Here is a 70,044-nt window from a genome sequence, read left to right as displayed (position 1 = left end):
TAAGTTGCCTTGGTCATGGTGTCTTATCACAACAATAAAAAAGTACCTAAGAAAGGAAATTTAGACAAAAGTTGGTGCCAGGGTAGGCCACTGCTATAACAAGTTGCCATTTTTCATGTGGAAGCTATTGGCACTTTGGATTTAAAAAGCAGTTAAATGCTGGGAGAAGGGCTTGATGGGCCCTAGTAGGATCTTGGAGGATGGTAGTACTGAGAGCAATGCAGACTGTGGAGACACAGCTTAACAGGCTTCAGAGGAAAAGGATATTAGCAATAGGGCCTAGAGATCATACTTGTGAATTCTGGCAAAGAATGTGACTGCTTCCTGCCACTATCCTAAAAATTTGACTGAGGCTAAATTGTAAAGAATTGGATTAGCCGGGTGGTGGTGGCACACGCCTTTAATCCCAGCACTCAAGTGGCAGAGGCAGGTGGATCTCTATGAGTTCAAGGTCAGCCTGGTCTAAGGGAGAGTTCCAGGACAGGCTCCAAAGCTACACAGGGGAACCCTGTGTTCAAAAACAAAAACAAAGAGGAGAGTATTGGATTAATTTCCTTAGCAGGGGAAAATTCAAGATGGCCTAATCTTGACTATGTTTCATTGCTATTAGTAATCACTCTTACGCAGGTCTACAGTGAAAATTAAGAAGACTTTTAAAAGTTAAAAAATTAAAAAGAACTGGAATGTCTGTAAAGAACAAAATATAGATGTTTTACAAAGTTTTACTCAAGAGAAAATTGGATATAGTATATAATATTTTAATTTTGATTTTCAACAAATCCCAGGTCATTTTCTAGAAAAATTAATGTCAAAAAATTAAGAAGTGGGGAGCTGATGGGTAGAAGGTAATGTGCTACTAAGTTTCTATTGTGGTGGGTTGTATTTGGTTCTGACTACTCAGTTCTCTCCAGACCCCTGGTTTTTTGGCTGTGCCATCTTCCAGAGTTCTGAGCAGTGAACCAAATGGCCTCCTTCAGTTACTGATCAGTCATATGACTTGCTTTGATTCTGCAGTATTGGCAGATCTGATTAGAACAGAAGCATGCTATGACCCTTGGCCTTGAGCTTGGTATACTTCCATATATATATGAAAAATATATCTGGGTTACCCAGTTAGTCTCAGGTATATGAGCGGCAAGTACATCATTCAAGTCCACGTAAGTTCAACAGATCCTTCCAGGAAAACCCAGCTGAGCCCCTAGATGTGTGCAAAGTTAATGAACATTATTAGAAGCTAGTGAGGCATTGAGGTTGCTTGTTACACAGCAAAAACTAACTGCTTCATTTAAACATCAGTAATAACCAGTTGGAAGACACACACTGTGAGGAAGACTTGTGACCTGTAAAGGATCTGGTCTTCTGTCCTTGTGTCTCTCATCCCAGCTATTCTCCATGTAACAGCCAGAGGAGCCTTCCTAAGATCAGACCAGTTCATGTCTTTCCCAGCCTCCTCAGAGTCGAGTGTGGAGTCCACCCTCACCGCCTGCAGGGCTTTCTGAGATTTGTCTTTTTGCCTTGGACCATAACTTCTCTAACCCTTTGCAACAACCCATAGAAACACTAGCTACCTTGTTGTCTGTCCCTCTTGCATGGTAGGCACTGGAGCCATGAGGCCTTTGTGCTTCCTATCCTTTTCCCCTGCCAAAAATGCTCTTCCACAGCTGTCTGTGTGACTCAACCTCTTGCTCTCTTTGAGCCTCTGTCCAAATCACCCTCACTGGAGAGGCTTTCACTGGCTCCACAACAGGCCAGAGCTATTGTGTAGCTCTGCTCTCCTCCCTATCCCCTTCCTCCTTGCTGGCGTTTGTCTTCCTCGGTGCATCTCACCACTGACACAGGGCCAGTACTTTTATTTTTACTTGTTTCTCAATGTCTTTTTGTACTTTCTAAAATGTAGGCTCCACACCAGGAATTTGGTTCTCGTTCACTTCTTTATCACGGGAGACCAGAACAACGATCAGGATATAAATCCTCAAAAAATACTGTTGAATAAATAGGTGAACCTAGAAAGAAATTTCATAAAAATGCATGGAACTTGTATGAAATAAAAGAGCAAGTCTATAAAACTTAGTGTTTAGTAGAGGGCTCATCAGCAAGATCTTAAGGACAATTTAGATATGTTTACAATAATCTAAACTGTTCTGTAAGAATGAATGGTAAATGCTGGGAATATACTAACTAGTTCACCACGTGAGAGGACCTATGCTGGGTCCTTAGAACTGAAATAAAAGGGTAGGCATGTGTTCTCTATCATCTGTTAAGACGTTTAGTAGGTTAAAGAAATAAAATCTTGGAAACACCTGTGTGAACAGACATTTCACTAGAACAGACTACAGTCTGGAAACAGATCTGCGATCATCCATACTGATTTTCAACTTGATGGGATTTAGATTCACCTCAACAAATCTCTAGACATCTATGAGGGAGTTTCTAGATTGCATTAACTAACATGGGAATGCCCACCCTAAATGTGGGTGGCACCATTCTCTAGGCTCAGATCCTGGGCTAAATAAAAAGAGAGCTAGGTGGGCACTAGTAGACATGGCTCACTACCTTCTGACGGTGGATACAATGTTTCCAGTCACTGATACAATGTGTTCAGTCACTGGTATGGCCAGTCACTGATACAATGTATCCAGTCACCAATACAATGTGTTCAGTCACTGATACTATGTGTCCAGTCACTGACTCATTGTTTTCAGCCACTGATACAATGTGTCCAGTCACTGATACAATGTGTTCAGCCCCTGATAGTCTAGTCACTGATACAATGTGTCCAATCACTGAGACAATGTGTTCAGTCACTGATACAATGTGTCCAGTCACTGTTCCTGCCCTGTGCCTTCCCCACCGTAAGGGACTGTAACCTCAAACTGTGAGCTGAAATCAATCTATCTTTCCTCAAGTTGCTAGGATGTTGTGATGACAGCTTTGGGACAGCGACACAATTAATCTCTACCTCACTGTGACAAAACATGGTAAAGAAGAAAAGATTTGTTTTGCCTTCTGGGGGGCAGGGAATAAATTCCATCCTGATGGGAGTGGCATGGTGGCAGGAAGAAGAAGCCAGTGGGCCACACTGAGCCTGAAGTCTGGAAGTCACAAGTGATGGCTCCTTGTGCTCAGCTCAGTTTTTAAAAAACATTTTTAATATTTATTTATTTTTAATGTATGGGTTTTGCCTACATGTATGGCTGTACACCACTTTCATGACTGGTGCTCAGAAAAAGGCCTCAGATCCCCGGGACTGAAGTTACAGATGGTTGTGGGTGCTGGGAATCTGGTCCTCTGGAAGGACCCCTCAACCTCCTCAAGAGGAATGAGGTGAGTCCTCTCATCTCAATTAGCCTAGATAATCCCCCCAAGTCAGACCCAGAGGCTTCCCTTTTGAGTGACTCCAGGTTCTGTGATGTCAACAGCGAAAGCTACCTCTGCCCTAAAGGGACACACTACTTTTTTGATGACATTAAGCAGTCTTGGGATATGGGTTGTGTGGAATGGGTCAACAGAAATGGGGATTGAATCCTGGCATTGTCCACAAGCACACAAGCTTTGGGAGTTGCTACATTCCATTCAAGCTGCAGATTCTGTGGCTAAGACAGGGTGCTCAACACCTCAGTATCTATTTCCATATAAATATATCTGATTTTCCAGATAAAAACAGAGTTTTAAATGGTTGAGAAACCGTAGTATGATCCAGTACGGAACAGTGCTCTATATAACTTTATACGATGAAAGGTTTGAGTGATTCTAAGATTTTCAGTGACTACAAGAGTCATCAGTTCTTCTATGAGCCACATGGATGGCAATAAATTGGCCAGAGCCAAGGGGGTCCCTACAGTGTCTGAGAAATGGGGCAAGTTTCAGGTAGAGACAGACTATGCTGACTTAGGCTGTGGGAGCCCCATTTCCAAAGGTAAGCTGGGGTTATTAGACAGCAGTAGGGAGTGAGGAGGGGAGGAATGGACCCTGGGTCTCAGGCTAGGGAGAACAGGTAAACAGGGAAGAATGTTACATGTCCCTGGGTCAGAAAAAGAAGAAGGTGCTTAGGGGAGATTCTGGGGCAGTCAGTGATCAATGGTGTCCAATTAAAAATCAACCTCTTCAGGGGGAAAATGCATCCAGAGGAACCTTACCCCCATCATAACTGATAAGAAATATTGACCTAGAAATTTCTATTTGGTGGAGAAATTAGTGTTAGAAGATTCTAGGAACTTGTTATCTCTTTACTGTTTAAAATGTGGATTTTTTTTTTGTTTGTTTTTTTGGCTTGGAAATTTTGTTATTTTAAAACAAGAAAATTTTTTGGTCATTTTGTGTTGTGTTTTCCTAGAACAAATAACCATTTTGTTGTATTCCTTGAGAAACAATCCATGACACACGAGCTTTTTAATCACACAATAAGTATGCTAAGCTTTATCTTTGGAACAAAATAAATGGTTGATTATTGTCTCCCGTCACTTATTGCTGAGGTGTTATCTTTGTTGGATCTTGGCCTGCATTTTGCTCCCCGGCCTCCCTGGTAGCTAACGTCAGTGAGTCATTCTCAAGTTGGGCGTGTTTCCTGCCTGTTATTTGCATACTTGAATTTTGATGCTGAGAAAATCCTAGAAGTCAAGCTTCAAAGGTCGCCCAGGGCTTGGACAGTGCCTGCTGTTTTCGATGGTGTTCAACTGCAGAGCTTCTGTCGTGGGCCTGCTCCTCTTTCAGAGCTGAGTGTGTGTGCATGTGTGTGTGCTGAGGGCGGGGGTGGTACTTTACAGAATGGGAGTCCCAGTCCCACGGCCCTTCCTTGAGCAGCCTCGATGAGAGCAAGCTCTGCAGCAGGGGCTCAGAGCACAAGGATTGCTCATTACCCCACTCGTTCCTCAAATGCATTCATGTTCAGCCACTTACAACATTAAACGATTATCTGCTGGGTACGGTGTGCTGGTTATTTCTAATAATGCATATGTCTAATGAGTCTTAACAGAAGCAAATGTATTAGTCATTTGGTCAGTAATCGCTAAGCATTTAGTAAACGTAGAACTTATTTTTCCTATTTCTATGAGAATGCCATTGGTATTTGAGTGGAAATCTCATGGACTCTATAAGCTACTTAGGGTAGTATAGACATTCTAAATATACTAATTCTCATAGTCCACAAGCATACATGGTCTTTCCCTTGTATGTACACATAGGATCTTCAGGATTTTTTGTCAGTGTTTTGTAATTTTGATTATAGGACTTGTTACTTCTTTGCTTAAATTTATTTCTAGGCATTTTGGGTTGGTTGGTTGGTTTGCTGCTGACCTTGAATCCCCAGGTGTGATCAATCTTGCTGCCTCAGCATCCTGAGTGGCTGGGGCTATGGGCTTGCACTTCCACACCTGACTTATCCCAAGGCATTTATCTTGTCTTCTTCAGCTTCAATGCTGCTGCTCTTGTTTATAGCGTGCTAACAGCATCGACTCATGTCTTTTGAGTAAGTTCATTACTAGTGTGTATAATACGGCTGGCTTCTATGTTGGATTATGAAGGATTTTATATCCTTCAGTTTTGTTGAATTCCCTTATCTGTGTCTTTTGGTAGCGTTTGAAGAAGCTGTTTTTTTAAATCTATATATTATGCCATTTTGAAGCAAGTAATTTGATTTCTTTGTTTCCTATTACTGATACCTAATTCAAAATCACTATTATAAAAAACAGCAAATATGGACAGGTGAGCGCAGGATGGGACTCAGGCACTGCAGGTGGAATGTGGATCAGTGCAGACTTCTTAGTGTCAAGGTTTCAGAAAGGAAAATCAGATTATCCAGAGACTCCAACGATTTAGCAGAGTGTGGCACCAGCTTAGAGGAAAAGACTGGCGGTGTACTGCAGGCAGAGTGTGGCACTATGACATCACTCAGAGTGTGGCACTGTGACATCACTCAGAGTGTGGTACTGTGACATCAGAGTGTGGCACTGTGACATCACTCAGAGTGTGGCACTGTGACATCACTCAGAGTGTGGCACTGTGACATCACTCAGAGTGTGGCACTATGACACCAGAGTGTGGCACTGTGACATCACTCAGAGTGTGGCACTGTGACACCAGAGTGTGGCACTGTGACATCACTCAGAGTGTGCCACTATGATGCCAGTTCAAATGCAGGATCAACTTACAAGTCTATGACGGACAGAAGAAGAAAGTACGTCATGTGTGCACGTGCAATGGAGCGTGGTTCTACCATAAAACTGAAAGCCCGTCATCTGTGGCAGGATGGACGTACCTGGAAGACATTATGGTGAAATAAGCCACAAGCCATGTCCTTTCTAACGTGGAAAGCAAAACTACTGTTCTCACAGTAGATGAAAGTGGAATAATTCCTAGGATATAGGAGAGGGAGAGGAAAAGAGAGATTGAAAGACGTTAGGTAGTAAGTACGAAGACACAGTCAGACGGAGGGAGGGAGTCCAAGAATAATACAGCCTATCAGTAGGAAGTTAGAGTTCACTGAAGCGAGGAACCCAAAGGCTCCTAAGGTGGGGCTGGAGAGATGACTCACAGGTTAAGAACACTGGCTGCTCCTGCAGAGGACCTAGGTTTGATGCCCAGCACCCACATGGCAGCTCACAACCATCTATAACTCTGATTCCAGGAGAGCCAATGCTCTCTTTGACCTCCATGAGAACTGCACACATGTGGTGAACTTATACATGAACACAAAACATTTACATATATAAAATCAAAATAAATAAGTATTTTTATAAAAAGCCTCCAAATATAGGCAAGTGACAAAGAGACGAAAAGCTGGTTGCCTTGGTTAACAGGGAGATGAAGAGCTGGTTGCACCCCCCAAAATACCTGTACTTAGGACTTTCTCCATATTCCTAGTTGTGTGACTTTGGGGAAATAACTTGCTTCTCTGTGCCTCGGTTTCCCCGTGTGTAAAATACTGAGGATAACTGTAGTATTTATACCAGTGGACCACAGAGAGTCTGCTCTCCAGTCACGGTGATGAGCACAACCGTGTCAGAGGTTGATGGACAAAGCCGCACTAGGAAACCTGGCAGCTAAGATGTATACAGTGGCTTAAGAGGTAGAAATGAGGATGACAAGTTAATACCCATCTCACCTGATGGCTTAATTTACCATAAAGTACCTAGGATGGAGACCGATAGGTTGTAAGTACTCTAGGTACGAGGTAGGGCCCTGTTTTAGTACTGTCTTGGTTTGTATTTTTTTCTTTTTTGAAGGTCTTCACTTTGTTTTATTCTTATGTACAGAGACTGGCATTCATCTTTTCCACTGGGTAGAGTCTTGAAGAATCCATTCAAGGTCACTTAGTCCAATTTAATGAAGCCGACGTCCTTCGCGTACTGCCGGAAACACTGGCGGCCCATGTTCAGCCCGTATTTCTGGATCAGACCGCTGCGGTTTGAGCAGACGCGGCAGGAGCAGGATCCCAGGCCGAACTTCCACCGGTGACTCCAGTAGAGCTGCTGGTGACCCATGTTGCCTCACTGATGGCCGACGAGCCAAAAGGGCCTTGGTTTGTATTTTGAACCTGATGCTACCCAGTGCTGCACAGGGTCTGTAGAGTCCAGGAACCCTCGAGGCTAAGGTTAGTAAGAACAGTTCCAGCATTCCTGTGCTTACAGGGAGCAGCTCCTCACACGCGCCACTTGCAGAGGCCTGAGAGGTTCTGAGCGTCTAGCAGTCAAGCATAGTAAACTGAGGCTACAATGGTCAGAGGAAAACCCCAATAAGTGAGAGGGGTGCCCTGCTTTCCCCTGATATCCCCAGCGTGACCCCTTCATTAAAATAGTGTGAGTGTCTGTCAGCATTTCCACTGATGAGAAGGGGGAAACACAGATCGGGGCTTTCATGGAAAGCGCCCTGATTCTCACAACCAGAATTCCTGCCTTTCAAGGGGGTGGGGGCAGATCTTTAACTTTTCCTTCAGCGTTTCAGAACCCAACTATTTGAAAAGCATCCTTTCTGAGGAACAGTATTTCCTGGCACAAGGCAGCCTTTGTCAAGTGACTCAGACTGATTGGTTTTCAATATCAATTGGCCTCAACTTACAGAGAAAAAGTGGGCACTGGGTATCAGTTTGATGTCAGGGTTTTTCCCTGTTTGAAGAGCTTTAAATACAGCTAGCCTGGAAGGTGCCAGTAGGTTGAGCTCCAGACTCCTGCCAAGATGTTCATGGCCTCCATCCTTGCCTCTGCCCTGCTCTTCAGTGCTGTGGGCTCTGCGCTGCACTGGAAATGCAGTACCATGGCTGGGATCAAAGACACCGACTCACTTATCCAGAAGCTGAAGGTAGATTTCTGGGGCTGGGGAGAGCTGGCCACTGTGTGTGCCATCCCTGGAGGGCGAGGAGGGCTCTCGACTCACTCTGGTTATCTTCTTTTTGCCTGCTGCAGGATGACCCTGCCTCAAAATGTAGCTGCAACACCAATGTGAGTGACTGATTTCTTTTTTTTAAAGCTTCTTTTTTTTAATTAATTTATTTATTTATTAAGGATTTCTGCCTCCTCCCCGCAACCGCTTCCCATTTCCCTCCCCCTCCCCCGATCAAGTCCCCCTCCCTCATCTGCTCGAAGAGCAATCAGGGTTCCCTGACCTGTGGGAAGCCCACTCAGCAGTAAAAAACAAGGACTTCTTGAATTTTGCATACAAATGGATGGAAATAGAAAACACTATCCTGAGTGAGGTAAGCCAGACCCAAAAAGAGGAACATGGGATGTACTCACTCATATTTGGTTTCTAGCCATAAATAAAGGACATTGAGCTTATAATTCATGTTCCTAGAGAAGCTAAATAAGAAGGTGAATCCAAAGACTTCCACATCTGTCTTAAAGTTCACAGTTGGAGTGCCCATGCTGTAATTTCTCTCTTGCAGGTGACCAGCTGCTTGTGTCTTCCCATCCCATCCGTAAGTACAGCTAAAAAAGAGCACTGGGTCGCTGTTCAAGCCTTGAAGAAAAATAACACAATTTACTTGACATTCTAAATTTTAAATTTTTACCTAAATGTAACTGTTATAGTATAGATCTTTAAAACTTTATCTGTCTGTCTCTCTGTGTGTATATAAATATATATATAATATTATACATATATATATGTTTAAGTTAGCACCATGGCCCTTGAGACATTTGAATATTTTTTCAGAGTCTAAAAATTATTGACTATCTTTTGGGATAAATGGCCATGTACAATGTGGAAACAATGGCTATTGCGCTCTGATTCGTCTGCTGATGGCTCCAGGTTTGTGGAACAAAAGAGCAGCATCAGGCATTGACTGTCCAGACATCACACACACCTCTCCCTTCTCCTTCTCCTTCTCCTCCCTACCCTTACCTCTTCCTCTTCCTCCATCTTCCTGCTGGTTTTCATGACTGACAAATGGCTCCAACCATTCTCTGGGAGGACAGTATCCAAGTTTGGTGCTGGGGATTGAATGGACCCCAAGAGAGCAGCTAGCACTGTGACAGCGAGGATGGAGCAGGGAGGCTCGGGTCCCTCTCTAGCTCTCGGTTAGAATGAGAGCACAGTCAGCCAGACCTGCAGCCACTGCAGGGCTCAGCCTGCAAGCAGGACCTGGGAGAAGCTGATGTGGTTAGGGAAGAGTCCGCCTATCCTCTTGCTTCTCAGGGCAGGATTTTAGCTTGTCTGAAACACAAGCCGTATCCAATGGCCTGTCTCAGCTGATGTGAGAAAGGCTTTTCCTTTTCTGTCCTTTCAAACGTGCAACCACCGGACATGGACAGGGCATGCCGGGCTGCCTTTGTCGGGCAGCAGGCCCACGTTTCCTGGACAGAATCTCCTTCTGAGTGTCGCTGCGAAAACGGCTCACCTTAAACTATTTAACACCATTTCCTAGAGTGTCGAGGAACAGATGCAAAAATAGCACAAGTCTGGGTGACCCTGGTTAAATTAAGTTGCTCTTTAAAAGTTCTCTTGGCGATTCCTTCTCAAGGGTGTCCCAGAGAGTTCTCATGAGCCCTTTTCACAAGTCCTTCTCGTTTACCAGGATGATTGTACCACACCGTGCTTCCTGGAGGGACTGTCACAGGTGACCAATGCCACACAGAGAACGGTTCACTCGACTGTTTTTATTAGGGTGAAAAGGACAGTTGAAAGCCTAAAGAGCAACAAGTGTCCGGTGAGTTCTGTGTTTGCGTGTGACAACTGGTTTCAGAGTGAATGCTGGCATCAAAGGAGTGGAGCCTTGGGGTCAGAGCTGCAGCAGAGTAAAGCTGTCTGCTCATCTCTGAGCCAATGAGAAAGGCCGGTAGTTAGAGTCAGCGGCCCTGGAATTCACCCTGCTGTAACCAAAAGCTGCACTCCAGAGAGTCAGACTATGGCCCACACAGCACTGGGCCAAGACTCCATGGACTAACCTAGGATGCAGCAACCTCTAAGTCAGCGTTTCTGTTAGCTTGTTGATGGCCCAAAGGGTTTGTAAAAAGACACCAAGGTCTAGGTAGGCACTTGACACCTCCCCCGCAGCCTATCAACACGGGCCACCGGGCCACCGTCCTTTCTCCCTGGGCCTTGGTGTTCATAGGAGCGTAGCACCAGCAGTATGAAGTGCTGTGGTTGGCCTGGCTGGTCAAATATCCATGCCCACCGTGGCAGCTGTCCTGGCTGCGCCACCTGCTCTGTCAGGCTGAGCATCTGCCTTAGAGACCAGCTTTAACTCTGTCACCCCTGCTAAAGGAGGACAGTAATACCCAGGAAAGTTATTTTTCTGAAGAGATTGTATTTAATAAGAGACTAAGTTGGGACTTAAACTCTGGTCTCTGTGAACCCAAAGTCTCACTCAGAACTACTGTGTAATAAAGTGGTCTTGGAAGGATGTTGGGGAAGGAGATAAAAAGTATAAAGATATTAGTCCTTAAAGAATCCCGAGAAAAGATTTTTTTTTCCCTAATCACATTTAAGGCCACGTGTGTGTGTGTGTGTGTGTGTGTGTGTGTGTGTGAGAGAGAGAGAGAGAGAGAGAGAGAGAGAGAGAGAGAGAGAGATGCATACAGACTCCTGGAATCCTGACCCCAGATTAACCCCCTACATAGTCTGTCCAGGATCACCTTTCTATTTTCCCTGCGTCTCACTCCTCTCTCTCCTGCCCATCAGCCTGTCCCCAAGGCTTGGGGTACACTGCAGTTGCTTGGAGACGATGGTCCTACGGTTGCTAGGTGTACACTGCAGTTGCTCACTCTATCTTGCCCTTGTCCATCTCTGCAGTTTTTCTCCTGTGAAAATCCATGCAACCAGACCACATCAGGCAACACGCTGTCATTTTTGAAGAGTCTCCAGGCGACGTTCCAGAAGGCAGGGGTGCTAAGGCGGAAACAAGAGTGATGATGAACATTATTTATTCTATTTATTGAATTTATAAAGCCTTTCCTTTTTAATTATTATAATAAAGAAATAAACTCAGCTCTTCTAGATCAGCCAGTTGTGCTCTTTTGTTCCACGTTTGCTTCTGGAATAAAGATCCACGGGGAAGGAGAAATACAAGCTGCCTCCAGGTGCTGTCTCCTTCCTTATTCGTTCCCGCTACTCGGAACAAACAGAGCTTCGAACGTTGTCATAGGTGGGATGGATCAAAGACCCAGTCATAAGCAGGTTCATAAGTCTGAGCTCAGAACTCGAGGCTTGAGCCTTGACTGGTCCGTAGGTGAGCAGCAATGCGAGACAGTGTGACAGGGGACAGCAGTAGAGGCCAAGAGCTGCCTGAGGGAAGCACAGGGCACTTCCACATTACCCAAAGTGGGAAGGGTCATTGTTTGGAGAGTCCAAGGGCTGAGAGACTCCTTGCGAATGCTGAAATGGGGGCTGGAAATGTGTAGCAGTGGTTCCGAGTCCTTGCTGCTCATCCAGAAGCAGAGTTCAGTTCCCAGCACCCTTGTCAGGAGGCTCACAGCCATCTGTCTCTCTAGCTCTAAGGGATCTGATGCCTCTGCCCTCCAAGAGCATCTCCACTCATGTGTACGTGCCCACATGCACACACACACAGCCTCTACTCCTGTGCACACGCCCACATGCACACACATACATAGTCTCTACTCCTGTGTACATGCCCACGTGTACACACCTACATAGTCTCCACTCATGTGCAAATGCACACACATAATAGTCTCCACTCATGTGCACACACCCACACATACATAGCCTCCACTCGTGCACACGCCCACACATACATAGCCTCCACTTATAAGCACATGCCCACACATACATAGCCTCCACTCATGTGCACATGCCCACACATACATAGCCTCCACTCATGCACATGCCCACATGCCCACACATACATAGTCTGTATTCCTGTGCACACGCCCACATGCACACACATACATAGTCTCCACTCATGTGTACACACCCACATGCACACACATACATAGCCTCCACTCATGTGCACACGCCCACGTGCACACACATACATAGCCTCCACTCGTGTGCACATGCCCACATGCACACACACACATGACGTGGGTGTAGCTTATATAAGAATGCAAAGGGCTGGCAGCAGGCCTGGATTTGAGTCACAGAGGGTGGCCTTCAGGGTGGAGCTTGGGGAAAAGACGTGAGGGATCCACATGGTCTGTTTACCCAGAGCTGTTCAGGGAGCCCCCACCATGTGTCAGCCAGCAAACCCTAATGGACAAACCCCAGAAGCCTCAAACCACACTGCATGGCTGGTAGAGTGTGGGTGTAGCCATACCCCTCACCCTGACCCTCTACCTATCCCACCCAGTGCCTGCCTCTCTCTCCAGGGACCCAGTTTGTCCACTCCTATAGTCGCATGGAGCTCATGGAGCAGGTGCCATGTGCATACGGTCTGAATGGTGGTTCTCCAGATTGCAAGGGCACCACTGAGTCAGGAGTATCCATGCCTGGTGGATAGACTGGACCCAGAACATTCTATGGGTATCTTTGCAACACCCCTAGTCAGGTCAAGGGTCAGTTTATGCTACCTGCCTACCTGGGATGGAAAAGACTTCAGGCTTGTTTGAAGAACTGGCGGACACAGGATCAAGGACAGGGTGAGAGTCTTTGACAGACAGAATGGTCCTCTCCTCCCCCACCTACTGATACGGAGGTATGTGGGAACCCTGGGTTCAGTCCTCATGCGTGAAGCTTCCAGAACTAGGTTCCTGCCTCCACACAGGGCATTGAATAGGGAGCATGTCTGAGTATGTGTCATGCCTGCTGTCTGGCCTGTGGATCCCCCAAAGCCTTTCCCCACCCCTTCCAAATTTACCAAAGTGTGATACACAAGAAATGCTGAGGAGGTCCAGTAAGCCACACACTTGAAATAGTCATTAGTGTCGAGCACTTCACGTGGGGCATCGTCTCTGATTGGACTGGGAGGGAGAACTTTATTTAATCACCCAGGATTGGTGGGGAGTAGACACTAGTATTTCTTTTTTTATAAGCATGAACATGGAAGCTTTCTAGGTTGGAGATTCCCAAGTTCCTTCAGCTGGTGAAAACTTAGAGCAGAGAGTCACTTCCAGCTGGCTCTGTTTGTCAACCCATCGCTCTGCCTGCCCTGTTCTGTTCTCTCTAGGTAAGATTTCCACGCTTCGTCCTCTGACCACAGCCTGAAGGTCAAATGGGTCACCACAGCCCCAGTGTGCACCCACTTATGCAGAAAGCAAGGGTCAGGTGGGGTTCAGATTTCAAGCATTTTAGTCCTTTCAAAAGCTAATGCACGATTCATGGGCCACATTATGTAACACCCCTAGCAGGGCCTGGAGCAAAATTCTGTGATTAAATGCATCAATATTCTGCAGCGAAACCAGAGAACATTCACACAGAGCGGTCAAGGTTTACAGCCAAATGAGTCACAACAACCCTGAGTTGGCTGAGCTGTTTGGGTTTCAGGGCGGCGATAAGGGTTTGGGGACCTGCATGAACAAAACAGCTTTGCTTCAGCTTGGGGCTCACTTCCATCCTGCCTGGCTCTGGGTCGTCTCCAGGAGGAACAGAGGAGGTTTCTGCAGCTCCCTGGCTGGCTGCTGGTTACATGGCAACCCCTGGTGGCTTCCCCTGCACCTGGGCTTTCTGAGTCACACTACTTTCTGTTTTGCAGTCAGCCCTCACCTCAGCAGGAGCGCAGGCAAGGGAGGATGCCAGGGGTTGGGGACGGTCTCAGCCCGACAATGACACAAGCTACTGCTAGAGGAGAGGAACTGAGCAATACTAACTGAAACCTGTCGCCACATCAAAACCATCTGCCAGCTGGGTGCTTTCCCTTGGCTTGTCTGTGAAGTTGTGTAAGATAAGGACTCATTCCTGCAGGCAGACTCTGAGGAGGGCTCACCTGGAGTGAGAGAGGCAGTCCCAGGACAGCTGGGCTCTATCAAGGAGCACCTCAGAGAAAGGAGAAGAAACAGATTTTTCTGGGCATCAGGCAGCACTAAATGCGGTCTGTGGAAGAGGGAGTTGGAGCCTCCCACTGACCCCATGAAGAATTCACTAATGGCTGTGTATGATTATTCTCACTGTACGGATGGGAGAGTTGAGGCTCAGAGGCACACTGTTCCAGTGGATGAGACTGCTGCCCTGCACAGGTGGCCAAGTCGCCAGCAGATTTGTCCTAGGAACCCAGAGAATAAAACAGAGACCACCTAGAGAATCCTCCCTGCATCCCAACCCCAGAGCTCCAAGTCTCCCCCAGGAAAGAAGGAGACCGTCTTGAATTGAACATTTCACTCAGAACTCGTAAATTTTCCCCAGAAGTGACAAAAAAACCCGTTTTCCCCAGCTATAGGGTAGAATGGAGACTGGGGGGAGGGGGACAAGTTCTACCCACATCCTGCATGCCTGTGGATGTGAACCCGGATCCCGCACACCTGAGGATGTGAACCTGCATCCCGCACACCTGAGGACGTGGTTTGACAACTCAACAGTCAGAATAAGCATGCAGGTGCCAGCTCGGCATCATCAAAATGCTGTGGAGTGTGACGTACTGAGGCAGGCGTATAGGATGATGGTTCTTAGAACTTGGGGAACCAAACCTAGTTTGGCCCCACTCCATGGCTCAGGGGAACTGAGCCAAGTGGGCTCTCTATGCTCAGCCAGAGGCCAGAAGCCTTACTTCTCTGGATGTCTGGCTCCCTGGATTCCTCTGCTGGGTCACATGCTTCTGGAATCTTCTTTGACATGAGCTTAGCAGAGAGGATTATTGGAGCAATTCTTAGGATACATTCACTTGAAGGCACAAAGGAGCAGTTATGACTCTCAGGGTTTTACACAGTTCAGGCTCAGGAAACACAGATGCAGCCACTCTTTTTCAACCTCCCAACAAAAGCTAAACAGCCTAGATTCGGAGAGAAAGTCAGACAGAAACACACACACACACAGCACAGTCTTCTAACCTGTACACAGGACACTACAGTTCCCAAAACAACTTCTGTCCTTAGTTCTTACTGACGATTCGGACAGCGAGTGAAAGAAAATTGTGTGGGCATTTGCAGATGAGGAAAACTGAGGCCCAGACAGAATCTGTTGAGATTATTCAGATAGCCACTGACGTTGGAATCCAGGGAAAAGACACCATCCAGTGGCATGGAGAACGGAGAGGCAGGAAGACCTAGGTCACCATCTAGCAGATGCCTCTAGGGGTTTAGTTGACCTCTGCTGCCACCAAGTGGCAATTCTGTGGTATATCAGCCAAAGAGGCCTTTGATAACCGGTGTTTCTTGTTGAGCGTCTATCCTCAAGGTGACCCACAAGACCAAAATTATCTTCATATGATCCTAAGATACCTTCCTTTCCACTCTGGTTTTCTCATGTGTATATGGGGTCTTTCAAAGGCTACACAGCAGGTGACATCACAAACAAGCAGAAGGGTCTCCAGCTGCTCCCAATTCATTCACTACAGAGGAGTCAACAGCCCAGTCAGGAACACACGGTGGGAGACCCTACAGGCTACCTCATCCAGTCTGACTGCGGAGCCAAGGCAGGCACTAGGGCATACCTACTCGACATGCCCTAGGATGTAATGAAAGAAGTATCCTGGGTTCACATCAGCATCATCTAACATGCCAGGAGCATCTCCTCCCTGGCATCCTCAGTACCTGCTCATGATGCTGAGGAGGGGAGGGATCCAGCCTGTTTCTGCAAGGGTCTAATAAATTAGCATGAAGGTACTGCTGGGGCTCCTCCATACTCAACCCTGGAGACAGTTCCTACACAAGGCAGGTGTACAACAAACGTGTAATGACTAAGTGACCAGAGGCCCCATAGCCTTGGGCTCAAGGCTGTCTAGAGGACTTTGCAGCCCCAGAAGTTGTGGAGGATGGAGATGGAGGAGAGCACCGTAAGGGTGTGAGGGGAGCACTAATGAGCTACACTGGGAAGAATGACCAGTCGGCCTCTGGGGGGCAGCAGTGGCCTGGTGCTGGCTCTGTCGGGTCAGAGCTTTCAGGAACTTAATTCAGATCACACAGAGGTGGGAGGGGACGGCGCATAAGAGAAACCAAGGAAGATCCTTAGATTTTTTATATGACTGTGAAAACAAGGTCCCTTGCTGGGCTTTAAGATCACCGTACATGGCATTTCTTCTTGGCTGATGCCCAGGTGACAGTGTTGGACAATTCTGAGGTCACACTCAGCAGTGCCCTGAGATGTAGTGGAGTAGGCGTGACTGCTACGGGGACGGCATTGAAAGTGATGTCATGAACACATGCCATATAACAGCAATGCTCTCTCCTGTACGGTTCCAATAGGAGAGGAAACAGGAGCACAAAATCACACGGGAAGGCAGGGTGTAGACGCCATGTGCATTTTATTTGGTTTCCATATAAAAGTCAGGTCCAGAGGGCACCCACCTCCTGCAAGCCTGGGCTGCCATCTGCCATCCATGACACCAAGACACACTACCGCTCAGGCTTGAGAACCTTTGGATTTCCCAGCCCTACGTGATTCTTTCCAGCCACTGTGCCCCCTGCACACCTCAAAGACCCAGGAGAAAATGATACCACCCACTTAGTTCCGCTACAAGACTGTATGGAGCTGGTTTCTCTCTGGGCTGGCAACATTTCCACAGACCTAACCTGAGCAGAGAGGCGAGGGTGACCAAGGTAGAAGCCAGGTAGAGGCATGTGACACAGAAATAACCCAAAGGGCATTCAGTGCTTTTATTTGGAATCATGGAGCCACATCTTGGCGGAGTTTTCAACATCCAGGGGCACAGATGCTTTGCCCCAGATTTTCACAGGTTCTAATTCCGAGCGGAAAGAAAGATGGTGATTGTTTGGTCCATGGTCTGCTGCTTCCTACCAGCACTCTGGGCCGGAGAGAGAAACGGAGAGCCTGTAATCCTGAAGGAAGTGACTCTGAGCTCAGTAGGATGGCTGTGGCTCACCTGGCACAGAACTGGGATGGCTGGGTCTTCTTTCATTCCAATAACTCACTGATGCTGGTTCTACAGGTATTGTCAGCACCAACCTGCAGTAGGATGAAGCCTGGTCTGCCCTGGGAAGAAGAAGGGATGTAAAGGATCCTCTTTTGAGTTGTGGCCAGCAGGATCTAGGCTCAGACAACCCACATGGAGAGATGGGGGTAGTAATCACCGAAACACTGCAGCCAGTTTCAGGGTTCACTGTGGTCAGCCTGACTGATGGCTCTCTCTGCGTCCATCTAGGACACGGCATGCTGTCTGTGCTTCCCAGCAGTCCCTGCGGCATGGGTTGGAGGGCAGTAGTTGGGCTTCTAGGCTTCCCTGATGATGGCCATCTTCCTTGGGAGATTTGTCAAGTGAGTTTGCAAGAAGGGGCCTAGTGAAATGGCTTCCTGGTTGATGAGAAAGTCCAACAATTGACCCCTTCCTATCGTCTGAGCTTGCAAGTGAGGAGCAGCAACAGGAGAGAGGGACAGTGGAGGTCAGCCATTCTTCATCCGTGGACAGGACTGAGATACCATCAGGAAAGGGGTGGAGGGAAGGGAGCTGCTGTGCAGAGGACCCCCACTGGGAAGGATGGAGGGGGCCAGCAGGCAGTAGGCAGGCCACATCTCAACTAAGAAATCGAGCTGTTTGTCTGGAGGAGACCAGCAATTAGGACTGGAGGACAAAGAGCTGATGACATCAAGATCAAGGGGGAGTTGACTCGAGGCACAGTAGGATTACAGACCCCAGGAGAGAGGAGGTAGAGTGTTCAGGTTGGGGGGGGGTCGGTGCTGGAGGAGGAGGCGGCACCAAAGACCGACTCTCGGGTGACGTGAAGTAGAGAGCCCCTGGGAGCACTTGAGCAAGATGCACAGCGCTATGCTACACTGATCCTTCCGCAGTGAGACAGGAAAGAGGAGGACTCTGACTGCAGGAGGCAAGGAGTGGCCTGCCCTCTGGAGCTTTGCGAAAGAGCATGTTAGCAGGAAGTGGGGAGCTGGCCCACAGTAGGCACGGGGTGGCCACAGTGTCCTCAGACCAGGGATCACTATGTTTTAAGAAAGAAGCTAAACGCGCTTCTCTCCAGGGACTGTGGGAGCTGTGAGTGGAAGAGAGAGCAGGCGAACTGGCTGTGGATGTTGAGCTGGGCCCAGTTCGGTCACCAGAGACCCAGCGTGCCACTGTCAACCATGGCTGCTTCAGAATGGCAAGGTGACGGGAGAAGGCAGACCCCTCTACTCCTGGACTTTCCACAGGGGACAGAGGGTATTTCAGAAGCTCAAGACAGTTTCGTGAGGGGGAATGGAGTCCCAGCTTCGCCCTTAGCTGGGAGAAACCACACTCACCTGACATTCAGGGGCTTGTCACAGTGTGGTCTCCTCGGAGTGCCTTCAGGGAGAACTCATACCCAAGGAACAGGGCCGCGCTCGTGGGGAAGCCGCGTACGGCGTTCACAGGGAGGCCCCTGAAAAACACCTTTGGGCAGGAGTTAGTCATTCCAGGGCCAAACCCGTCACCTGTGTTTTGCCTGCTGTTTCTGGGCAAGGCTACGACATGGCTCTCAGGTGCCCCTTGCTCCCCACATCTTTGTGCTTGGTGCCAAGTGGGGAGCCCAGAACCTCCTAGATGAGATGAGTGCCCTCTAGAGCGATGGCAATATTAGCGGGCAATGACGGGAACAGAAAGGGGTCTAGGGAGCCCTGGGTTAGGGAGCTGCCCCTTAAGGTGTTCTGTGGAAATTGCATACAATCAAAAGGTAAACCCTTCCCCAAGCATGACCTGAGAGCTGTCGGGCATATGAACTGTCTCTCACACAGAATCATCTCACAGTTTAAAACAGAGTGAGACGTTTTCAGAAAGAGGCAGCCAGCCTGTGCATGTGTCTAGTCTCAGGGGACAGTGGCAGCCACAGGATACAACGGGGCCTAGCAGAGGAGCAGATGGAACAAATGCTCGAGTCGCTCAGATAGCCCCACATGGGCTCTGGGTAATATCAGCACTCCTCTTTAATGCCTAACCGTATTGGAATTCCTCAGGCTCACCTGGAGTGACTGAGTAATAGCCAGGAACTGAATCCAGCTCCAAGGGGAAAATTCCATGCTGGGTTCCCAGACTCCCTGTAACCTTGACTTGACTCTGCTCCAAGGCATCGCCAGGAGGGCCCAGCCTGGAACGCAGCCTTCTGCCCCATCAAACAAGGTTGAGAACTTTCGGGCCAAGACCCTCCTTGTAAATCCTCCATAGCTCCCTACTACCTGGGATATATCTACACTCCTCACCAGCCTGTGATGAGCCTCCAGCCAAGTCTTGTGTTCTGACTGCCCTGGGCCATCTCTGTCTCCCTGGGCCATCTCTGGTCCCCTCCACTTTGAATGCTCTCCAGATGTGCTTGCAGGCCACCCCAGAATGGACAAGAGTACCTTCCTAATCACCCCCCAAGCCCTCATTGTTCCCCATGGGCCATGACTTATTAGTACCCGAGAGGACAAGAAGCAGAGTCTGAGGGTGTAGTTCCCCCACCCCACCCCCACTCCCGACCCCTGTCTCAGCACTCATAGTTACTTAGACCTGAGCAGTCCTTCTATAACTGTTTGTCTAATGAGTCCATGAAGGACGAGTGAGTCAAGGAACAAGAGAGTAGCCTGTGCCGAGGGAGCTCTGGTGGTGGCAGCTTTTGGGGTTCAAACAGAGTTAGGACTACAGAACCCTAAAGGGCGAGACCACCAGGCAATTGACCAGTCCGCCAGGAAGCCTGACTACCACAAATGTGCCTGTCCAGCCCTGAGCCAGCCTCGTTGCACCACCAGGAACCCAAGGCTCAACTCCAGCCTCCTCATTTGAGGATTTTAAAACTCCTTTCAGAAACCACAGCCCATGGTGCTCAGGAACCACAGCCCACGGTGCCCAAGACAACCCTCAGAGTGGGCAGAGACAAGGACCAAAGCACCGGGGACCAGCACTGCTTTGGTGGTGGATTCCTGAACCATGAGCTTCTGAGTGTGACCTCTCCCAGCAACCCTTGAGTTACGAAGACCAGATCAACGTTTATCCAGGGCCACGAGCCCTTTCTGAGTTCTTACTATAACCGAGTTCCCTTCCATGGGAACATAGGGGTGGGCATGCAGACCGAGTATGCAGGAAGTTATTCTCCAGCGAGCAGAGCCCACGTCATGGGGACTGCAGTTGCTATTGGTCTTAGATGAAGGCACTCTTCCTACTTGTGGTTACAAAGTTCAAGACAACCCATGGGGTATTGTTTGTGCAATACTGTTCTACCAATATGAAATATCCACACACGTGAGCACACACAGACATCCACTCGCTCTCGTGTTTGCAAGCGTGCTGTGCATTTGGGGGGTTATATCACAAGAGACCCATATTGGTAGCTGTTTCGGAAAGAATGGGGTGACAGGCAGGACACTAGGCATGGGTCCTGGTGTCTGGAAGCGTCCTGCTCTCACAGATCACCGACCTTTTCATCAGCTAGTACACGGTTACCCCTGGTCACAGGGCTGGTGGAGTGGTTCAGCCCCTGAGCACTGTGCTGAAGCCCAATTCTCGGCACCACAAAAAGCAAATAAAACCCATCTCTGAATAAGCACTGCAGACAGACACTGCTGAAGCCGAGAAAGCAACTGCCCAGTCTTGCTGTTCTCAAGTCTTTGTTTCTATGGAGCATAGCAATGGGGTAGGGGAAGTGATATCAGCAATTTGTTTGCCTCTACAGATTTCTCTTTAATTATCTCAAAATCTCAAAATAAATCTCAAATAAAAAGATAGCCTCCTAAATGAATCTCTTTGGGCCCTGCAACTGCTGGTGAAAACACAAGATATTTGTCTTCTGAAAAACAAACAAAACAAAAACCAAAGCTGGGCAAGGTGGCGCACACCTTTAATCCCAGCACTTGAGAGGCAGAGGCAGGTGGATCCCTGTGAGTTCAAGGCCAGCCTGGTCTACAAAGCAAGTTCCAGGACAGCCAAGGCTGTTACACAGAGAAACCCTGCCTCTAAAAACAAACAAACAAACAAACAAAAATTAAGTTTGTGCCTGAGTGGTACCCCTCTGTCAGTGGCTTCTGTTAAATAAAACAAGAATTAAAAAAATGATGACAACAAAGCTCCGGATGTATCCATCCCTAAAGACAGAAGAGTTCTTCTAAACCGCATCCTGGACAGATGCCAATGCCCGGCCTTCCCACATGTGTGCTGGGTGCCAGCAGTGTTTTAATTGGTGGGAAGTGCCTGGGGGGGGGGTGCAGCATTCCAGCTGTGGTCTGCTCAGGGTCCAGGCTGCCCCCTCCTCTTGACTCTGGTATTTCATTGCATGCATCCTGGTCCACTGCCAGATCTGTCCGAGTAGGGTTTCCCTCTTTACTTACTGCTCTGTTCCTGACTCCTAAAATTGCACCTGACCTAGCCCAGTCTTCTATAATTAGGCAAATTAACAGTGGACTCGTGAAAAGGAAACCCTCAGGCATTTTCTCCAGGACAGTTTGCCAAATTTGATTGGCAACTAACTCTTTACAGCTAAGAGCTGGATGTAATGTTGATTCTGACAGCCCTGCCTTTAATGTTTGTCTCCCTCTAGACGGTGGGGTGTCCCCCCGATCCTGCATCCTTTTATACAGCACGCTAACTCACCTCTGGCTCAGGCAAAGTTCTGGATCTTTCCTTGATCAAAGGAGGAGACAGAACAGGCAACTTCTCTAAGAGAGAGGAGGCAATAGAGAAAGCTCTAAGGCCCATGGTGCTGTGTGAGAAGCACCTGTATATGCAGTAGCCACTGGGAAAAGGTGTGCCAGGCATGGACGGATGGGCGGAACCAACTGGCAGGGTTTGGGGGAGAAGCAATACATGGGCACAGACACAGGCCCTGTGGGAGCATGCATTAATCAAACTACCTCAGGAAAAACAGCGTTCGGGAGCTTCAGGGTGAGGTTTGGGCTAGCAGCTGCCTCTGTGTCCTCATGAAGGAGAAAGAATAGGCAAAAAAAAAAAAAAGATTCCAAGCAGAAAAGAGGAAGAACGTTGAAAATTCACAAATGGGGTGAAAGGTTACCTGGAAACAGTGGCGAAAAAGACAGAACAAGAACCAGAAAAGGAACTTTAGTCTTGCAGCTCCACGACAGGGGCAGTGAAGCAGTAGGTACATTGGAAAGGTGAGTGAGGTGAGGGGCAGGCCGACCTCCTGGGAGCATGCCTCTGCGTACACAAGCCTCAAACCCAGCTGCAGGTTTGGGCAAGGCAGTGGTTCCGCTGGTCAGCTGTGGAGAGAAATTCTATTATCTTAAGAAGACTACTGTTTAAAAACTGAACCAGCAAGGTTAGAGAGCCAAGCTGAGCTAGCTCAGTGGGTAAGAGCATTTGCTGCTCTTCCAGAAGACCAGAGTTCAATTCCCAGCACCCTCATCAAGGGGTTCCCAACTCCCTGTAACTCCAGCTCCGGGGTATCAGATAACCCCCTCCTAGACTCCAGGGGCACCAGCCCTCAAATGTGCCCCCAGCCCCGCCTGTACACACAGTGAAAACAGAAACTGACCTAGCCCTGGGGCCTACAATAAAGGGACATTCACAGGGCAGGGAGCCTCAGTTGGTTCTGCCAGGTCTCGGTGCTGTGCTTACTTCCTATGCTGCCGACATACAGAGGAGTTCCCCTTGCTAGACTATAGCTACCCCATGGTACAGTCTAGAGAGTTTCAGAGGAGTGAGACGATCTGCCTAGTCCACAGACTGCAAAGTAAAATACAGCCAGCAGATAAAGATGGTGCACAAAAAACTGGTTAATTAATTTAATAAATAAGTAAATAATAGCAAAATGAAGACAGCACTGGTGGACAAGGGGCACTTGTCCAACACAAAGTAAGCAACAATACAAGCCACAGGCCAGACAAGAGAACACAAGTTCAGATGGCCCTCACTTCCATGCACAAAACTGTAATTCAGCACTGCAGAAGACACATGCAGGATCACTGCACACAGCACTGCAGAAGACACATGCAGGAATACTGCACACAGCACTGCAGAAGACACATGCAGGACCACTGCACACAGCACTGCAGAAGACACATTCAGGGCCACTGCACATAGCACTGCAGAAGACACATTCAGGGCCACTGCACACAGCACTGCAGAAGACACATGCAGGACCACTGCACACAGCACTGCAGAAGACACATGCAGGAATACTGCACACAGCACTGCAGAAGACACATGCAGGAATACTGCACACAGCACTGCAGAAGACACATGCAGGACCACTGCACACAGCACTGCAGAAGACACATTCAGGGCCACTGCACATAGCACTGCAGAAGACACATTCAGGGCCACTGCACACAGCACTGCAGAAGACACATGCAGGACCACTGCACACAGCACTGCAGAAGACACATTCAGGGCCACTGCACATAGCACTGCAGAAGACACATTCAGGGCCACTGCACACAGCACTGCAGAAGACACATGCAGGACCACTGCACACAGCACTGCAGAAGACACATGCAGGAATACTGCACACAGCACTGCAGAAGACACATGCAGGAATACTGCACACAGCACTGCAGAAGACACATGCAAGACCACTGCACACAGCACTGCAGAAGACACATTCAGGGCCACTGCACACAGCACTGCAGAAGACACATTCAGGGCCACTGCACACAGCACTGCAGAAGACACATGCAGGAATACTGCACACAGCACTGCAGAAGACACATGCAGGAATACTGCACACAGCACTGCAGAAGACACATGCAGGACCACTGCACACAGCACTGCAGAAGACACATTCAGGGCCACTGCACACAGCACTGCAGAAGACATGCAGAACCATTGCACACAGCACTGCAGAAGACACATGCAGAACCACTGCACACAGCACTGCAGAAGACACATGCAGGAATACTGCACACAGCACTGCAGAAGACACATGCAGGACTACTGCACACAGCACTGCAGAAGACACATGCAGGACTACTGCACACAGCACTGCAGAAGACACATGCAGGACTACCGCACACAGCACTGCAGAAGACACACGCAGGACTACCACACACAGCACTGCAGAAGACACATGCAGGACTACCGCACACAGCACTGCAGAAGACACATGCAGAACCACTGCACACAGCACTGCAGAAGACACATGCAGGACTACCACACACAGCACTGCAGAAGACACACAGGACTACCACACACAGCACTGCAAAAGACACATGCAGGACTACCGCACACAGCACTGCAGAAGACATGCAGAACCACTGCACACAGCACTGCAGAAGACACATGCAGGACTACTGCACACAGCACTGCAGAAGACACACACTGGACTACCGCACACACCACTGCAGAAGACATGCAGGACCACTGCACACAGCACTGCAGAAGACACACACTGGACTACCGCACACACCACTGCAGAAGACATGCAGGACCACTGCACACAGCACTGCAGAAGACACACAGGACTCCTCACACACAGCACTGCAGAAGACACATGCAGGACTACCGCACACAGCACTGCAGAAGACATGCAGAACCACTGCACACAGCACTGCAGAAGACACATGCATGACTATTGCACACAGCACTGCAGAAGACACACAGGACTCCTCACACACAGAGCTGCAGAAGACACACGCAGGAATAGTGCACACAGAGGAGGATAAAAGTCTCAATACTGACAGCAGTGGGACGAATAAATGACACAGAAGAAAAAGATGAATAAAGGAAAGCTAGGAAAAAATCCATTGTGTCCAACACAGTAAACTAGCAAACCTCCATAACTAATAGGGGAGACAGACAACACAGACAATAGCTCCAACCAATCAGAAAAATAAAAATAAAAATGACAGGAATTAGTAAACTTTTCTCAATATTATCCTTAAATGTAAGTGCCATTATCTCAGGAATAGACAGATTCAGACTGGCTGACTGGATTAAAAGATTAGCCCAGCTGTCTGTTGCCTGCAAGAAACACAAGCTACTGGTACATACACCCAGGATTTAAAGGGGAAGACAACCTATCAAGAGAATGGAAGATGAGAACAACCTGGCATAGCTATACTGATATCTCATCAAGTAGACATCAAACCGAAATTAGAAGAGATAAGAAGGCCACTACATATGAAGAAGGGGAACAGCTCATCAAGAAGAGACAGCAATTGTAAATATATATGCACCAAATGGTAGACATCTGATTTCTAAAATAGACATTAAAGGGCATAAGAGGTCTGCTATAATATCTGGGTGACTTAACCATCCCATTCTCATCTAAAGATGGACCCTCAACCTGAAAGTAAACAAACAAAAACGGTTCGATCTTAAATTACACGAGGGATTAAATGGACTTAACAAATACCAATGAAATATCCCACCCAACAGATACAGAATAGATATTCTTCTGAACAGCCCAAGGAACCTGCTCTAAAATAGGCCACATTCTAGGACACAAATTAAACCTTGGCACATACAAAAACATAAAAATAATTTCTTGTTTCTTATCAAATCTTAGTGGAATAAAGCTAAAACTCAATAACAAGATAAATTGTAGATACTGTGAAAACACATGGAGGTCAAACAATGCACTTATGGATAATTCTTAAAGGTCCCTCGAAGACATAAGGGAGAAAATTGAAGAATTCCTAGAGCTGGATGAAAATGAAGACATCTACAGCTATGAATACTTCAAACACAGCCCAGAGAGATTGTCAGGAAATAGCCCAATGGCGCGTTTCAAAGTCTTAGAAAAACAAGAAGCAGCCAAACCCCAAGCAGTGGGTGGGTTAAAAATCATTAAGATCGGGGCAGAAATGAGTGAAATGGAAAATTTAAAAAACATGCGTAGAGTCAATCGAAGAGCTGGTTCTCTGAAAAAATAAGCAAGATTGACAATCCCTGGCCAAACTGAGAGAGAGAGAGAGAGAGAGAGAGAGGGAGAGAGAGAGAGAGAAAGAGAGAGAGAGAAAGAGAGAGAGAGACCTAGCATTAAAACTTAGAGATGAGAAGGCTGAGATTGCCACAGACTCTGGTGACAGTCAGGCATTCCCTGGGGAACACTTAGAACACCCATGCTCCAAACAACTGGGAAGTCTGGAAGAAATGGGTGAGGCCCTAGGCACATGTGGCCTACTAAATTAGTTCAAGAGTATATAAACAATTTAAAAGATGTAGAAAAATCAATATGATAAAGCTGTAATAAAGTCTCCATCAAAGGAAAGTCCAGACCTGGATGGATTCACTGCTGAATTAAATTATTTAAAAAAGAGCTGAAACTCATGCTCCAGAAACTTCCATAAAATAGAAAAGCCAGAAACACCACCAAACTCATTCTACAAAACCAGTACGAGCCGGGCGGTGGTGGCACACGCCTTTAATCCCAGCACTCGGGAGGCAGAGGCAGGCGGATCTCTGTGAGTTCGAGACCAGCCTGGTCTACAAGAGCTAGTTCCAGGACAGGAACCAAAAAAAAGCTACGGAGAAACCCTGTCTCAAAAATCAAAAAAAAAAAAAAAAACAAAAACAAAAAACAAACAAACAAAAAAACCAGTATGACCCTGATACCAGAAGTAGAAAAAGACAACAAAAGGGAAATTATAGACCAATCTTCTCAATGAGCATAGATACAAAAGTTCTCAATAAAACCTCACAAGCCTAATTAAAGAACACCCAGAAGCCCATACACCATGATGAGGGTGCTTCCATTCCAGGGACAGCTTGACTAAACATATGCAAATTAGTATAAATAGACAGAAATCACATGACCATCTACAGGATAGGCCTTTGACAACATTGAACATGTTTATGACAACAGCCTTGAAGAGGCTGAGACTGGAAGGAACACACGTCAGCACACCAAGGTCTGAATGACAACCCAAGTCATGCTAACTGCAGCAAACCAAAAACTTTCCTCTGAAATCTCAAAAGAGACGAGCGTATCCACTCTCTCATCTTCTGTCCAAGGTGGCGCTTGAAATCTTAGTTGGGAAGTATGACAATTCAAGGGAATTCAGGAATTCAAGGGAATTCAAGTAGAAAAGGAAGAATTCAAGTCACCCCTGTTTGCAGATAGCACAGTCTCATTTTTAAAAGTCTAAGGACTCCCAAACACTCAGACTTGATCCACAGTTTCAGTAAAGTAGCAGGGGACAGAACCAACTTATAAAATCTAATTTTCCATACACTAGTAACAAACTTGCTGAGAAAGAAGTCAGGAGGCAGAAAAAAAAAAGGTCCCATCCCCACTGCTTCATAAAACAGAAAATATCCAGGAATAAACTTCAGGACAGTCTGGCAGTCTCCAACACCTGCTCTCCCAGACCCCGACCTCACCCTCAGCACGTGTCCCAACCCTCTGCCAGGCTGTGACTGACCCAGGGGGCTGTGTGCAGCTCACCTTCAAGCCTTCCTGCCGGTAACTCTGGGAGATACAGTCCAGGACTCCACTGTATTTGTTTAAATAGACCCCGTCAGCCTGGAGCCGGCTTTTCACAACGTCCATTGGAGTTGCTGTCCCCCAGGAAATTGCCCCTGTAAAGTCCGAGAAAACAAGCTGTCTGTCTGGGGTCCCGAAGGCATGACTCCCTGAGGATGCTGTCCTTCAGAAACCCTGTAAGTGGCGGGGGATATGGGCTGGGAAGGGGACTTCTGGTCCTCTCCCTCTACCCACTCTTGGCCTAGCAGAAGCCTCCTGCACCCGCTCTGCAGATTGGGGCTGAAGCGCTGTATTTATGAGGTGGTTCTGAGGACCTGGTGAAGTGATGCCTGTGGGAGCCTGGAGGATGAGACCAGGCCCCAGGGAGGCTCCACACATGGTGACATTTATCAGTGGGACAGCAATGGCTTCACAGAACTCTGTAGTAAGCACTGAGCACTCTGGGTGAGACCTGTGGCCACAGCCTTGCAGCTACCCAGAGGCAGGGTTTAATTTGAATCTGGGAAACCAAACAAAGCCTGTCACACAACCTCTCACTGAGAAGGACCAGCCTGCAGGCATAGTCTTTTTCTGTATAAAAGCTTTCCTAAATCTGTGGCCATAGAACTGAGGGGTCACATATAAGGGTCATCCTCACGGGATCAGCCGAAAAGTTCCAGTTTAAGCATTAGTGTGCCTTTAAAAGATTAGGAAAACTGGGGTAGTTTTTTTGTTTGTTTGCTTCGTTTTGCTAACACAGAAATTGGCACATTATTGGCTGGCGAGAGACAACACCCAATGTCAAAGTCCACGGCAGCTGGCTTGCTAGGTTTGGTAACTAGTGCCCAGCAGCTCTCCAATGAGACATCCTGGACCCTCTGCCCATGCAGGCCTCCAGTGCCCAGCTTTCTGCCATGGCCTCTGGAAGCCTGTCTTGATGTTCATTATCTCCTGCCCATGCAGGCCTCCAGTGCCCAGCTTTCTGCCATGGCCTTTGGAAGCCTGTCTCCTGCCCTTGCCAGGGCTCCTAGCTGCTTCCCTCTGTGTGTCTGGGACACTCGTCCCTCAGTCACTGTGAGGTTGTCATGAAATGAGGTCAGCAGGCCCTTGGCACCAACTCTCACACAAATGAGATCAGATGGGAACTTGAGGTCTGTTCCTGGGAGCAGGTCCAGGGATGGACCTCAGGCACACAGGGGTATTGGCACACGCCATTGTTGTATGGTCAAGGCATGGGCTCTGTGTGTGATTGCTATGAGTTTAAAACACAGATATCTCTGAGGAGGAGGAGGACGAGGGAAGGAAGAGGAGGCGGGGAGGAGGGGGAGCAGAAGAGAAAGATGTCTGAGAGGTGGTGGAGAGTCAGATCAAAGCTGGCACGGTAAAGCACTCAACGCCGGCTGACTTTCCCTCTGAATGACCTGCGGCCGTGGTGCAGGGTAGGACAGTAACAAGTCCATGGTGACAAAACGAGCCAGCATGGCTACACTTGAATCTTCCTGCCTGCAGAGCCAGTCTGCACTGGCTTCATGGCTCCACAGGCCCCTTGCACCTAACAAAGTCTGACGCTCAGTGACAGTGAACCGCAAGAGTAGCTGTCACCAAGGCTCAGCAGTGCCTGCCACGGAGAACAAACTCAGAGTGAACCCAATCCTCAGAGCCCAGTGAACTCACCCAGGACTCACAGCCCTGGAAGGAAGGACACGAGAGGTCAAAGGGCTGTTACCCCTAGGGATACGGCACAGAGTATGTGAAATGAAGGGTCCTGAAGGTACCTCAGAGCTGGGAAGGTTGTGGGGGACTCCTCTGCACTTTACCACTACCGTGACAGGCCCAGGACCCAGGGATGGGACTCCCACTGCTGTTGTCCTTACCTGCAATGCCACCTGCCAGCCACACTGCATAGGGGCTGGGCCCTGTGCAGGACTCAGGCGTGATCCATTCACTCAGGAACACATAGGGAATAAAGTAAAGGCAATATCCGGGGACGTCTCTCAGCAGCATGGCACTGGATCCCCGGTACAGACCCGCCAGGCCCTCCGTCCGCACAATAGTTGCAATGCAGTGTATTGGTCCCTGGTACGCTGCCTGCTCCCCTAGGGCCACTGCCCTGGGCTTCAATCCATGGTTGGCTGAGAAGACAGGAAGGAGATGGTGGCAAGTGACCAGGCAGGTAAGAGACTGGCCAGCTCCTGACATCACAGCCAGTTCATCCCTTGACAGTATCCAATCACACAACTCATCTGTTTTTACTAAGGTATCTGTCACCTTTGGCAGCAGACACCAGAGTTTTGAGATGCCAACCAGGAGCCTTGGCAACACGTACACCAGATTGGAGACACTCCCAGCCAAGCTGCTGGGAATCCTGGAGCCTTCTGGTCAACCATCACTTTCCATGTCTGAGCAGCTGTGATTATAGAAGAAGCCTGCACTCATTTAAGATGGTCAAGTCAAGCTCACATTTGATGGGGAATTGATATTCATATTCTCTCTCTCTCCTTCCCTCCCTCCCTCCACCTGTCTCTCCCAACACCGTGTGTGTGTGTGTGTGTGTGTGTGTGTGTGTGTGTGTGTGATACACACATATATGAATGCCTGTACTCTGTGTGGTAAAATAAATGTGACTTGAAGCCAGGGCTGCCCTGGATGCAAATCCTCCTCCACCATTTACAAATGTCAGCATTTTCTGCCTTTGTTTTCTAATCCTTAAAAGACTGGCAGGCTGCTAATGTGGGATCCCCCTCTGTATGCTGTGGATATCACTGGTTGATAAGGGAACTGCTTTGGGTCTATAGCAGAGCTATAGGGGAGCAGAGCTAGGTGGGGAAAACTGGACTGAATGCTGGGAGAAAGAAGAGTCAAGTCAAGGGAGAAGCCCTGGAGCCTCTGCTAAGGACAGATATGCTGAAACTTTGCTGGTAGGCCACAACCTGGTGGTGATGCACAGATTAATGGAGATGGGTTAAATTAATATGTAAGAGTTAGCCAAAAAGAAGCAAGAGCTAATGGGGCAAGCAGTGATTTAAATAATATGGTTTCTGTGTGGTTATTTTGGGGCTGAGCAGCCAGGAACCAACAAGCGGCCTTTCCCACTACAGGCTGCTGTCATGGATACAAGTCAGGCAGCAGGCCAGGTCCTCAGTGTGATGGATGGATTAGTGTTGGGTCCAATAAGTTAGCAAATGATGGTAAGAGGACCCACTGGCTGGCTAGCAGACGGGTATGTAAATGATGGTCAGTGAGAGGACCCACTGGCTGGCTAGAGGGTGGCATGTTCTGACTCATGCCAGCTGTGGCCTGGCTGTGCCCTAAAACAGCTGTAAGGCAGCATCAGTGGACCTCAAAGTCCAGGGCCCAGCACTCTGTGTCCTTGTGTAGCAGGTCCCAGACCTTAGCATGTCTGACTCTATGAAAGAAGTATCATTCAGGCCATAAAACTCAGCAGCACATAGACAGCACCACCTGCTAAAATGAGAACAAAGACCTCATCCATCAAAGTTCTGGGAAAGTCTCTAAATGTACTAACCTTGCTTTTCGGCTTCTGCAGTTCTACTTTTGGTTTATCTGTTCTTGTTAACTGAAGTGTGCCAACCCAGGATGCTGGGTAATATTATTTTAGGGTGTGTTGCTTTTGTTTATGCTGCATTTGCTTAACTTTGTGAAGCTGTGATTCTTTGCTCATCTAAAACTCCTGATGGTCTAAACAAAGAGCTAAACGGCCAATAATGAGGCAGGAGCAAGGATATAGGCAGGGCTGGCAGGCAGAGTATAAATAGAAGGAAAACTCTGGAAGAGAAAGAGGAGCCAGTGGCCAGCCACCCAGCTATACAGCAAGCCATGGTGAAAGAAGTAAAGAAAGGTACACAGAAATGAGAAATATAAAAGCCCAGAGGCAAAAGGCAGTCAGGATAATTTAGGAAAAGTTGGCAAGAAACAAGTCAAGCTCAGGCCGGGCACTCAAAAGTAATAATAAGCCTCTGTGTTTGATTTATTTGGAAGCTGGGTGATGGGACCCTCAATAAGAGTTAAAAGAGTTAAAAAAAAAAAAAAGGAAAACACCAGGATGTGGCTTTTGTGCTTCAGAGTGCATCCTGAGAAAGGTTCGGGGCTACACTGGGGATCCCTAACAGCCAGTGCCATTACCAGCCCGCTAATAAAGACTTTCTATTGGCTTAAACCCATGTTCAAGCAGTCTTCTCTGGTGAGTCCCCCACAACACGTCAGGCTCAGGGATTATGCTGGCTGGCTGTGATTTGCTCTCTCTGTAGCATCTCTGTGCACAGCAGCAGAGCCTTGGTCTCTCGCCCAGCCAATCCTCCCAGGGACCACCTGATGCCCTTCTTTATGCTCATCTTCTCTGTTGTGACTCATGGTCAGAAGGCCTTCCAACACCGAGAAAGCGACTCTCCGTTTCCCATCTGAAGGCTCCGACTAACGTGATGGGGCCAGGGACACTCAGGAAAGCCAACCATGACCACAACACTGAGTCACCTGGGCACGATTCCCTAATCCCAGCTCTGATTTGGTCTCACACATGCTATAAACAGGAAGTATATGCTGTAAACAGGAAGTGGCCTTTCATCCTGGGAGCTAACTCCCAAATCCCCAGACATTTCCATCTTTCTCCTATGAACATCCAGCCCCATGGCTGCGCAGTTCAACGAGGAGAGTTCAACGAGGAGAGGGAAGGACACGAATTTTAACTCATCCCAGAATGCCACAAGATCAAGCGGAGGCAGCACTTGCCTGAGAAACATGCTTGAGCACACTCCGACGTAAGCATTTCCACCTGTGTGGAGGAAGTAGGGTGAGGGGGAGAAAGGCCACCTTTGAGTTCTTTAGAATGAGAGCAGACACTGTGGCCTTTGGCAGGCCCCAGAGATCATCATACATTCTTTCCCAAAACTGGGACCATGCTACCGGTGTTATCCTGGGAAATTTGCCTTAGACCAAATAGGTGTCATTGTCTGGCTGTGTAAATGCTGGCTGGGCGGTCCCTCTCTAGCTAACGCTGGCCTGAGCCAGGGGTCAAGGCTTCCCCAGATCGTTTTCTACAGGGTGGTTTCCAGGAGTTCCTGATTGAAAGGCCGTGTCCCGATAAGGATCTGCTAGTTTGGCAGTACAGATGTCGCAAAAACACTGGTCCAACTGCCAACTAGCCCTGTCAATAAACCATTCTCCATCATCTCTCCTAAGTAAGCAATAAGAAATTTCCTTCACATTCTCCTAAGTTTACAACATAAGCAATCTAGCTTTTATTGGTTTATTATTACTCATCTGTGGCTATTAAACCGATATAATAGCCAGCGAAATATGAAACCGATGATAGTAGACATGAAAACGCAGCTCTGCACCAACCCAGACTCATACTGTTCAAGCCTGTCAACTTGGCAGTGCTATAACAAAATACCTGTGGTAATCATCTTCTGAAGAGAAAAAGGTTTCTTTTGGCTCACAGTTCGAAGGGGGTGTTCTTCCAGTGATCAGGCAGAGCACCATGGTTACATAAGACGATTTCATGCAAGCACAGAATGTACATTGAGCATATCTGCCCCATGTCCTGCTGCTCACCCTCTCTCTCCTCTCTAGCCCCATCGTTCCCCACTCAGCCTTCATGCTGTGTGCACATATGATTTTGCACACCTCTATAAAACAGGAGTACATGTGTACATGTGGTTGTGTGCGCCTCTATAATGTGAGATCCACAAATGATCGCCCCTGGCTGCACAATTTTATTTTACGAACTAGTTCAGGGTGGGCAGCATGCACCGAATGCCTAACCCTAAATACTTCTGAACGCAAGTCCTAAAGTTCGAGGTGTCATCTTGCCTCCCTTAGCGATCGGGTTCAAACTCTACATTGATTAGACCTCTATCTAATCTAGGATCTCTAGTGAATCTGTCATTTGACCCCATGGTGTCCTTTACAGTATTTTTCCCCTCCAGGAAGGAATCTAATCTTTCCATCTATGACATTTCCACGGCCTTTAGCAGTTTTTTATGACACCAACTTGCCGGTGGAAAACAGCCAGTCTCTTCTTGTTATAGAACATTCTCACTCAGGGCGTGTCTGAAGTACCCTTGTTCTTACACTGAAGCGGTCTGTTCCTCGTGTTTCTTCCCTGTTTGTCTTGCTTCCGTTTCCTGAGCCCCCAGTCTTTGCCGCCTACTTCTTTTTAATCAGTTTGTTTTTAAATTTACACTTAATAAAACACTTAGCCCTGAAGTGTATAGTTGGTGAGCGCTGCCGACAGCATGCACCTCTGTAACCACACCCACCACAAAAATCATTTCCTACACTGGCAGCAAAGGGCTGTGATCTCCACAGCTGCAAGGCTGTCCTGATACTCAAGGTCAAAGAACACCACCATACAATCAGGGAGGTGCTCGCTCACCGAGAAGCAAACCACCTTTGGGGCACTGGCTGTTTGGGGTACACCTCACAAGTTCAGCAGCACGCACAATTCACGCTGGTGCCACAAAGCATGCCATCAGCTGCAGATATTACAATTCTAGGCCCACATAAAAATCTGTCACAGTTTGAACAGTAAAGACCTCAAGGGATGAAGACTTTGTACTGTACATGTCAACTCAGCAGCTATGGTAGGAACAAGAGAAAACTACGCCTGACACTAGACAGCTGCTGAGTAGGTTCTGGAATTTTCTTCCAGAAGACCACAGGAGTCCCCATCAGTATACCATGCAGCCCTGTATGTTCTATGCCTGGGCCCAGAGGGTGTGATCTGGACTCCCATCCATAACTCTAGCAGGGGCTAACGTGATTGGTGAAGCCTAAATGGGAATGATTCTTATACACTGATTTGGGGGTAACCAGAGAGTGGTTCCTGCAAATGCGTGCACTTGAATTTCCCAGACTAGCTTGTCATTTGCCCAAGGAAGCTACGGAAAGTTACAGGATGGACCAGGGCCCAGCTCACTAAACCACTGATGCCCCACCAACACCCTGAACCTTCCAGCGTCGGTCCTGGGGAAGGAGTTGGGGCATATATGTGTGGAAGGATTGACAGTCAGCAATAATTTCTTCTAAAGTGAAGTATTTTAATTTCTCTAACTATAATTTTTATTGTATAATGAGGATATATATAAAACAACTTTTGACCATTTCTTGCTGTGAATGCTTTGCCACCGAGACCACTGCCACCAAGGCCACTGGCCTCCCTAAAACAAAGGCATGCTACCTTCACTCTGGATCTCAGAAGGCCCATGTTCCCTTAGTGCCAATTCAAGTGCTCTAGGCCAAGACGGACAGGATGTTTGCAATAAGGGAACGGGCGCTACCTTGAGCCTCACTTGGCCTTGGGATGGGAAGTGTCCCATCCCTTGTATAGATCTATAGGCCCCTGACTCATCAGCTTAGCCACATCATGACTCCTTTGACAGAAGACTGCGGCTGGTTCTATGGCTAACTGATTCTAACTGGTTCTGAAAGCGTTGGTGTCCTGTTCCTGGCCTCACCTCTGACAAGTGTCTCCCTCTGTAGGATGCTTTTTTGGTGTTGGGGGCAGGGAGTAGAGGTCTGGATTTGATACTTCCATTTTCTGAGTATGTTGTCTAATCCTTTGTGCTGGTGAGATTTTTACTTCATTGTTATTGTTTGTTTGCCAGATTGACATAGGTTGAGGACATCTGGGAAGAGGGTTTTACCAATTGAGAAAATGACTCCATCAGACTGCCCTGTAGGCAAGCCTGCGGGACATTTTCTTGATTGACAATTGATGTGGAAAGAACCTAACCCACTGTGAGTGGTGTCATACCTAAGCAGGAAGTTGTAAGCTGTATAAAAAGAAGCCAAGGTGAGCAAGCCATGGAGAGGGTGCTGGCTGATTTTACTAGAGTCATCTGTAAGGAGGAAACCTTAATTGAGAAAATGCTTCCATAAGATCTATGTATAAGGCATTTTCTTAATTAATTATTGATGGGGGAAGGCCAACCCATTATGGGTAAGGGCCATCTGGGCAGATGGTCCTGGGTTCTATAAGGAAGCAGACTGAGGGAGCCATGGGAACAAGCCAGTAAGCAGCTCCCTTCCGTGACCTCTGCAGCAGCTCCTGCCTCCAGGTTCCAGCCCCTTAAGTTCTTCTTCTGGCTCCCACCAATGATGGACTATGATCTGTAAGTGTGAGCCAAATAAACCCTTTTCTCCCCAACTTGCTCTGGTCACGGTGTTTCGTCACAGCCACAGAGACCCTAATAAGACTAAGAGCGAGCTGGTAAGCCGTGTTCTTCCACCATCCTTCATTTCCTACACACGGGTCCCCACTCTGAGGTCCCCACCCTTCATGATGGACTGCACAATATGAGACGAAATGAGCTTCTTCTCTAGAGCTGCTTTTTATCAGTGTCTTATCACAGCAACAGAAAGTGAACACTCTGGAAAAGTACACTTCCTCATGATAGGACTCTGACTTCGTGGCCTGTCTCCAAACAATTTCTGGGTCCCTGAGCAGGACCTCCGCAGGCTCACACACTTGACATTCAACCAAGACTGACTCCCTAAATCATGGTCTCATCCACAGGTCTAAGGGAAGAGGCATCCAACAGCATGGTGGCATTCTCTGGGACAGACAAACCGGCTATGCGCACCTTGGATTGGGTTTGGGCATGAGCAGGCTGGCAGGCCCCTCAGGTCACATGCCCAGGAAGTTCTCACCTGGGATGTTATTTGTTGGCTATTATTTCCCAAGAGTCCATTAGTTTCCCTAGGACTTGGTGGCTCCAAAACAGTCAGGTGCTTCCACAGAAAGAACTCGGCATTGTAAGTAGGCCAGGATGTGTGTTCCAGTTCAGTTACGATTTACTGTACAACCATGTACAAAGGCCTGAACCCCATGAGCCTTTGTTCCTCATCTATTAAGTAGGGCAGAGGTGAACAGTCAGTCCACTTCCTTGGCTTTGTGATTTAGACAATGATACAAACACACTGTGAACTGTGTGCTGTGAGAACGGACTTGGCTCAAGAGAAACAGTTTCCATTCCTGTGTGTGCTGCCCTATTCAGATAGGAGCCCGGATTCTGAAAGGATACACCTGTCTACCTTGTCACCTGTAGTCAAACCTGTGGGAGATCTGGGAACAAGAATGTTCAAGACTGAAATCAAGTCCAGAAATCAGGATAGCACTTGTTTTATCCATTGAGTAAAAACAAAAACCAACACCATGGTGCCCCTCCAACGCATGTAACTTTAACAAAGGTCTATTTTGTTTAGTGCATGACTATATGCACAGTCTCTCTACAAACATCCTCCTTCCACTTTTAGGTTCCCAGAGCCCCAGCCCTCACTACCTTTTGGCATCTCAGAGCCTCCTGGAGAAGCATAGCCACGGTACAGAGTCCTGGAACTTCTCCCAGGTTTTGTCTCTTGTGTTCCCAGAGGGGTCCTGACTTTCCACATAGTTCCCTTAAATGGGAAATGAATTGAGCTATCATCAGTAATTCCTGCACTTAGGGAATCTTAGAAAATCTGTTGCTCCTCCCAACACACCCGGAGAAGTATGCAGTGTGCAAGTGTATATGTGTGTATATGAGACGTGCACATGTGGTACATGTGTATATGAGATGTGCACATGTGGTACGTGTGTATATGAGACGTGCACATGTGGTACGTGTGTATATGAGACGTGCACATGTGGTACGTGTGTATATGAGACGTGCACATGTGGTACGTGTGTATATGAGACGTGCACATGTGGTATGTGTGTATATGAGACGTGTATATGTGGTACGTGTGTATATGAGACGTGCACATGTGGTACGTGTGTATATGAGACGTGCACATGTGGTACGTGTGTATATGAGACGTGCACATGTGGTACGTGTGTATATAAGACGTGCACATGTGGTACGTGTGTATATGAGACGTGCACATGTGGTATGCATTCAGGTAGATGAGAGCATCACTGGCTGTCTGTCTCTAAGATACAGCTGGATGGGACAACAGGAAAATCGCTGGCCTCAACATCTAGTTCCCATTTCCAGTCAGGCCCAATAGGGTGCCCAGGTCGGCTCATTCCCGCCAGTCATAATGCTGAAGGGGAAGCATATTTCTTCCCTGGGGGGCACATCTGAAAAACCACATGCATACCAATGGGCGGGAGCCCCAGGAGACTAGTCCTGGTGAGCCGGAATAGTTTGGAGGTGTGTTAAATGCTGTGTGGCATGTAATGGCCCTGGGTGCTGCCTGGAAGGGAATTCTCTTTCCACTTCTGCAGCTGCCGATGCAAATGACAACAGCCCTCTGCACAGCAATTTCACAATGCGTACCAAGAATCTTAAAAATGGCCACACCCTTGCGCCCATGCGTGAACCAGAGAGCCCACGCACTGAGGGAAATAACCCTAATGAAGGCAATTCTTTCTAAACAAGTTGGCCAATGACTTCACTGTTTTCGGGTGAAGACAAACTGCAAACAGGATAAATGGCCACCAGCGGGGACAGTTCTAAGTAGTAGAGTTACCAGCCACAAAGGGGACAAGGACACTGTGCTAAAAGCTCCATGGACATCCATTCTGTCCTCGCTGTGCGGGGACACATCTGAGGCTCCGTGGCACCAAGTGAGTCATCCTAACTTTCTCAGGTACTGGCAGCCTAACTCCAGAAGTGGAATTCTTACCATAGGATACTGGCCCTGTCTGTGTGCATGCGTGACTTTGTGCATGTGTGTGCATGCGTGTGTACATGTGCAATGTGTGTTTGAGGGAACAGTGCACACCTATTTTAAGAACCGCACCTATTTTAAATAAATGAATATGCTATTTGAATGACAGAGAAAATGTGTCTGCTTTCGTGGGGGAGAACCAGAAGATGTAAAACTGTCTGGGTGAATTCTCTTAAAATTCTTAGCCTACGTAAGATTAGCAAAGGCCAACACCTTAGTGAGTCAGCAGAGTGTGTCTCCTGGAGGGGTCATTCAGGGTGGCAGGGCAGGTTCGGTGTTCTGGTCAGTTTTCAGCCATGGGACACCACTCATACACATTCAGGAGGAAGTCGCTGGCTCTCCCCAAAAGATGAGCTGGGCCACCTCACTGTGACCTCCAAATCTGTCACATTTACTAAAGTAGGGAACACGGTCATCTGGTGGTTAGCTCCAAATGCCAGGCCGCCTCTCACATCACGCCATCACTGCCCTGGAAGTGAACTGGCAAATCTGAATTAAAACCACAAACCAAGGGAGATCTCCCCAGTGGTGCCCACAAGTCCTGTAAATGCTCAGGTCAGAAAACCCATCGTTCACGAGGGCTGGACCTGCAGCCAAGACTGCCATCCTGCAATCCTCTCTGGCCCCAAACAAGTCAGGCCACAGGGTAGTCTCTCTGTATGTCCTTGGAACGGAAGTACCTGGCATTTTCCAACTGCAGTATTTAAAGTACAACTTTCTGTCTTGTCCTCAAATAATCAGAGGCTCCAAACATGTCAGGCCACATGATAGCAGCCATGAGGGAACAGAGTAACAGCTGTCCCCTTGGAAGGACACTACGGAGGTTGCCACAGCCCCTGCTGCTCCTGCTGCATTCAGATACCGGTGCTGCCCCATCTGCCTGGGTTGTAGCTTTTCAAGAGCAGAGGGAGGCATGCAGTAACATATGCCTCAGGTTCGTGTTTTATTCAAAAGAGGAATGCTGAAATATGGAAGGAAGGCCGTGTCTCAACAAGATGGGAGAGGAAGGACTTCCTAGGCCCTCTGCTCCCCGTGTTACTGAGGGAGGACTTCCTAGGCCCTCTGCTCCCCGTGTTACCGAGGGAGGACTTCCTAGGGCCTCTGCTCCCTGTGTTACCGAGGGAGGACTTCCTAGGGCCTCTGCTCCCTGTGTTAGTGAGGGAGGACTTCCTAGGGCCTCTGCTCCCTGTGTTAGTGAGGGAGGACTTCCTAGGGCCTCTGCTCCCTGTGTTAGTGAGGGAGGACTTCCTAGGGCCTCTCCTCCCTGTGTTACTGAGGAGGACTTCCTAGAACTTCTGCTCCCTGTGTTACTGAGGGAGGACTTCCTAGGGCCTCTGTTCCCTGTGTTACCCCTTCCAAACTGCCTGAAATTTCTCTTTCTAGCCCGAGAGTTCACAAGAAGCAAATTAATGAAAACCACATCCTTCCTCATTTTCTAGAGAGAGTCCTATCTGTTGATGCTCTGCCTCCCACAACCCTTCTTCAGAGTTCCTCTGACATTTGTGGTCACCTGAGGCCTTGTACCAAGCAGCCATGATGAGAGGTGAAGAGAAGCATGGCCAAGTGCACAGCCTGACTTAGTGACTCGGAGCCCCTTTCAGAGTCCAGGAACTGGGAACTGGGCCATCTTGAGCAATATTTTGGAGACATAAAATTTGTTCAAAGTCTTAGGTGGCCAGAAGTTATAAAATCACTATAGCCTTAGCTTCTATAAGCCAGAAGCGCACCCATGAGCTCAGAGTGAGACCTGTGCTATTATCTCGCTATACCTCCAGTAGGATAAGACCCCAGGCTACGAGGCCTGTCTGCTTCCCTGGCAGGTACCCAGAAGTCAGGGCATTGTGATGATCAGACAAGCAGGATTCCTGCCATGGAGTCTAATGTATCACAGGACTCTGTGCTATGTGGCCCCCATGACTGTGACCCACTGAGCCCAACTCAGTGGACTCGTGGGCATTGCTGAGGTGGCTCCTACCTCCACTCACTCAGGTAAGCTGTCTTTGTCTTCTCTGTCATCTGAGACCTGGACATAGGCTCTGAGGACTACAGCTGTGTCAACCCTCCTCTTTGGGCTCCCTGAGGGCTTGTCTCCTGCATGCTCAGAAGGACAGACAGACACATATTCCTTTTCTGTTGCTGCCTTGAGGGGTTTATGATGGCGGGTTTCCCCCAGGACCCCAGAGAACTGCCATATGAGGCCAGAGCCAGGGGCTCACACAGGCATAGTCAGGGAAGGCCAGAGCTGGGCGCTCACACAGGTGTGGTCAGGGAAGGCCAGAGCCGGGTGCTCACACAGGCATAGACAGGGAAGGCCAGAGCTGGGTAATCATACAGGTGTGGTCAGGGAAGGCCAGAGCTGGGTGATCACACAGGTGTGGTCAGGGAAGGCCAGCCCTCCTGTTATGCCTCTCCTGGAGCTGGGAACTCATGGTCTCTGTGTTTCCACTGGTCAAAGGGATTACCTAGGAGGTGGTATGCTAGAAAGATCTGAACTTCCTAGGTGGGTGGATCCTGACCCAGGCGGACCTCAGGCTCTCACACTCCAGGTGAAGCAGGCCTAGTGTCCTGCTCCAATATTTTCAAGCCTCCTTATCCCCTGTTCTCAACTCTACTCCCAGCCCCCCAGATCTAGCCTGGCTGAGAGTCTGTATTCTCCCCACAGGACATCCAGTTTCTGTCAAGCTCTTAGATGGAGGCATCTGGAGATGAGGTGAACGGGTCCTGTTCCAGGGTCCTCGGGATAGAGTCCTGAGTGCGTGATGCAACACATACATAGATCTCCTCTGTGCCGACACTGACTTTATGTATTGGAGAGACACATCCTCAGGGCAGCTGGGCCACAGGCTCTCCCTGTGCCCTGGGGGAGCATCAGCCTCACGCTCACAGGGCTTCAGGCCTGCACTAGACCCTCCCTGGTCAGAGAGCTATGGACCGGGGCCAGGATGCTCCTGAATAAGCTGTGGGTCCCCCATGTGTCACACAGCCAAACCCCAGCCTCGCTGAGCAGAGCAGACACACAGCCACAGCCGAAAGGGGCTTAGCATATCCATAATATGACAGAAAAGACCAGGGATCCAGCCCCTCCAGCCTACAGAAATGGAAACAGGTAGGGAGAGAGCAACACCTCGTCTTACAAGATGGTAAAAATTAGCGGAAGAATCAAGAACAAAACTCTGAGGCATTGAAATACACCTGTGCCCAACTCCACCAAAACGGACACACAGTGCTTGCCCCGCCCCCTTATCTCCTCTGGCACTGAACTCCACCAAAGAGGACACACAGCGTATACCCCTTCCTTTCTTCTTCCTCTGTTGAAGCCTCTTTTAAGAGCAGCATGGAAAACTCTCAAGAGAAAATGAGAGACGGCGCTTATAGTGAACAGGAAGGGGATAGCCTTGATCACTAACAAGGCTATGAACAATGGCACCCCAGATCCAGCCAAGAGCAGAAAGGTCTCACACAGGTCCTCAACACTGTATTTTCCCCCATTGGCCTCTTACCTTCCCGAAAAGGCTGTGTTTGCATCTGCAGTCGGATCTTGATGAGTTCCGCAGGCCCGCCCAGTCCGACGGAGACCATCCCAGCCACCATGCTTGCCAGGAGTAGGTCAGACAGGCTTCGGCCAGGGCCAGCCTCAGGCTCCCCATAGCGGTGCCGCCTGAGGAACCGTTCTGTATTACTGAAGACCCCAAACACCACCGAGTTGTAGACAGCAATGCTGGCCACGGGGAAAGACATGCCCTTGAAGAAGCCAAACACCTGTGCAAGGGGACCAGAGGGAGGAAGTGTGAGGCCAAACCACGCCCCAGGGTCTCTGTCTACATACCAGGTGTGGGACTCCCTGATGTTCTCGGCCTCCCTCCTGGGAGCTTCAGGTAATGCATGCATCCAGAATCAATAATCCACTGTATCAGAGAAGAGCCCTCCAAAGGGTCTAGATGACATGGAAAAGACAGAGGAGGAGGAAGGCCACATGCCACCCAGGTGGTCACTCTAGACCTAAAGATGAGCCTTTGCACAATGCAATCTTGGTGTCATATAGATGTTAATGTTAAGATCGTGTGTATGTGTGTGTGTGTGTGTGTGTGTGTGTGTGTGTGTGTATGTTCCAAATGGCTGGAAAAAATCAGGCTGTGTCTGCAGAATATCTAAGGGGTTCTAAGAAGTAGTGGGGGATAATTTAGTACTAATACACTTCTTCACTTGCCACTCAAGCAAAGCGCTCTCTCTCTCTCTCTCTCTCTCTCTCTCTCTCTCTCTCTCTCTCTTTCTCCCATTACTTTCTGTGTGCCAAGCCCTAGGAGGCACCAATAACAAAACAGTCTTCACCATATCAAGCTCATGGTCTGGGAGTAAGGCAGATGAGGGTGGGGCTGGAGAGCACAGAAAAAATGACGGGCACTACAGTACAACTCACTAAGTCTGTGTAAGTCTGTAATGAGGGGCTAACAAAGGGATCTCCCAAGGGTGCTAGGGATAGCCTGTAGGTCCCCCTCCACACACAGACACATAAATACATATACATACAAACATACATATGAACGTGATGTGGGATGTCCTTCTGTATATGTGTTGCTTTATTGGCTGATAAATAAAGCTGCTTTGGTCTATGGCAGAGCAGAATAAAGCCAGGTGAGAAATCTGAACAGAGATGGAGAGAGAGAAAGAGAGAGAGAGAGAGAGAGAGAGAGAGAGAGAGAGAGAGAGAGAAGGCAGAGCCAGGGAGATGCCATGTTGCTGCCAAAGGAGACAGATGCCAGAACCTTACCGGTAGGCCACAGACTTGTGATACACTGATTAATAGAAATGGGTTAATATAACATGCAAGAGTTAACTTAATAAGAGGCCAAGCAGTGTTGTAATTCATGTAGTTCCTGTGTGATTGTTCAGGTCTGGGCAGCTGGGAATAGAAGAGCAGTCTCCGCTGACATGCATGCACACATATGCACACACAAGGCAGTAGAGGGAGGTGGAGGAAGCTGAAAAGCAATGTTTCCTGCTGGGGGCAGGGTGTCTTCTGTGTCTGTGGTCAATAAAACCACAGCGGCTCAAAGGAAAACTGGAAAATTCCACAACCGTTGGAGAGTTGAAACGGCGCACATGTGCCAAAGATGGCAAAGCTCTAGGAGGCATCTCATAAACTGACCCTGGGCAAAGCTGTGCCACAGGCTGGAGATCCTGGTGGGCACCCCATATATGTGTGTGCATGTGCACGTGCGCGCACGCACACACACACACACACACACACGAACATGCCTAAGTCTTGTTTCAGGCTCTTCTCCATAAACACTGCCTCAGAAACACCACCTAAAGTCCCCACCCACCAGAATGCTGGCAGTGGAACGCAGGCTGGCAAGAGCCACAGGGACTATGAGCCAAAAAAAGACCCAGTGGCTATCTTTCAGGAGACTGGGGCATCATGCCCATTGACTTGGAACACCAAGTCTGAGCTTGGCAGTACTCACCCTGACCTCAGTGGCCAATCAAGAGAGAGAAAACAATACTGGCAGTCAAGGTGATTGTTGACAAGCTTGGTACCTGCAGGAGGCCATGAAACCCTGGGGCATTCGTTACGATGGAGCCCGTGGCATCAACAGTCACAACTGGGTACATTTCCAGGACTCAGAGAAAAGCCGCAGAGCCCCAGAAACTGCATTCGGCTGTTTCTTTCAACTAGGTCACTTCAGCCTCAATTTAATTTTTTTATTTTAGATTCTCAAAAGGGCAGTCTTAGGAAGCAACCCACACTTTTGTTTGTTTTGCTTTTTCGAGACAGGGTTTCTCTGTGTAGCTTTGGAGCCTGTCCTGGAACTCGCTCTGTAGACCAGGCTGGCCTAGAACTCACAGAGATCTGCCTGTCTCTGCCTGGGATTAAAGGCGTGCACCACCACTGCCCAGCTTCAACCCACTCATTCTTAAAAAGGGAGTTTGTGTTACAAGATATCACTCCATTTCCTATTTGAAAATCAGTGCCTCAGTCACGTGGGTAGGTTCTGCACCCACATAAAGGAAACTCCGCTGTGACTCAGTTTACCCAGCAATCACTGTTTTGTGAAACTAACAGTGGTCCTTGTTGGCGCAGGAACTTTCCATGCTGTGGTTCTAAAGTCCCCAGAAATTTCCAGAGAGTTCATACAAAACCAGTTTCTCCCCAGCAATGTACTAGGTGTCCAACGGTAAGCAGAGGTAAGGTAGCGTTTGCCATGTGGCAATGAGAAAAACAGGTGATAAGCAGGAACAAGCTCCCTCATGCCTATTGTGCCAGTGTAGGAGTGTGGCCTGGGCCCCAGTCCATGAGATACCGTGGCAGGCGCCCTCTACCCACCCCAGGGCCTGGGGCCCAGTCCGTGAGGGACCCTGGCAGGACCCTCCACCCACCGCAGGGCACTTACACGCTCCTTCTCGTACACCATGCGGATGCAACTGAATGTGTTCCCATAGCCAACACCAGCCTGCAGGCGAGTCTGTGGAGGAAGCAGAGGGCAAAGAGACACTGACATAGGTCACAAGCCTCCAAAGATACCCAAAGAGATCGGCTCTGTCCCCAGTGACCCAGCCAGGAAGAAGGACCAGGCTCAGTCCTGGCCAGCCTGGTGCCCGATGATCTTCAGGGACATTTGCTCTGCTATCCATCAAACCCAGCTCCACATAGCAAAGGGCCACTTTGAGCCAGAGAACAAACGAGACCAGTTGGCTGTGCAGTGATGATGGCTGCTTCTTAAGTGCACAAAGGCCAGACCTTGGCTTTATCTACCTATGCTGCCCATCACCCCACCCTTCAGCACATCTTTGGGGACACCTGATCATTTTTCCATCTTTCTGTCCGCCCCTTTCTCACCTGGACAAGGCCTTGGCCCTAGTGTGGCCTTCTCACTTCTAGGCCTTCTCTACACCACAGCCAGGCTGGTTTTTCTCAAAATAATTGTGATCACATCACCCGCTTTAAAACTCCCCAGGGCCCCTATCAAATGCCACCTACGCCCAGGACACTTTGGAGGTGGAGACTGGCCTTCCTGTTACCCTCCACACCATTTCTTCTCCTGGCATCCTCCCTTCCATGCCAACCACATATACATTTCCTGCCTCCAACCTTCGCTCTGCTGCCCCCTGGAATTCCCTTCCATCCCCATCCTCCCGTTGAGCTTACACACAAAGCAGGGTTCACGTTAGATTAAGACACACACAAGCTTATGTACGCATTAGATTCCCCGCCAGACAGGGCCACCCATCTCCCTCTATCTTGCCCTTGCCTTGGGAACAGGCTTAGTATAGTAACAACTCTGCACTGACTTAAGAGGTTACATAGGAAAGCATCCTCTAAGAAGTCTGGGTAACCAGGGCAGGAGGCGAGAGGCACAGAGCATCTGCGGAAGCCCATACAACTGTTCAGAAGAGCACCTGCCCTGGCCTCGGAGGGTTCCACTTCTTTATAGATGTGTGGCCTGAATTTCTCCCTAAGAGGGTTTCTTAGTCCCCATGTCCTGCGCTGCCTGTTGGGAGAAGCTGTGAGACCCCAGAGTGGCCCTGTCCCCTGCAGCACCTAGTGGACAGCAAGGGGGCAGGCCATCCAAGTGACCGTCTCCGAGCCGGCATCCTCTGCAGGCGCAATCTTCCACGATAAGCAAGGGTATCTTTTAGTAATATAGTTTTTAAAGACAATTCTAAGTGTGCAACTAATATGGGAATACATCTTCTCAATAAAAGCTTCACTATAAGGCCAGAGTCTCCTCCTTCAACCCTATCTCACTCACTTTCCTCTGAGGAGCAGCCGTGGCAAATAGCATGACCAGGAATTTGACTGACATCCATCTACATTCATAAGCATATATGATACAGGTGATTGATGGGAAATGCTATCAATTTGTTCATAAGCGTTAGGTTTATAATTAGGGAGATGAATTAATTGCCTTACCCAGTCTCACACTTCAAACTCAGACCGCATCTCACATCTGAAACCCTTCCTGACTGTCCAATCCCCAGGCACTTGGAGGAGGACATTCATCAGTCCCCAGGCACTTGGAGGAGGACAAGCATCAGTCCCCAGGCACTTGGAGGAGGACAAGCATCAGTCCCCAGGTACTTGGAGGCGGACAATCATCAGTGTCCTGTCTCCTTCCTCACCAACTCACAAAATCCTGCAGGCAGACAGGAGTCAGTGACAAGCCTCCTGACATCACATTCCCCTGGGCCAGCAGAAGGCCTGCCCTGGGCTGGAGAGTCCTCAGAGATCAGAGAGAGGCATGGCTCCAAGGGCAGACCTACTCCAGGTACCTCCCCAAGGGGTCATGAAAACACAGCTACTGTACCTTGACTGTGTCCAGAGGGTAGCCCACAATGACACCGGCTGCACCTGTAGGTCAAAGAACAGCACCTGGTCACCCAAACCCTGGACTCGTGGGTGTCCCTGCCATCCCCTAGAGGAGGCCGGAGAGCAGAGGCATGTCAGTCAGCGGTTACTAGAGGGGCGTCCAGTAGGGGCGTCCAGTGCGCGAGGCCTGATCCAGTACCAAGGAAGCCAGAGAGTAGACTCAGCTGGGACCTTATTATTTAAAGTTCTCCAAAACTAGAATTACGGCTCAGAGTCAACTAGATATCCATGTGCCAAAGAATGAACTTAGACTCTGCCTCACTTTTATCCAAAATAGAGCAAAAGGTTAAAAAAGTAAAAGACACAAATATGTGGAAATATTTTGTAACCTGGGTTTTGTAACATTTGTAGTTACAGTAAAGCACAAACAATGAAAGAAAAGGAGTCCGTAAACTAGACATCACTATAGATACTAGCATTAAAGTGAAGACAGTGGCTTAAAACTGGGAGATACTGTTTACAAACCACTTAAATCTGTTAAGGGTCTCAAGTCCAGAATACACACAGAGCTCTTACACCTAAAACATTGTTTAAATGGCCAAAATTAACATCTCTGAAGAAAATATGCCAATGGCCAACATGAACATACATACTCAACATTGTTGGTCACTAGGGAAATGTAAACCAAAGCAATGAAATTTCCCTCTACTTCCACTAGATAGACTGCATTTTTTAAAGGAAAATAAATTATAAAGTGTTGACAAAAATACAAAGAAATTGAATATTTTTTTAAAGACAGGGTTTCTCTGTGGAGCCCTAGCTGTCCTGGAACTCACTCTGTAGACCAGGCTGGCCTTGAACTCACAGAGATGAATTTGCCTCTGCCTCCTGGATGCTGGGATTAAAGGTGTGCGCCACCACTGCCTGGCTAAGAAATTGGATCTCACATGTATATGTATGTGCACCACATGCGTGTGGTGCCTGCCCACAGAGGCTAGAAGGGGACTCTGAGTCCCTGAAATTACATATGTAGATAGATGTTTATGAGTATATGAATGCCTGAAACTACACTGGGAGAGCAGGGCAGACTCTCAACTCCTGAGTGCTCTCCAGCCCTGAGAACTCTTGTATGTTTTGGATGGGAATAGGAATCAGTGCCATCGCTGTATAAACTGGTTATTCCTCAAAAAAGTTAAACCCAGAATTACTACATGACTCATCCTATCCCCAATATCCCATCCTAGATATTTCCCTAAGAACTGAAAGCAAGAACTCAAACAAGAATAAGCACAGCCATGGTCACCATGGCATTCCTCGCAGGGGACAAATTCAAGTGACATACAGTGAATAAATATAGCATTTATAGGTAACAATGAACCGTTACCTAGCTGTGATTAGTTCTGTGTAGCCATTTCCTCCTTATGGAAACATCCCATCCTGGAAGAAGAATCCTTAAGACTTGGGAAGGAAAACTCACAAGTCTCAGAACTTCCTGAAACTCATAAGATTTACAAGGTCCTCTTCCCAAAGTTATATACACAATAAGGGCTGCTGGAAGGAGGAGACTCTGTCCAGCTGAAATGAGACCAGATGTGCAGCGACTTTTAGGAACTGTCAGTCATGCAGGGGTGGGTTCTTCAGGGCTGCAGCCCTCCTTGAGTCAGTCACCCATGCTCCCGTAACTAACCCCTTGCCTATACTCTAGTAAACTCTAGTAAACTCACAGACTCGTTCAATGAGACTTTGATAGAATCATTTCTTTGGTCTGTCATCAGTGCTCTATCTGGGGTGAATAGCCACTTGTTCATATCTCCCCAGATAAAGACACAAAACAGATAGGAATGGAGTACAGACCCTGTTACAGTGTGGGTGACCCCTAAAAAGAAACCTTATTATGCTAAGCAAGAGAAGTCAGACACAAGAGGCAAATGTGCTGGCAACTTTATCATGGAGAATAGGCAAAGCCCCTAGGTTCCAGGGGAAGGGAATTAGGAGTGACAATTGAATGAGTAAGGAGAAGGCAGGGAAGGGAGGGGAGAAAAGGAGGAAGAGGAAAGAGAAAGAACAGAAATGCCTGGCTACTCACATACTTGTATCAGGCTGTCTCAAAGTCACCTAAATAAAGAAGCCTTTGTGGTCCCTAGCAACTGGCATTCACACAGGGCTGCTTTCCCAGGGAGAATCCTTCCACCACACTGATAAAAAAGGCAACATCTCTGCCAGCAGAGGTGGTTTAACAAGTCAGGCCACAGGGACGCTGGTTGCTGGGTCTAGAACCTCCTGTCTTCTTCACCCTCCACCTTCCCCTGAACTGAATAGCATGGAGTTGAACAGCAGGCAAAACCTCGTTCTGCTGGTCCAGCTTTGAGACAGGAGCTCCAATCCCAGGTGCCAATATCTTCCCCAGGGTGGGGCAGGCATCCTCAGGTCCGGAGCAGCAGTTCAGAGCCAAGTGCCCCTCCCCCTGCTCACACTCAGCCTACATATCTGAAAGCAGGGGTGCAAAATAAAGAATAAAGAAAAAGTAGGGTGCTAGAGCAGTAGTTTCCAGAGCTGGGAAAGTCTGTAGGGCTTCAGACAAATGTGGAGGGCATTGTGGTGAGTTTGTTGCACATGTCAATGAGGAAGACAACTTAAGGCGTTTGACAGGGACCTCAGCACACAGCAAGCAGTGGGTGGGCTTTACTCAGAGACTGTCTGTCATTATGTTAACTGTATGGTAAAATGTAGTGACAGCCAAGCAGAGGGACCAAAGGGTTCAGAAGAACAGGAGAGGAGGGCACTGAAGAAACCAGGGCTGATAAGTGCCAGCAGCTGGACCAGAGGGATCCTTCTCAGTTGTCCTGGGCAAATGCCCCCACAGAGCTCCACTCCCTGCCCCACGGGCTCCACTCCCTCCAGTGGCAACGCCTTTGAGACCAACCTGATCTTAAAGTCCAGGTTCTTGGCCGCTCTGACACCGGGATTTAGGAGCCAAGCCAAGTGCCAACCTAAGCACAAGTTTCTTGGAGACGCGTCCCCAAACCCAGGTGTGCTCCTGCTCCAGGTCACTGAAGGGTGTGCACACACTCGGGTGGCTTCATTGGTTGTCTGCCCTGACCAGCGGTTTAATCATTATGGGATCCAAGTTCCTCGGAACCTGACGTTGAGGCAAACCAGAAGCTCAAAGAAATCACTGTGAATCTTAAGAGCTCGGCTTCAGAAGTTAAGGACAGGACCAGCCAAGCGGACTGGGCTAGGGACGCCAGGTGCTGCAGGCATCGCTCACTCTGCTCACTCTGCTCCTGATGAAACCAGGCAATGCGGAGCTGCAAAGCGCACCAAGAACACCAGGTGCAAACAGCTGGCACTGGGCCTCCGCTGTTTGCCCTGTAATGCGGGAGAGGGAGAGGGGGAGTCTGGCAAGCACACTCACCTCCGATCCAGCCCGCTGCAAAGTCTTCCAACTGGAAGTTGCCCATGGCCAAAGTGACTTGTGCCTCTCCCTCCTCTCCCTCAGGCAGCCAGAGCAACGTCCCTCAGTGTGTGTCGGGCATGGCCCAGGTCGCGAGAGCCAGCGCAGGCGAGGCGACTTGATCACCCGGCAGGTTCTTCTGAAATTCAGTGTTCCAGCCACCCGCGCTGGGGCAGTCAGCGAATGAGGGCGAGTGACTGACAACCCGCCCCCAGAGGATCTTAAAGGCACAGCACTCACTAGGTGTGATCCAAGAGGCTGCCCCAGTCACCTGAGGAATTCCCTTAGTACTTACTTCTGGCCACCACCCTCCCTCGCACTTCCCAATAACTGCAGCCTTGGGGCCTTCCAGGTGAAAGTGGCAGCCAGAGGAGCTAGCCCATTTAGGGCACATTTGCAAAGTTGTTCAGAAGAAGGAGGTGGAGGGGGCGGTTTATAAACACCAAAGGCTGCCTGCAATAGGACTCAGCTGGCAATAAATAAATGAAGGTTTGGGGAGATGGGTTAGTGGGAAAGAGCACTTGCTGTCCAAGTATGAGGACGTGAATTTGGGTTCCCAGGACCCACATAAATGCCTGGCATGGTTAAGTGCCTGGCCCATCAGAGGTGGGGGCAGGGGTCAAAGTGACAGAAGGATTGCTGGGGCTTGCTTGACAGCCAGCCCAGTAGAAGGCAGAGTAGGACACTTTGGGTCCTCTTCTCATCCAACCACACATATGTATATGCATGAACTCATGTGCACACACATACCCATGCACACGCATGCATGCACACAAACTGTAATTGAACAGCATTCTTAGTGCTTCGATGGGCTTTTGAAAGCAAGATGGAATACGCACAATTTTCCAAGCCAGTTCTAGAGTTAAGAGACTCTCTCTCTCCTTCTCCAGGTCACACAGCATCCACATGCCCTGGGTTGAGAGTTCCATCTATCAATGAGTAATTGAATAAGGTATGGGAGGCACTTCACCCAGAAACCAGCTTCAAGCCAGCTCTGGATGAAGCCACTATCCTGCACTTAACAGAAGCACCCTCCCTGAGGTCTTGGCTTACTCCTTTCAGCAAGTCTGTGGAGCCCACTTCACAGTCCAGGAAAGCCATTGTGTTTAGAGTATAAAATGTGTAGGCATCTCATACAGAAGTGGTAAACCTTCAGAAAGTGGCCAGAGGAGGGGAGGAACATGGCCAGATCCTGGTTGGAGAACAGATTCCAAATTATTCCCCCAACCCTGGCTTCCACAAGGAAAAGCCCGAGAAAACCCTACCCAGCAGGCAAAGTCCTGCTATCTCCTCTGATGTGGGCACACAGCCTGCTCCTGCACACAGGTCTGCCCTGAGTGGGCACCCCTGTATGGACACAAGAGCCTCCTCACAGACTGAACTGAAGCAAGGGAAACTCTACTGTAGGCTGTAGATGCTCGCTGATGCATCCTCAGCCTTTGTATTGGTAGAAGCCAGTGTTCTCACCTCAGTCCAGATGTTTTACTGACAGCCCAAGGGGTGTAAGCCAGATGCAGACATGGATGATAAGAAGATGGTTATAGGAGCAGACAATTTTGGATTTCCATCTGCAACATCCCATCTCTTTACATTTACAACACTTTGTCAGGAGCTTGGCAGAACCTTCTGTGTGAGTGAGGTTTTCTCAGAGGCCACCATACCACAGCTTGGCTCACCCTGGTCAGCCTTCAGACCAGCGAGGACAAGGCTGGCAACTCCCTCCAGAACCTGTCTGGAGCTAAGGAGATATAACTAGGGAGCATTTCACCCTACTAAGCAGCTGCCAGAACCCAAGCCACGGATACCCCCATTCTACTCGGCCAGAATTCTAGGCAGACACGGCTGTACTTTGGGGAAGCCCATAGGCCCAAGTCCTGTTTCTCAGCTTGGCAGGAACACTTCTCACCCACCTCAAGGAACACCCCTCCCCCTGTATTTATGATACTGTGGTTACATACACGGCTGTTACTGCCTCAGCCAGAGGATGTTGTGGGCTTAGCACGTACTGCCCCATCCTCCTGGGGGCAGAAGTTTTGATGCACACATGCATGTGGCAGAGTGATTCTACCAAACACTAACCCAGGAGGTGCCATGAGGGGTTTGTGTATGGTGTGGTGGGTGGTGCATAGGATGCTAGCCCTATGCTATGACTGTATCTGTGTGTGTGACTTAGGATGCTAGCCCTATGCTATGACTGTATCTGTGTGTGTGACTTAGGATGCTAGTCCTATGCTATGACTGTATCTGTGTGTGTGACTTAGGATGCTAGCCCTATGCTATGACTGTATCTGTGTGTGTGACTTAGGATGCTAGCCCTATGCTATGACTGTATCTGTGTGTGTGACTTAGGATGCTAGCCCTATGCTATGACTGTATCTGTGTGTGTGACCAGGATTGCAGTCAGTGGAACCTTGATTATCTGGGTAAGCCTCATTCAACCAGCTTAAACGACCTAAAAGCAAACCATGTGATGTCCTGAAAGAAGTCAGCTCTTGCCGGCTGGTTTCAGTCTTCTGGTCCATCCAACACATGGGACTGGCTCAGGTCAACTCTGACGTTACACACAGAGGCTTTGGCTTCTCAGGTAGAGCCCTGATGGGTCCTCCCTATCTATCACTGTGTGCATCTTCAAATACAGCACTGAGGTGCTGAGCAAGCAAACAAGACCCTATCCCACAGCTACAGGGTGGTGGCAGAATTCTAGGGACAATCTACAGATGCCACCTGCCTTTTCTGACATCTCCCTTCAACACCCCTTCCCCTGCCCCTCTGCCCTCACACCTAGCCCTGCCCCCAGCCCGAGATGGCATTTGGAAGGTTCTAGTATTGTCCTGTGCTGGCTTGACAGTGTGGTTCCAATCAGCTGAGGCCCTTCCTCTAGCCGTGTCCTCTCAGAGACCTGTGTTCAAAGCACCTAATGGTCCAAAGTCTCTCTCAGGTATAGCTGGGGGGTGTGGTGGTAGTGGGGAGTTACACCAGGTGCTGCCGCAACCTACACTGCCCCAGCCCAAAGGTAAAGGGGGGGGTCCTCTTTAGCTCAGATTGCTCTGTAGGCAGACCACACACCCAGCCAGCCTCACGCTACAGTCCAGGGACATCCAGGCTAGCTACATGGGGGCATCTTTGTTCCATTTGGAATGCCCTGCCTTCTCCTGCCTCTAAGGAAGGTGACCCTGTGTCCACCCATGTCCAGCTAGCTTCCAGCAGGGGTGCAGCCCTGGTTCCCAACCTCAGGACTCGGCTGACAGGAGTGATGAGTGTGGCCTAAAGGAAGTCCCTCTGCTTAGCCTGCTTTTGTCCCACTGGCACTTTGGAGTCAATGTGTAGGAGCAATTGGTCAGGCTTCCTTCTCCCGAGGCAAGTGTTTGACCACTGACACCTGCTGCAGGGCCTGCTGAGGAGCGAGGCTCGTGGTCGGTAGCTCTTCCGGTAGCCCTGTCTTCTTCCTCTGTGAGGTGAGCACAGACTCCAATTTTTAACTCCAGAGCCGAGGCCACCCCTCTGGGAGAAGAGTGTAGAATGAAGCAGGAAGCACACACTGGCAAGGGGGCTTGCAAAGCCCTATGGGGCGGGGGTGAAAGGTCACGGCCTGTGGCTGAGCTTACTTCATAGGTTCATGGTGGCTCACTCAGCCTTGAGGCTACAGCACTAGTCCCTGAACTGTGCCCCACTCTGCCTGTGATCTGGGCCTGCGACCATTTAGGAAATGAAAGGTCCCCGAAGAGTAGTCAGCAGTGCTGGCAGACAGGATGGCCTCCATGGCCCAGGGTACCGCAGCTTGATTGCCAACAAGCCTGAGAGGAATGGAAGCCCTCCCATTCCCAATCACACACTGTGACTCTAACCCTGAAACACACGGGCACGGAGAACCCTACACTGAGTGGCAGCATGGAGCAGGCCCTGAGCCCTGGGGTGTGGGACCCAGCAGAACACTGGCTCCAGGAACTGAACCTAAACTGTCACCCTCCCTGGATTTCCCTCTTGGGGGCAGTACTATCTCCCCACTTACAGTCTCCTACCTGACTCCAGGCTTCACTACTGAGCACAGAACTTCTGCTCTACTTAACACCTCTGCCTGGGAGACTCCCATCTCAACTCAGCACATCCACGAGAATGCTGACCCCCAGTGCTGCTCCTTCCGCACCCCTCCACGTAGGAAACTGCACCTCCACTGAGCTGCCACACACGCCTGGGTATGAGCCGCACTCCTCTCCTCCCAGGCCTCACTCCTGTAACCAGGAACTCCTGGTGCTCTCCCTTCTCAATGATTCCAGCGTCCACTGCCCTCTGGCAGCTCCTGCCTATGCCATCACTGCCTCAGCCTGGTAGACATAGGTCCTCTGACCTGGTCCTGGGCTCCCTCTCCAAATGTTGCCACATCAGGCTTCTGAAGCCTGGCCTCTGCTCTGGCCACCTCTCTGCAGGGCCCTCCATGACTCTGGGTGGCCTTGCCTGCACATTCTAGTTGCCCGTTTAGGCCTGTGAAGGCCTGCAAAGCAAGGTCCGGTGGCATTTCCACTCCTTACACCTACCACCTCAGCTCTGTCCAGCTGGCGTCCAGCCAGGCAGTGTGGCCTTCACACCCCACATTCCTTCCGTGTGTGGGACTGGATGTGCTGGTCCCTGGTAGGGTTGCCCTCCCCCTGCTCTCTAGCCCACTCCTTTGTGATTCTGTTTGGCTGCCACGTTCCCTGCCAGGCCTCTGCTGAAGTGCACACCTCCGCATTCCACCTCGACTGTCTGGGCTGGACATGTCCACCTGCCTCCCTGTCCACTATGACTTTAGTCTGTCTGTCCATCAGACGGGGCGCCTTTGAGAACAGGTACTACCTTGTCCCCTGAACCTGTGTATAGGCCTGGTGTTCAGCCAGCACTCGGGCACCTTAAATGGAGAGGCCATGGGGCAATGCCTAAAGGGCTGACCACCTGATGCCTGCAGGAGGAGGAGTCTGGATCGTGGCAGAGCTGAGGGGCAGCTACCTCATAGCCAGTGGCAGTAGCGACACCTCTCCATGGGCCTTACCAGAACCCCACGGAATTCTGGCTTCTTTCAGGGCTTCCAAAGCATCGGCTGCTTTTCTGCCTCCAGGCCTTTTTATTGACCGCTAGGACCCCATCCCCACCAAGAACAGAAAGATGATAATGACCGAACTCCACACGCTGATTTTGGAGGTGCTGAGTGAGCCTATCATCAGGAACAGGTCTTCCTCCTCATTGGCAGTTCTCTGGGGTCTGTCCAGAGAATTCTCAGTCCATCGCGGAGCTGAGGAACTGCATGTGATCGTGGAGTGAAGGTAGATTGGCCATTTGAGGTCGAGGTTTCCTGGGTTCTGCACCAGGCTTGAGGCTGCTGCTGCTGGCTGGCTCACTCTTTATAAGACAGGAACAGTGCCCTCCTAGGTGGTGTCCAAAGAATTTTATTATTTAGACCACGGAGACACCAACCGTGTCTTGACAAGATGTGCCAGGAGAGGGCACTGCTGCGCAACGTAGGAGCTTCCAGGTGGAAAAGAGCAACGTAGTTGCCAGAATAGAGCCAGACTCTCTATAAAGAGAGAGGTCCAGAAAGACACCTGAGGGTGCCAGGGAGACCGCAGAGAGAGATGTTTGGGGGTTCCAGGGAGGCCGCAGAGAGGGATGTCTGGGGGTGCCAGGGAGGTCACAGAAAGGGATGTCTGGGGGTGCCAGGGAGGCCGCTGAGAGCCCTTGTCACCTCCTTCTACTCTCTTCTTCCACGGGTACCCTTCAATGTCAGATCTCCCCTGTGCTACACAGACCACCCTGACTGTGGAACCTCTATGCAGTCAGATTGTTCTTTGGGCCACCAGCTCACAAATGACAATGCCAAGGCTCATTATGAAAGCTTGGCCTTAGCTTAGTCTTGTTTCTAACCAGCTCTTATAACTTAGGTTAACCCACGTCTGTCCATCTCTGTTCTGGCATGCGCCACCCATCCTGCCTCCTCCATGTCTCCGTGCATATCTTCTGCCTCTGGATTATCTGCTCCTACTCCTCTCTCAGCCCAGAAGTCCTGCCTATTCCTCCTGCCTAACTCTCGGCCGTTCAGCTCTCTATGAAACCAATCACAGCAATATATCACAGCGGACAAATGTCCTCTGCTCGCCACTAATAAGAGCCTCCTTGTGTCCATCAGCTGAGGAAAAAATTGGAGGAGAGTCGGGCAGTCCTCAGCCCTCAAGACCCGGTATGGAAGGAAGTACAGGAGCTCCAGGGTATAGCAGAGTTCTCTCTCTAGGAGTCCTTAGGGTGGGAACGGGCAGGCGGAGAGTGAGTGGGTCCTAAGGGTGGGAATGGGGGACGGAGAGGAGTGGGTCCTTAGGGTGGGAATGGGGGGCGGAGAGGAAGTGGGTCCTTAGGGTGGGAATGGGCAGGCGGAGAGTGAGTGGGTCCTGAGGGTGGGAATGGGGGGCGGAGAGGAAGTGGGTCCTTAGGGTGGGAATGGGCAGGCGGAGAGTGAGTGGGTCCTGAGGGTGGGAATGGGGGGCGGAGAGGAAGTGGGTCACATTAGAGCTTTGCTGGATCTCCTGGCTGAGCAGTCAGGTTCCAGCTTGGCTCCCCCCCCCCCCCCCAGCAATCCCTCCATCCCTGCAGCCCCAGCCATGGCCCTCTGCTAAAGTTAGTTCTCAGAACCAGAAGCCTATCTGCCGCCCCACCGAGCCGGTGTCTTCACCTGCAGAATGGGATTACCTCTGAGAATCCAGCGAGGGGTTAGCTCATAATGAGTGCTCAGTGGAGGGAGGTTGGCAGCCTTGTTCTGAAGCACCACACTGAGGTAGTAAGGCACCCATGCCAACAGGATTTATTTACAAAGCCAGCTTTGGGAGTGTGTTCCTCCAAGTTGTCCAGGAGGCCCCTGCTCCCTGTGTTCAGGCTTGCGACAAGCTACAGAAGGAAAGATGAGGTTCAAATGGGGATCTCAGGAGGAAGCCCTCTGCAGCCATTTTGGTGATACCCACCCCCACACCTCATCAGGCAGATTTCCCACCTAGGAGAATGAAGTAGGAGAGATGGGGTAGGATGGTTGATTTCTGGGGGCAGTCCCAGGTGGCACTGGGTGGCACAGGCCTCTCCCTTCTGCTGCAATGAGAAAGGCAAGCCCAGACCCGTGGAGGGAGACACCAGAGTGGAAGATCAGGTCATCAGGCACTCAAAAGGTATGTGCGGAGAAGGGTGGGTTCTTCCTGTGGACCTCTGTGGCAAAAAGAGAGGATTCCCCACTCACTGGTGATCTCATAGTAGAAAACCTCTTTCCACCTCAGGAGCAGGAACAGTCTAGGTCTGAGGGCTGGGCACCAGGCCACCTCTGGTCCCGGGGCAAACGGACTGATCTGTGGGGTCCTCCTCTCCAGTTCTCTTTGTCCCTCATTCCCAGAAGTCCCTGCTGCTTTTACCACGGCACCTCCACAGGCTGGCAGTCCCAGGTTGGAGTCACTCCCTTGAGCCCCCTAGCGTTGGGGAAGGAGGCTCCGGGCTGGTGCGAAGGTTTTCTTCAGGGCTTCTGTAATATGGTACAAATCCTGAATCACCGAGAGCGTGGTCCCCAGAGAGAGGCAGATCTTGGTTGCCGTCACACACGAACCCTCCCAGGAAGTGGCAGCAGGCTGGTAAGGGTGAAAACCCAGAGAGGAGGTCTGGCCCTGCCAAGGCAGACTGGATGAGGAAGAGCAAGGAGTCAGCCAGATTCAGGCCCAGATGCCAAGATGGACACTGGCCCTATAACTCTACAGGGCAATCGTGGAGGGTGGTAGGACCCAGGCCAGTTCTGCAGAGTGGAGAACCCTTGGTGATGTTGTTTACCCATTGAGGGATCCCCACGGGAAAGTTTGACACTGACCTTTGAACTCACTATCTACCCTACTTTCTCTGCAGTCCTAGATCCCATGCCAAGCTATGTGGTTTCCAGTAGGGCTGCCCATGAAATTAGAGGATACAGATCTGGACCAGAAAGGCTTGGCACCTGCTACCCGGGTGACTGAGGTCATGTTACTTTGATTTTTGAAGAGATGCTGTCCCGCTCATAAACAGCCATTAGTATGGGGTCATCAGGACTGAGTGAGACAGCACACATCCAGTATCTAGGTGTCTAACCAATTTCAAGAAGTAACTAGGCATTTCTATGGGCCCAACCCTGGTTTCAGGCCTCTCTTTGAATTATCGTATGTAATTCATTATCTCCAGAGTCACTTCCCTGCAAGGGAGGAGCTAAAGTATAGTGGGGCAGCCTCTCCTAGCCTCTGTGCCCATACTAACGTGCCATCAGGGACCTGGCCAAGGGTTCACTGGGGCATGGGCCAGGGACAGATGTATGGAGCATTCCAGAGGTTTGGTGTTGCCTGCCCTTCTATAGCCTCTTCACACTCATCACAGGGCGTCCATCCCTGGCTGTCACCTTGCAGCAGCCATCCTGTGCTGTGGGGAAAAGTTCTCTGGTGCCCAGACACCAACAGCCTTGAGGGGTGATGCTGGGGAGATGCTCTTCCGGAGAGCGGTAGTACGGGAAGAAGCCATTGGGTGGCGCCGACTCCCTGAGGAACAGACCCTCTCTGGGGCTCCAGCCATCTTTGTGTCCAGCACAAACTTCACACTGCTGGGCCAGTTCCTCCACGTCCAGGGACTGCTCATGAGTGTGAAAGAAAGGCAGGAACTCTGAGCCCACCTCCGAGAAGCTGCAAGACCCAAGAGGCTCCTGGTCCTGTGAATTGGTGACTTGCGATTGCTGGGATAGGTGACCTGGGTCCACCCCCGACAAGAGACTCAGAGAGATCAGGGCACTGGACTCAGCCTCATGGCTCTTCTGAGTTGTCTGAGAAGAGAGGGTATCCATTGGTCACTGCTGCCTGCCTTGTCCCTAGTCCTGTCTTCATCTGGGGGGCACATAGGGCCCATGACCGATCAGGGTTCCCCTCTGGGAAAGTCCAGTAGTGCTCCTAACCGTGCCCTCAGAAAACCCTGCGCTCTGCGACCTCACCTCACTTCTCACCCTACTGACTCTGCCCAGTGTACCCTGCTCCTCACACTCCCACCATCCCCCCAGGCCCTCAGTCACACTGCACTTGACCCTGCCCGAGCACATGGGGCCCTCACCTCACAGGAGTCTTCCCAGCTCCCAGACTCCCCCATAGTGACTGTTACCACTTCTCTCTCACAGAAATGCTTTTTCTTCTATTCTGCACCTAAGGTGGTCACGTCCCTGACACTCAACAGACACTTTTCCAAGAAAACAACAAAACAAGGACTAGTTCCTTATCCTACCCTCCTGGTCTCAGACCCCTTAGCTCGGTTGGGTCTACACAGGCCTTCGTCTGGCCTTTGCTGGGCAGGTCCTGAGCACACACCAGTGTGCTCGCCTGAACAATCTCTTCCCTGGGTGATGGTTGCATATGGTGCCTGGTTAGGACTGCTCCCCTTACCTCCATGGTTCAGTCACATCACCAAGTTGACTGACACCCCTCCCCACTGAGAACACTGACTGCCCCTCTGATGTACCCACCCTGCCCTGAAGCACTTTCCTGCACTGGTTTTTTTCTTTGTTTTGTTTTTGTTTGTTTGTTTGTTGGCTATGTTGAATCCCATTAAATCATACATCTCATCAAGGCAAGGCCCATCTGTCTAGCTGGCCTCTGACTCCACGGGATTCAGAAAAGCCCTGGAGTGTGGTGGACAACGAAAGTGGAAGAAGGAAGGATGGGTATTATGGAAGGACATGGGGGCTAGAGAGATGGCTCAGAGGTTAAGAGCACAGCTGTTCTTCCAGAGTCCTAGCATGGCCTCGGTGGCTCGCAACCACCTGTAGTCCATTTCTGATCTGACAGAATCCAATGCCCTCTTCTGGCCTCCACAATCCCCACGTGGGCATGCAAGTGGTGCAGAGACACCCATGTAGGCAAAACATGCACTCACATGACGGAGGGGGGAGAGGAAGGAGAGAGAAAGAATGAGATAATAAGAGAAAGAGAATGTCAAAAGAGCTTGCCTAGGATCTAGGTTCTTGCTGACTCGGGGTTGGTAGGGGACTCTTTCTTGGCCAGGGGAGAACAGGGACCTGGAGCCTCCTTCCAACACTGCCCACTGGAACCATTTCCAGGGAAAATCTGTTATGAACTGCCCCGCCCCCCGCTTTTCTGACTCCTCCAGGGGTTGCCACCCTTACCTCCCCTTCCTCTGTCACAGGCACAACTAGAGCAGGTCCCTAGCTCCCTGAATGTCACCTAACTCCTCGGAAAGTGTTGGTCATGGAGACGAGAGACCAGAGAGCACATTTGACATTCTTGATCATACCCCTAATGTGGACTTGCCTCTTTTTGCACTGTCCTGGGGGAACAGGCTGAGTGCTGTACTGGGGGGGGGGGGGCATCTGCTCTTCACTGTACATGAGCGTTGTACATGGTCCCTATAAGCTACATCCCAGTCCTGACCCCTGGCACTGTGACCACGTCTTTATTTGTATGATCTATGCGATCAAGTCGAGATGAGTTCGACTGGGTTAAGGCATACCCGAAATCTATGGCTGGGAAACCTGGACACAGACACTAAGGGAGCATGTCATAGGATGATCTCATCTGGCAGAAACTGGAGTGACGGTGTCATAGCTAAGGAACACCAAGTCACCAGCCATTACCAGAAGCCAGAAGAAAGGCACAGGACAGCTTCTCCCTTGGAGCCCCAAGAAGGACCTAATTCTGCTGACTCCAGACCTCTGACACTGTGTGGGAGCCAACTGTCATCATTTCGCCAGGTTCAGAGCAGTTGCTATAGCAACTGTAGGAATCTAATGTGTCAGTGGGCCAGATGGCTCACTACTGGGTTGGGGGGCCCTACCATACTTCCTATGGAAGCCCCCTACGGTGATTCCTCCTACATCTTACCCTTCCTGCCATTGAGATGGTGCTGATCAGGTCAGACTGTTCTGGGTGGCAAAGATCCACACTTTTGTCTTTCCTCCTGGGGCCCTGGCTCCTCTTCACCTGCTAGGCCAGGACTGAAGGAGCCCAGGTGTGACTCCTCCAACTCCCCAGAGAGCTTCAGCAGAGAATGGCCTACGTGCTAGGCTGCTCACGCTCACAAGTGTGCGCCACTCAGAGTCTATTGGAGTTGGCTGTGGCCCCGAACGCTGACACGAAGAAGCCTAATCCTCAGACTAGAGCTGGGGAGGTCAAAGCCCCCTCAAACAGCCTCTTCACCAGACAACCTGAGAGAAGATTCCACTGTGAAGTCACAAGGCCTGATGCCAGGCCAGGAAGCCAGGTGGCTCTGTTGCCATGGAGACATCTCCCCTACACCCAGCACCTGCACTCCTCACCTGCTTCCTCATTTAGCTTAATTCACAAGGCCCCAAGAGACCAGGGAAACCAAGAAATAAAACAACTGCAGTCAAATCCACTCTTCCCTCTGGGGCCAGTGACTCACGAGAGACCTGGCCCAGAGGCCGCAGGGTGACAGCCCTGGGGTGGAAGAAGGGAAAGGCCTCTGCAGTCCTGTCTACCAACTGCAGGACACAGGGTGAGCTGGCCAGTGCTGTGTGGATTTCCACTGATCTGATGCTCCAAGCTCTTAGTCCCCTCAGTCCCCTCGGGCTGTGGCTGAGGCACCCCACCATGGCTCTTCCCAAGTCACCTGCAGAGGGAGCAGGTCCCAGGCCTGACTATATAGGATTTCTTTCCTGTCACAGAGCTGCCATCCTGCTCAGGGGGAAGGGACCAGCCTTGCTGACTCCTTCCCGTGGGTCTGCAGCCACTCTGGGCCACTCTCTCATGTACTTCCTGGTGCTTTCTGCGAGGTTCGAATTGGAAGGGCATCTCTGCTATGTCAGGGGGGCCGAGCACAGACACGGGGAAGAAGGCTTTGAAGTTCTCTCCAGCCATGGGTCGTGAACTCCTTTCCTGTCTGGGAACTCCCTTCCTGTCCTATCCCGTCTGTGGCGTCTTCAGATCATTTGTTTATCCCCAGAACTTGCTCCAACTAAAGTGCATTCAATCAGGTTGTTCAAAGAGCAAATGTGATCAGTGCATACACAGGTCCACACCTAGGAGGATGCCACCACAGTCGAGATACATTTCTGTAGCCCTCAGAACTCTGTCATGTACTTGTATAATCTCCCCAACTTCGTCTCCTTCTGTTGAGTGGCAGTTTCCTCTGAGGCTAAAACCTTCCATCTTGAAGTGAACATCCATCCTCCCAGGAAGTGCATTTAAACTCAGGACTAAACAACACACTAGCTTCAGGAAGTCCCTGAAACTGACCAGATACACTAGGTCCCTCCTTCCCCAAGCTTGTATAAGTAGTAGGGACTGCTGAGAGACAGGCAAGCTGAGCTGCCTGGAAGAGGCTCATCCTTTCTCCCTGTTCTTCAGATTACATCTTTTCTGACCCACCTCACATGCACCCTTTTTCCTTGCCGTTGCCTTCTCCCATGGGATCATGCAGGTGACATTTTAAGTTCTTGCTTTATATTTTTCAATCCTAACATTTCTGTTTGCTCTTTTTGGAAGTATTTGAAAGTTCTCTGTGGACAAATAGCTTCTTTCTCTTAGTATATTTCTTGGCGTCTGAGGGAGCATGTTTTCAGCACAGCCTCTTGGAAGTCTTTGTCTGGCAGCCCTGACTCACCTTGGGATTTAAATGTATTCTTTGCCCCTGAGAACCAAAAGTGATTTCCTGGTTCTCCGTATGCTGGGTAGATTTGGGTTATCCTAGAGACGGGACAGTGTCGCTGAGTGCAGACTTTGGGTTCTGCCCACAGACCCCATCTGAGGAACATTGGTGTTATGTTCTAGCAGGTCATCGGTTTGCTTGGTTCAAGCTCAGGTTCAGCTTTGCCTGTGTGGGGAGCGGTTCCAGGGTCGGTTGCTGTACTGATTTGGGGCTGTCCCAAGCATGTACTATATTTAGCAAGTGTGTTAAAGAGATGTGCACAAGGTTTACATTTCGGTCTGATTCTCAGAGCTTCACTGTGCTGCTTTGGATCTGTGTGATTTATGCAGAGCGCAGGGGCCAGGTTGCCTATTGTGTGATTTCACAGAATTAGTGATCCACTTTTTGGCTCTCTATATCCCTGGATATTCCTTACACCTTTTCCCCAGAAGGGCTCCCCCATCACATTCCTTTGACTGATAAAAAGGAACATTTCTTGTGGAATAGCCTTCTGCCTCTGCTGCTTCTATGAGAAGGGGGGGAAGGAAGAAAAACAGAAGAGGGGGAAGGTGTGAGAAAGAGGAAGAAAAAGAGGAAGAGGAGGAGAGGAGGGAGGAGGGAGCACGTCTGTTCAGTTTTTCTTCTTTTCCCCATCGGCATTCACTCTCCTTTTTGGGCTCTCACATACCAGCTTGTAGATTCTATTTAGGATTTCTAGCCACAGTAAGCACGGGCTGACGTGGGCTTATGTTGCCGCCTTAGCCTCATTTTGTTCATTTGTTCCTGTTGTAAACACTTTATATCTGCTGTATACGAGTCCTTTGTCAAAAATTTGCATTGTGAATATTTTCTTCTTAGCTGTGCCTTTTACATTCTGGGAAACAAAAGTTTAATATTTTATGAAATTCTTTTTATCAGTTTTCTGAGTTTGTGCCATTTTATCCCCGTGAACAGCCCAAGGAAAAGACTCATGCAGGGTTTTGGAACGGTAGACCCAGGCCCACTGCAAGGGCTCATGCCAATGATTCACTTAGAATGTGTCTTCACATGAGCATCTTGAATCCCAGGGCTAGAGATGGGACTCTGGAGAAGCGGTACTTCAGGACAGCTGAGCCTGGGCCAGGTCCCTCTAACCCCAGTGCCTGCACTCCCAGCTTCTGTTTGACAGGACCCCTGCTCTCTGCCTAGAGAGACTTCACCTTCTGGATGGGAAGGACACAGCAATGATGGACGTTTGAAACTCCTGCCATCCTGGTTTGCTGCCGTCCTGGTTTCCAGGAACACATGGTCCCACAGCGCTGGATGCAGGCAGGGTCTGAGAAGAGAGTGACTCTGAAGGCTGGGTCTACAGTACACACCAGGAGGCTGTGGCCAGGCTGGCTCTGCAGCCACAGAACACCTCTGAGGGACAAATGCGCAAGCATTGGTCCCTAGGACAGAAGAGGTCCAGGCATAGCAGCCCATGTTGAGAGCAAAATATCTCCCAAACCCTTTGAGTTTTCCCCCTTTCCCTAGTCCCAGTCCCATGTTTCCCCAGGAGCAGCTGATGGCATTTCGCAGACCCTGTTTGGACAGAACGAATGATCTCCTGCGTCCATCAGGAGTGGAGCCATTTCATAGTCCCCTCTCTCCATGCTCTGGCCTCTCCCGGGCAAGGTTTCCTTGTCCAGGGAGAAGCTCTGGTAGCGTTTCCATTCTTCACCATCTCAGAGCCCCATGCCAGGGACCCTGTGGTTTAAAGAGTCAGCCAGACATGTGCATGACACGAGTGGTCACACACCATGGTTTCCTCAGAAGTCATGCTTCCTGACAAAACCTCGGTGCTTTCCTGGTCGTCCACAAGAGGGAGACTGGCTTCCATTTACTCCGGATGGTCCCCCTTGGGTCATCATTAGTGATTATTTAAAATGATATTTCTATTTCTTTGTGTGTGATTGTTTCGAAGAAATCAAATCTTGTGCAAGGTTGGTGCCGTTTTTTTCCCAGCTGACAGTTTACAGATGGCTCTTTGTTTGGGGATGTATTTCCGAATCATTTACACACACACACACACACACACACACACACACACACCGCAGTTAGTCATGGAGACTTCTAACAAATACCACATCTAGACCACGGCAGGAGAGTCTTGTGGTCTTTCCACTAAAAATCAGGCAAGTTATTTAAATTCACAGGAAAGGGGGAAACCATCCTTTGTCGACATCAAACAGAAAGCATGCTCTCTTTGAACAATGTAAATCCCTTAAACATATTCAAGAATTTTAACAAGCATTCCAGAAAGCGATCCTATTACTCTTTGAAGCCCTGGAAAGATTTTCTTAAAGTAGTCGCAGGCCCCTCAGGGCGGGGAGAAGCCTTTGCGGTGACACTGAAGAGGGAGCTACACAGGCCCTGAGTCCCTCGGGGCCAGAAAGGACAAGCAGTCCCCAGAGGGCAAGGGTGCCAGTGGAGGGACGGGAATGCTCCAGAAAGAGGAGGCATTGAACCCATTTCCCATCTGCTCTGCATCAAGGGTTAGAAAAAGGACAGGAGCTGTGCCCCGCAGGACAGTGTGGAGACTGTTCTGCTCATGGCCACCACACTCTCGGGGAGGAGTGGCCACAGCTCTGGCCAGGAAGCCATGTCTCTGTCAGGGCTCAGGAAATGGAAAAACCAGGACAGTTCATCAATGGCGCTCCTTAGGAAGTGGTTGAAAGTTTTCAGAGTCCTGGCTTTCAGATAGGGATGTTGTCAATAACGGGGTGGGGGAGTAAAAATTATTTAAAACCCCCTAGCATCCAACTGTGGAAGATAGGTTGGACAAATGAAGCTATCTTCACATAATATTGCAGAACAGTAAAATGACTACAGTGACCCTTGTTTACTGTCATGGAAAATGCCAGAATGTTCCGCTTACACAGGGAGAGCTGGCTAAGAAGTTCTCCAAGGTCTGCAAGGAAGGCAAAGGAACAAGAGGGGTTTCTGGGCCGAGAGGAAAATGAGAGAGTGGCTCTGGCCCGGACACTCACAGTCATCACAGAGATCAGGACCGTGTGGGACTAGCAGAGAGAAACCGGAAGAAGATTCACACAGATAAGTACAACCGAGTTTTGACTGACGTGTGAAAGTGAGTCTACAGGCTAGGAGACAGTCTTACAAACAATGGTGAACTGTGGGTGTGTGAGAGAGAAACAGTACATATGAAAATCAAAATGAAACTCAGCGTAAGAAATAACTCCCTAAAAGCTTTCCCTAAAAGGGTTAAAGAAGACCCAGGAAAAAAACCACTAGTCACTAGAGCAGGGTGAGCCTCCACGGGTATCAGAGCATAGTGCGGAGGGAAGAGCTAGCAAGCTAAACCCCAGCTAAGAAAAGCTGCTGTGAAAAATATACCGCGGAAAGGATTAAAAACACCACCACAAAGGTGAAAGAAGAGGAAAACACAGAAGCAAAAGTCTCGCAGAGCGCATACGTGACTAAGTTACCATAGGGCTGTAGAATGGACTGACAGACTGACCAGCAAAGCATCCTGTGTCCAGATTAGAGAGTGGACAAATGACCAGAGGACCTGCAATGACCTGTAAGCACTTGAGAAAGTGTTCAGCATGACCAACTGTCAGGAAAATACAAATCAAAACCACTGAGACACAACACACTATGTCAGAACGGCTATCTAAAAAAAAAAAAATAGCAGTCGCAAATGATTGACAAATCTATAGGATCACTCCAACCCTATTGATGAGACTACAAAATGGGACAGCCAGTCTGGGACAGAGGCTCCTTAACAAAATATACAACTCCCACGGAACCCAGCAACTGTACTCCTAAGCATATCTATATATCTATATATAGATACATAGAGATATAGATATAAATTCCTTGAGGAATGAAAACATTCACACCAAAACCTACAGAAATGTTTATGTCAGATTTATCCACAGTAACACGAAACAAGACATAATCTAGACATGAATTATATCCACAGGGTGAAAGGTTAAATAGACTGTGATATAGCTGTGTCTATGGAGCACACTATCCAACCATAAAAGGAATGAATTATCCACAAATGCACACCCTCAATACATAGCCGGAGATTATGCTGCAGAAAACAAGCTAATCCAAAATGTCACCATGCGATTCCATTTTTATGACGCTCTAGAAATAGAGAATTTCAGAAAAGAACAGTTCAGCTCCTAAACCTGCAGGCTGCTGGGGGTAAAACACAAGGGAGGGATCACTGCTATGGAAGACAACATGGCAGGGACACATCTGTTTTCTTATGGTGATGGAAATAACTCTGTTGACTGTATTAATGTCAATATCCTGGTTAGCAGGCTGCCAAGATGGCTCAGAGGGTAAAGTGCTTGCTGCCAGGCCAGATGGCTGGGGTTGAGTCCTAGGACTCGTGGAGGAAGGAGAGAAATAACTCCCTAAGTTGTTTTCTGACCTCCAGGTTGACCCTGAAGTCATAAGTAGCTAAGGGTGGCCTTGAACTTCGGATCCTTCTGCCTCCGCCTCCTGGGACCTGGTTTTACGAAAAGCACCACCATGCCTGGTTTGGGGCAGTTTGGGGGTGGGTTGAATCCAGAGCTTCACTTATGTTAGGCAAACCTCCTGCCAGTAGAGCCCAGCTCTCAATATTTCTTAGATGTGTGAATCGCTCATGATCTCAGGATTGCAAGTTTAATTAAAAAGGACGGAGCATGAGACTGCTCTGGAACCTGGAAGATGTGGGCGTGAGTCCAGGACTCCTGGGGCTTCATCAGGAGCCTCACATTGGCTGGGCCCCTAGATGGGGTGGTTGCATCAGAAGAGCAGTGTGCCCTCCCAGGAGGCACCTGGGTGAAGTGATTGCTCAGTCCCCCTGAGTCCTGAGGCTGCCCACCCCCACTGTGTCCCCCAAGTCTGCTGGTCTGATGGCAGAGAAGGGTGGGGAGGGCAGTGCCCTCCTCCCTTCAGTTCAGAGCTGCTGCGCAGTGTAAAATGTGGCTAGGCGGCAGGGCCAGGCTCCAGTGTTGATGTGAGGACCAGCGCATTGCATCCTTGCAGCAGCCCCGGGACGCTAGCCCGTACAAGTGCAATCTTGCAGTCAGTGACCGTCCATCAGCAGCAGCAAATGAGCAGGCCCCTGTGATTAAATCTCTCCAGTGCTGGTGTGCTTTGCTCAGCTTCGAGCCCTTGACAAGAGCAGCCTTCTCCAATTAAGTAACCACAGGTAGTTTTTTTGCAAACCTTAGCCATCTGCCTAGTAACCAGAAAGTAAACATGATGCGGTTTAGCGCTCTGTAAGCTCCAAGAAATGCTATTCTGATCTGTCAACTGCTCCTAATGAGGACACAGCTATCAGAGGTGTTAACAGGCCTTCAGTCTGAGGGGACTGACTGAGTGAGACAGTCAGAAAAGCTCACCAAGCATGCAAGCAGGCTGCAAAGGCAGGCACCAGAGGGGAAAACTGCAGGGACCTTGGAGGCAAGACCTGAGGGGAAGCTGGGGCATCCCAGGCAGAAGAGGTCTGTGCTCTCAACAGCACCAATGCTGAACCAAAGATAAGATCCAATTCCAGTGGCCCTCCTTTCTGGTCCTGGAACTCAGGGCGCCATGTCCTGCCTCAGGGCCTTTGCGCTCACTCTGTCTCTTGCCTGAGTGCCCGGCTTCCAGATTCGTAATTGGTGGATTCTTCCATTCCACAGAAGGCTCACTCCCTCAGAATTGGGCTCTGGGCAGTCCCCTTTCATACCCTCTGAGGGTCTCCTCAGAGCACTTCTTCGGGAAGCAGGTTGCCTACTTGGTGGATTTCTGAACCCATTCCAAGTAGAAGTCCTGAAGACAAGAACTTATGTGTCTCATTCACCCATCTGTCCCAGGTTCACTGAATGCCTGTGGAGAGCAGATGGGGCTGCCTCCACCCCAGAGGCTTCATTCTGTCAGGAGAGCCTTATGTTCCTCCCAGAGGTCCCTCTGTGGGGTTTTTGAAGGTAAATCCTTCACCTCTTGGGAAGTCCTTGTGAAGAATAAGCCTAACAGGGCAGGGCAGCAGGCTGGAGGCTGGTGAGCCCCTTGGGCTTGGTTTCTCGGATCCCCAAGTCTCTGCCACTTGCCCTGCCCGTCTCTATCTACCATATCTGTCTGTGGTCACTCCGGCTGCACTAGATAGTCTGAACCCCAACCTCACCACCTTTGCTGAGGACAGAGCAGCCATTCTAAACCCCCCTTCAATTGCAGGTGTGTCTCTTAGAATCAGTTTCCAGGGAGGGTCCTGGCCTGGTCATAACCAGGGCACTCAGAACCTAGCCTGGCTCTACCAATGACTCATCCATACTCTGAGGCAAGGGACTTCTGACTCTGGCACCTAATGTCTACATCCCTGTCAGGCACGCTTTGCCCTGTCCAGGGCTCCTGCAGGATGGGGTGGAGAGCTTGCTTCCCAGATAGACAGATCCCTTAGTGCCAAGGTTGCTTGGGAAGTCTTGCAGCTTAAGTCTACTCCATGCCCACAGGTCAACTCTCTCTGGAGGAGCTGGTTGGTGCTGAGTTTCACTCATCCCTGATTGGCCTCCATGGGGATTAGATGGTGCAGAGCGGGCTCTGAAAGTGGAGATTTGGCCATGAAAGAGCTGCATCGTCATCCTAACCCTGCCTCCTCCGAATCTAAACTCCAGGGGCAGCTAATGGGATCAGTCACATAAAAACACTGAGTGCCAGGGCTGGAGAGACAGCTCAGCAGCTAAGAGCACTGGATGCTCTTCCAGAGGACCTCAGTTCAATTCCACCCCCACATGGCAGCTCATAACCACTGTACCTACAGTCCTAGGGGTAACTCACCCTTTTCTGGTCTCTGTGGGTATCAGACACAAATGTGGCACACATGCATGCAAACAAAACATCCATACACATAAAATACATTTTAAAAACACACTGAGTGCCTGGCACAGAGGTACGTGACTCAGAAAGATGATGGAGCAATGTCGGTGATGGGTGAAAGTAAGATGAAGCACCCACGGAAAGGAGTGATCTCTCCTTATGCTACAATGGCATGGTGGTTGATCTCTCCTTACATTACGATGGCATGGCGGTTGATCTCTCTTTATGCTACAATGGTATGGAGGTTGATCTCTCTTTATGCTACAATGGCATGGCGGCTGATCTCTCCTCACGTTACAATGGCATGGTGGTTGATCTCTCCTCAC

General features: G+C 49.5%; 4 protein-coding genes across 6 annotated transcripts; 1 reads left to right on the top strand and 3 right to left on the bottom strand.

Moving 5' to 3' along the window:
* Positions 1-7,296: 7,296 nt before the first annotated feature.
* LOC121444937 (40S ribosomal protein S29-like) lies at positions 7,297-7,478 on the bottom strand. The gene has a single exon (XM_041646882.1). It carries the CDS (start codon positions 7,476-7,478, stop codon positions 7,308-7,310), a length of 171 nt encoding a protein of 56 aa, XP_041502816.1. The 3' UTR covers positions 7,297-7,307.
* A 691-nt stretch (positions 7,479-8,169) lies between these two features.
* On the top strand, positions 8,170-11,340 carry LOC121444926 (interleukin-9-like). The gene is made up of 5 exons (XM_041646873.1): positions 8,170-8,292; positions 8,397-8,432; positions 8,876-8,908; positions 10,007-10,138; positions 11,224-11,340. Exons 1-5 carry the CDS (start codon positions 8,170-8,172, stop codon positions 11,338-11,340), a joined length of 441 nt encoding a protein of 146 aa, XP_041502807.1.
* A 5,426-nt stretch (positions 11,341-16,766) lies between these two features.
* Positions 16,767-50,400, bottom strand: LOC121444921 (solute carrier family 25 member 48-like). Of its 3 annotated transcripts, none has more exons than XM_041646866.1 (8): positions 50,186-50,400; positions 46,769-46,812; positions 44,855-44,926; positions 41,963-42,221; positions 29,663-29,920; positions 27,771-27,904; positions 18,724-18,853; positions 16,767-17,466 (listed from the first exon to the last, which is right to left on the bottom strand). In XM_041646866.1, exons 1-7 carry the CDS (start codon positions 50,229-50,231, stop codon positions 18,731-18,733), a joined length of 936 nt encoding a protein of 311 aa, XP_041502800.1. In that variant the 5' UTR covers positions 50,232-50,400; the 3' UTR covers positions 16,767-17,466; positions 18,724-18,730. The 3 variants fall into 3 exon arrangements, with proteins under 3 accessions (XP_041502800.1, XP_041502801.1, XP_041502802.1); XM_041646867.1 differs by lacking the exon at positions 16,767-17,466 and adding an exon at positions 17,481-17,727; XM_041646868.1 differs by lacking the exon at positions 16,767-17,466 and adding an exon at positions 17,795-17,889.
* Positions 50,401-57,673: 7,273 nt separating this feature from the next.
* LOC121444925 lies at positions 57,674-59,661 on the bottom strand. The gene is made up of 3 exons (XM_041646872.1): positions 59,656-59,661; positions 58,611-59,048; positions 57,674-57,895 (listed from the first exon to the last, which is right to left on the bottom strand). The coding sequence occupies exons 1-3, from the start codon at positions 59,659-59,661 to the stop codon at positions 57,674-57,676; spliced, it is 666 nt and encodes a 221-aa protein (XP_041502806.1).
* Positions 59,662-70,044: the final 10,383 nt, after the last annotated feature.

The sequence above is a fragment of the Microtus oregoni genome, unplaced genomic scaffold (assembly GCF_018167655.1).
Source record: "Microtus oregoni isolate MIOR12 unplaced genomic scaffold, Mior012 000148F_ref0000004, whole genome shotgun sequence".
In the NCBI taxonomy this organism is placed as follows: domain Eukaryota; kingdom Metazoa; phylum Chordata; class Mammalia; order Rodentia; family Cricetidae; genus Microtus; species Microtus oregoni.
The sequence above is the reverse complement of the archived record's forward strand: the minus strand, read 5'-3'. Positions and strand labels throughout refer to the sequence as shown.

What these genes read in the sequence shown, in the direction of transcription:
- LOC121444925 (XM_041646872.1), bottom strand. An exon ending in CAGCCAGGGATGGACGCCCT is followed by an intron (nt 57,896 to 58,610) that starts GTGATGAGTGTG and finishes TTCCTCATCCAG; the next exon opens with TCTGCCTTGGCAGGGCCAGA.
- LOC121444926 (XM_041646873.1), top strand. Translation starts at nt 8,170, where the DNA reads ATGTTCATGGCCTCCATCCTTGCCTCTGCCCTGCTCTTCAGTGCTGTG. An exon ending in CACTTATCCAGAAGCTGAAG is followed by an intron (nt 8,293 to 8,396) that starts GTAGATTTCTGG and finishes TGCCTGCTGCAG; the next exon opens with GATGACCCTGCCTCAAAATG. An exon ending in TAAAGAGCAACAAGTGTCCG is followed by an intron (nt 10,139 to 11,223) that starts GTGAGTTCTGTG and finishes CCATCTCTGCAG; the next exon opens with TTTTTCTCCTGTGAAAATCC.
- LOC121444921 (XM_041646866.1), bottom strand. Translation starts at nt 50,231, where the DNA reads ATGGGCAACTTCCAGTTGGAAGACTTTGCAGCGGGCTGGATCGGAG. An exon ending in AACACAGCCTTTTCGGGAAG is followed by an intron (nt 29,921 to 41,962) that starts GTAAGAGGCCAA and finishes CTGTCTTCTCAG; the next exon opens with CCAACCATGGATTGAAGCCC. An exon ending in GCTGGCAGGTGGCATTGCAG is followed by an intron (nt 27,905 to 29,662) that starts GTAAGGACAACA and finishes CGGACTTTACAG; the next exon opens with GGGCAATTTCCTGGGGGACA.
- LOC121444937 (XM_041646882.1), bottom strand. Translation starts at nt 7,478, where the DNA reads ATGGGTCACCAGCAGCTCTACTGGAGTCACCGGTGGAAGTTCGGCCTG.